General features: G+C 37.4%; 2 protein-coding genes across 2 annotated transcripts; both read left to right on the forward strand.

Annotated features, from left to right (window-relative positions):
* Positions 1-8,912: 8,912 nt before the first annotated feature.
* LOC132697629 (early growth response protein 1-A-like) lies at positions 8,913-9,784 on the forward strand. Its single transcript, XM_060663172.1, has 2 exons — positions 8,913-9,214; positions 9,267-9,784. Exons 1-2 carry the CDS (start codon positions 8,980-8,982, stop codon positions 9,344-9,346), a joined length of 315 nt encoding a protein of 104 aa, XP_060519155.1. The 5' UTR covers positions 8,913-8,979; the 3' UTR covers positions 9,347-9,784.
* Positions 9,785-35,245: 25,461 nt separating this feature from the next.
* On the forward strand, positions 35,246-36,125 carry LOC132697628 (early growth response protein 1-A-like). The gene is made up of 2 exons (XM_060663171.1): positions 35,246-35,555; positions 35,608-36,125. The coding sequence occupies exons 1-2, from the start codon at positions 35,321-35,323 to the stop codon at positions 35,685-35,687; spliced, it is 315 nt and encodes a 104-aa protein (XP_060519154.1). The 5' UTR covers positions 35,246-35,320; the 3' UTR covers positions 35,688-36,125.
* Positions 36,126-72,089: the final 35,964 nt, after the last annotated feature.

Genomic DNA, 72,089 nt, shown 5'->3' on the forward strand with positions numbered 1-72,089 from the left:
ATAAGCACTTTGATAGTAATAGGAAACAAGCACCCGTAACTAGATACAGTAGAATCAAAACCTTTTGGAGGTCTGTCCCAAAATTTTCCTCCTTATCACTACGATAGCTGATATTATTGAAAGCAATCGTTTGCCATTCGCCGTGGTCGCCGAAACTGCGATCAAAGAAAACCAAACGGACTTTGTAATTTAGATACTGAGCGGTAACGTTTGGTAACCTTGCTCCAAAAATGTGTAGCTTATCGTTACCGTTAACTGTCATGGGATACAGCTGACTCCATTCTTCCGGCCAAACGCCACTGATATTGTTATTTTTAAAACAAACGTACGCTTCGATAACCCCATTGGGTTTATTTAAGTAGAACATATTTTGCACTACCGCTGTTAATAAAACATATTGAGCACTTAACAAAGCCATGTTTCTCACTATATTGAGGCGATTTAAATCAATGAACTACTTTTTATAACACTCAAACAAAGCGGACATTTATTTTGTGGAGGCACGGGTCCGTCGATATGAGTTCTACTATCCGGTCGATTATAGTGAATAAAACAAGGCAAATGAGTCTGCAGGTCGAAATTGTTTTTCTGCTTGTCGGATAACCTATGCCACATAGCCAGCAAGTCGTAGGATTTCACGTATTTGATTAGGTATTCCGCGGGAAGCTCATCGACGTTGCTTATAGGGCGATTCATCACTTAACACTTGAGAATTAATTTTGATTTGCTCGCTTTGCGTTAGTCTGTTTTATATGTTGCCGCACAAAATAAAATTGCAAATTTTGAAAGCACATCTTTTTATTGTCATTTTCATATAGGAATTTTAGCATATAACCAATTGAATAATAATACAGAGTTTCGTAAGGCACACATGCGTAATCCACCATTCATATGAAAGGTGCACTTAGGTCGATCCAATTCAAATTTGAGCGGTATCAGCCAACTGTCGTCGAATTTTTCGATATTAACAATCAAAGGAAGGTGTAGCTGTAGTTGTTGGATCTTTGAAGTCAAAAAATCAATTTTCGGTTGCCCTCTGAGGTATATAATGTCCGCGGTTTCAACCAAACGCCTAACCAATTCGTCGATAAAGTTATAGTCTATAAGACCTGTACTATATTTTAATCCGTGGTGAAAACGCTCGAGCCAACGTACGCTTCGCTTATCAGCATGAGTCAACGTTAAAAAATCTCTCGGCGGCTTCATTATGTAGTGGGCCATTTGATTTCCGTCGTAAATTGCAATTTCTTTAGCGACGAAACCTTCACCGTCCTTCAGATTAAACCCTTGTATATCTAGTGCCACGATCCGCATGATGACAACTGTCAAAAATGTACTGTTTCGCCTGATATTTATGGCAAATTTTTTGAACATCTGCGAATCGGGTTTTTAAAATCCGTTACATTTGTTTTACTATTTTAGTTAGCGGATTGTAACTAAATACTTTGTCATGTAAAATGAGACAATAAACCGATGTATCCTTCTTGATATTAGCGCTAGTTTCAAATTCAATTCGCATTACCACGGAACCAGTTTGTAGAGACTCTCTTTGATGAGAACAATCGATGTGTGTAATGGGACATTTTTCTTTGAAATGCTGCGGTGTGAAAATTGGCTCATTGGAAATCCCGTAATAAGAGTGTCTAAAATTAGCAAACATATCATACAGAGTCGAATACTTGTTTTCTTTAAAATTTAGGTTTAAATCATGGTACGGATATCGTTCCGAATTTAAAAATACTTTTATATTAGTTAAATCGACGTCATCAAATTGACTCATATCCTTTTCTACTCGACCTTTCCTATTTTCGTGGAAGGCGATAATGATATGACGTGGAGTTTCTAGTTTATTTGTTGTTTTCACGGGCCACGTGTGAGTTGTGGTTTCAGGCAGAGATGAATATTCAATAATTTCCCAAGATCTGAAACCGATTGTTATCTCTTTATTAGACTCCATGATTTTCGTTAAAACAAGTTCTTCTGCAATATTTGTCATTATTTTTCGGATTTTCCAATATATCTTTTTAAGCGAAACTTTAGGTATTTCGGGAGTTGTGGTTTTTGGTTCATTGTCGTCTAAAAAAAGGACCGCATCTAAATCGTTGCTGGCTCGTATTAAAACTAACTCTTGCTTCATATTCAATACAATTTTTTGATAATCTTCGAAGAATCCTGATAGCATTTTCAACGGAATAGAGATGTTAAATTTTCCGTGATCATCGACCATAATTCTGTCACTTGCATTTCGATTTGGAAACCATCCTGCATTTTGAAGTTTTATACTTTCGTTGGTATTATAGGAAAGATATGCTTTTAATGTTGATGCCAAACCAACGTTCCTGACTGCGTCCAAGGTGACGCCATTAAGTTCGTACCGGATCTCTCTAAAGAGAAAAGCAATTCCATTGTTAATAAACCTTAATTTTCCAGTGTACTTGTCATCTTCATTAGTAAGGACCCCCTCGATGTACAACACACTTTCACAGGGTAAAGTGAAGGAATCTAGTTCCTGAATTGGTATGCGTATTTCGTCGTTATAGTCGAATTTTGAAGACACGAATGGTTGATAAGTATGAAACTCTGAACTTACGATGGAGTTGTCGATATAGAGTTTTTCGTTAACATTTAAAATTGTCATTTTAAGAGCACTTGGAATCCTAATGATTTCAAAAAGGTGCGGTTTGTACGTGTTAAACGTTGGCCGTTTCTAATGGCACTGGATTTGCAAACAATATTTCTCTTTTTATAGTTTTTTTTTTGTGATTGTACTGTAACCACTGATGGTTCTCTTATAAAAGTCCTGTTATATCTGGTAACCATTATTGCTTTTTTAAATGCAACCTCACTGTTATCGTTTCGTTTCTAAAATTAATAAGATCTCCGTCTTGGTCGATGATTTTTATAGTGATATTATTAATTGTCTTAACACTGATTGGAAAATAAAGTATAGGTAGGGGCGACTCGACTATTTTATACCCAGGAGCTACAGCCGGAAAAAACTGATGTATTATGTGAACCGGTTTACCATTACTGTATGAGCCAACACATATATTACAATCGACGCAAATAGCATTGACTTTATTAATATTTACTACTTTATCCGACTGTTCTGTAGTCGATGCTTCAACTACTCGCTTTTTAAATCCAAGCAGTCGACCTATGGAATCATTCGAGGAAAAGTCAATTCGTTTAGAACAAAAAATTGAACTCTTTAAAGTGTTGGAATTTGATTCCAGAATAAAATCGACCTTCTCTTTAAATATCTTTTTCACTTGGTTTTTGACGTATTTCTCGATATCTGTTGAATCGTACGTTCCCTCTGGAATAGTTATAACTTTCTCTCCTATATGTAACTTGTTATTACCGGGTTCAATATTTGGTATGCTCATGTACGTCTCGAAATCTGCTAGTCCCAAAAAGTATTCCTTATCATCATCTAAATAAATTGGCGGATTGAAATCGGCGGATAATATAGAAGTTTTCCCACTTATGGAAATCGTAGTGGACATTGCGAATCTAAATTAATCACTGACGTTTCACTTTAACGGCATGTTATTATATAGAAATTTTAGTGACAGATGTCCGCAATTGTAAGAACTGGACTTTTGTTTGGTTTCATAAGTGTAATATATGTTAACATTTCCGTTAGAATTAAGATATTTAACTAATTCTACGTAGAAAGTCTTAGTTTTGTCCTTTATGTAGCTGACCCAATGAGTTCCCTGGTTTTTCTCACTATCCAAGTTAACAATTCCGCATTCTTCAATTTTAATTTTTCGCGGTAAATTATCACGCATAAAAACGCCCCTGAAATGCGGAATTTGTAGTATTTTTGCATATTTTTCCAGATCGAAATTTGTCAAAGCTCTTCGAGGTAAATTTATTTGGACTTTTTTTTTCTCTTTCGGGTATTTTTCTCCTTCGACACAACACCGCCCTTATATGGTTTAATATAAAGACCTTTTCCTTCACTTCTACTGTTTTTAAACGGTTTTACGTATAGTCCTTTGCCTTGGGCTTCGATGGCTCTGTTATGACGTTCTTGTTCTGCCAACTGCTCTTTGGCCGCTTTAGCATCGTTTACTGCTTTCGCGATACCTGCCGCTCCTCCGCCTAGCGCGCCAAGTGCTCCCAATATCGGTAGTAAAAGAGGTAAAAATCCACCAATTTTATTAGGTGTTTTTATAATACGCTTTTTTTTGCCCGCTTTCATTTTGCTTGCATTTTTAACACCCATTCCCAATTTTCGCTTTCCTTTCATTACACCTGTTATGCCTAAAGCGGCTGTTTTTTCTCCAAACGAAGAGTCCTTTGCTTTAACCCTCTACCAAGCTTTATCTTCTAAGATCTTGTCTGCTTCGTGTCTCTTTGTTAAATTGTTAGACTGAGAGTATGCTATATCGTGCTCTTTACAAGCAGCGTCTAAGGGATTTATACCTGGATCACCTCTATTTATTCTCTTCTGTAAATGAGTACCCGGTCCGCAGAATTGGTAACCAGGAATATGCAGTTCGATAGGAAGTTTGTTTATAAGTTTATTTACCAATCCTGAACCTTTCGCCCTGTTTCGATGTACAATCATGAGAGTGTTTGGAAATACTGTTTAAATATTTAGGAATTATGCTATAAATACTTTTGCAGGTTCTTGTTAATGCCTCAGTCGAAATGAAAGTTGTTAAGCAAGCCTTTTCTTTACCCGTAAAAAACCACAATGCAAGCTTGGTCCGCGAATTTCAAAAGCACGGCGATCTCTTTGGAGGTAGTTGCAAGAGGGCACTAATTGTAGGACCCTCAAATTCGGGTAAAACCAACGTCATGTTATCATTGCTCGAACATCCTAATGGAATTAGATTTGAAAACGTTTACTTATATTCCAAATCCCTGCAACAGCCAAAATACGTGTATTTGAGAGAACTGCTAAAGCCTTTACAAGAGATTGGCTTTTTTGAGTTTGAGATCGATGAGAATATCGTTTCTCCTCAGGAAATTAAACCCAATTCTGTTATAATATTTGATGATATTCCTTGTCACGACCAAAGTGTCATTAGAGATTATTTCACTCACGGTAGGCATAAAAACACCGATTGTTTCTTTATTTTTCAAGGATATTCTTCTATACTCAAGCGACTTATCAGGGAAAACGCCAACCTTCTGATTTTATTCAAGCAAGACATGATGAGTTTAAAGCATATATATAACGATCACTGTATGTTGGACATGTCATTTGAACAGTTTAGAAATATCTGTGTGTACTGCTGGAACGAACCTTATAATTTTCTTGTGATTGACAAAGATTGTGAGTTAGATAAGGGCAGATATAGGAAAAACTTCGATTCCTTCATTTATATATAATATCCCAAAATGGATAAACGCCTAGCGACGGAGCTAATAAAATCAAGAAACGCAGTTAGAGAAAAATATCAAAGGCTAAAACAAGCCGCAAGTGAATCCCAGACGCAACTCGAACAAACCTATAAACCGATAACTCAGCCTCTGCAGCAATTAATTTCATCAATAAATAAAACGGATATCAAACAAGAACCGTTTGAAGAAAAAGAAAATATTAAACATGAAGTGTTAACCTCGACGCCTACCAAAATAAAGGAGAAAAGAACCGGAAAAACCCCAATCTTACCTTCAGAATTGCCCTCATTTTTTGATACCTCCTTTCCGTCGATCCAACAACAAAGCAATGATGTAGCTGAAAGTACGGGTCTTTCGGACAGCGATACTACGTTGGGAAATCTGTCAGATATTTTAGAACAAACTAAGCAAGCTATGCAGGATTACGTCGACACTCCCGCTTACGAGCAATGGTTGAATGACTTTAATAAATTACCACGAACATACATTGATGACAGCGTAAAAGATACCCAACATATATTTGACCATAATTATGGTATCGTTCATGACATAGAAAACGATAAATTTTTTCTGGGCTTAACCCAAAAAGCTGTGGAAATTGTCGGTAAAGATGTGAAGGTACAAGGTATTACATACCCTGGGACTGTGGGTTTGTATGAGTTACTTTTCAAGAAGGTGCCGGTCGGTTTCAAATCGCAAGAACTAGATAATTATATGGATATACTGAAAAGAACAAACGCGTATCGGAGAAACCATGACCCTAATGGACAAGTGCAAGGAAATGCATCATATAAATATATAAATATAATTGGACCTTATTTACAGGAGCGAGGAATAACAAAAACAAAAAACCCGGTGAGACGACTAGCTGACGCATTTTCTAAAGTGCCTCCGCCTTATAGGACAATCAAAACTGGGACGGGGTTAACTTTAAAATCAAATAAAGAAAATACAGATTATATTTATTGGGATAATGTTAACGAGCTTGTCGATAGATTAAGACTGTTATTGGCATCTACTGCTGCGGGGCACACGGGACATGAGAACGAAATAGCGTCAATTATTGAAGAACTAAGAGAGAGAAAAGTTATCTTATAAAATAAGCACGACTGAGAGTTAGAAAATTATTTGAGTAACAACCGCTGTCATGACTATTAATAAATTTGGAACACACATTAATCACCACCTTAACGAGAAATACGATAATTCAATGAAGGAGTTGGAAAAACATTTATCCAAAATAGAAGAGCTTGAGAAGACATTAAAGAACTATCAGGCAGATATCAATTCCCAACTTAATAAACTTTTTCCACAACAAAACCGATATACACAATGGGTGAACAAATACAATACGAGTTTGGACCAAATAAATCAGTTAGCGACAACAACTAATGAATGATTTAAAATGGTGTTTAATTCAAATTGACGGGCAATCGACAAAGTAATGAGCAGTGAGAAAGCACAACTCGTCCGAGAGCTGCACAAGCCGGCACGCAGAAATTACGCGCGTCGCAGAACTATAATACGAGGGCTGGATGATTTGTGGCAAGCGGATTTGGCTCAGCTAGACCGATATGCGAAACAAAATAAAAACTTTAAATTCATACTAGTCGTGATCGATTGCTTTTCAAAATACGTGTGGTGTCGACCGTTAAAAACAAAAACCGGTGTTGAAGTTACCAAAGCGTTTACCCAAATTCTCAAAGAAGGACGCCGGCCGCAAAATCTGCAAACTGATCTCGGCAAAGAGTTTTATAATATCCATTTTAAAAAAATGACGGGTAGGTTTGACATAAATCACTACAGTACATATAGCAACGTGAAAGCTGCCGTAGCCGAGAGAGTTATACGTACTCTCAAGGAAAAATTATTTAGATATTTTTCGTTAAACGGCACCTACAAATGGATAGATGTTTTATCCTCTGTTGTCGAAAAATATAACAGTAGCGTGCACAGGACCACCGGAATGAAACCTAAAGAAGTGAACAAAGATAACGCGCCTAGTTTGCTGAAATCAGCGTACAGTCACTTGAAAATTGTAGGACCATCTAAACTTAAACTGGACGACGTTGTAAGAATCAGCAAGACCAAGCACGTGTTTAGCAAAGGTTATACTCCCAACTGGACCACGGAATTGTTTAAAATCGTAAAAGTGCAGATTACAAATCCGGTAACTTATCTGTTGGAAGATATGAAGGGTAAGCCTGTAATGGGCGCTTTTTACCAGGAAGAATTGCAGAAAACCGTTGACCCTGACGTCTATCTCGTCGAAAAGGTGTTGCGCAAACGAGGAAATAAGGTTCTCGTGCGCTGGTTGGGCTTGGACAAGTCACATGATTCATGGATCGACACCGCGAATATCCTATAAATTTCTTCTATTATTTTTGATTTTGTGAGCGTCCGAGACAGACATGGAACAAATTGTGTTGCCGGATAATTTTTTAAATTTATTGCAAGAGAATGGTTTGATGGGTCCACCAACAGATATTCCAAAACGTAAGCGTACTGCTGCAAATTCACGAGTTAAGAAAATAAAAATTGAATCTCTACCGCAAGCACAAGGAGAATGGTTCGAGGCGTTCAAAGATGACAACGAAAAAAGGATAGTTTGTGAGGCGTTCAATTTGAAAAACAATTTGGAAAATCAGCTGATGCAATGTGAAGAAGGTATCCAGCAGCTCGAAACTCAGATAGCAGTTGTTCAGGCCGATCTCCAAATACTGCGCTTACGTGTGGAAGAATACAAAGCAAAAATCGGATATTTCCAAAATTGATATAAAAATAAAATCGCGTTAAAATATTTTCATTTTATTTCAAATGTTAGCCAGGACGCTTTTGGTCAGATTTAAATTAGGTCTAAAATATCTATGGAACAGCTCTCGAACAGGTCTAGGACAGCCTTAAACAGACCCAAAACCTCTACGGAACAGGTTTCTACAGGTCCGACACAGATATGGACCATTTTGCTTCTTTAAACAGGAATGTTCATTTCGCATTGCGATCGAACAATTATTTTTGGTGACGCAAAGTATAACATACTGACAAAATGAAATTACGGAGTGAGATTTTTTTTTTTGCGTTTTTGTTCGCGTCGAAGGAAATGCGACGATAAACTCGATGTCGAAGGAAACGCATGCGGTAAGAATATCAAACGTTTCGATTAAACCATTTCTTGTGTCGCAGGAAAACACGTATGCCGTTCCTAAGCGGTCTAATATGAAAGTCTCGTTTAAAACAAAGTTTAGTTTAAACATTTCGCAAAGCGATGATGTCATGCATCCGCTGCCGCACACCGACGACGCGGCGGTCAATGATATCAGCCAGTTGTCAAACGCGACGGCGGCGGTACGCCTACGACCAATTTTATCAGCGGGTCGCGTTATATTGCGGAATTCTCGCCAACACAAATCTTAATTATTCTGAAGGAACGTTCTCGAATGTAATTTTAAATTCATTACCCCAGACAAATTGGCTTAATTAACAAGTGACCGCCGCCATAGTGAGACTTCATCCTTTGGATTTTTGTTTGTTTTTCACCACTTAAAAAAGGTAAGTGTCAAGTAGAGATCTGGAACAGTTGGAGAGTGAGACGCCTATTCCTCGCAGCAAATAAAAATGTTCACCTGCGAATATTGCAACCGCTCGTTCAGCCGTAAAGACCACCTGGCGAGGCACGGGGACTGTCGCGCAGCAGTACAAATTTGTGACGTTTGCGGCGGGATATACAAATCCGAGGGGGCTCTCCGACGCCATAAACGCGAGAAGCATGAGGTTCCCAAGGCGAAAAGACCCGCCGCCGCCCCTATTGCTGCAGACGAACCCAAGCGCCCGAGACTTGACCTACCGGAAGGTAAGGATTTTTGATTTTATATCCCAAACAATTCTCATATTGTATTTTATAGCTTCGACATCATCATCATCACCATCATCCACGCGCCATTGTACGCAGTGTAACTTGACCATTCCTGCAATGAGATGGTAAGGACACTTGCGTACTTTGGCTCACCGCCAAAAATGCAGCGTGGTGCAGGAGCCAGGAGTAGAAATGATACAGACCTCCTTCCGTAACCGCATAGTTACATACCGTCTGGCGTCCACCATTAACCCTACCGACGTTAAGGGCTTCTTGGACCACCTTAGGTCCAAAATCCTTACGTTGGTAGAGTCGAACGTCCGACGCTACGGCAACGTAAAAGTCGGTATGGAGCTATTCGGAAACTTCCTCTTGCAGACGAAGGAACAAGAGGAGGTCAAGTCCTTCAATACCAAATATCGGCTGGTGAGCGGAAACACCGATCTGGAGGAGCTATACGTCCAGTTCGTCGACATCTTGGCTACCAAAGCGTCCGAGTTTCAGGAAAGGGACAGCGGTATGATTCATAAAAATGTATATTTCCGAACTAATTTCTTTCTCTTTTTTACAGGCTGGGTGTTGGAGGAACTTCTCCATTTAGAAATAGGGATTAACAAGTACAATCCCCTAAGGGCGTCGTCCTATGTTAGCCTGCCCAAGGAAATGGAAGCCAAAAAAGCTGTTTTGAACTTGCAAAATACGGACGAAAAATGCTTTATGTGGTCGATCTTGGCTGCTCTTCACCCAATTCACTGGACAAATAACGCTAACAGGGTCAGTAACTATGTAGAATTTCAGAACGAGCTGGATTTTACAGGTATCGATTTTCCCGTTAAACTTAAGGACATATCCACTTTTGAACGACTTAATGAAATTTCGGTCAATGTCTATGGCATCGAGAGAGTCTATAACAAAGTCCGTAATGATGTTGAGGTCGTTGGTCCTTTGCATTTTACTGAATCTCGTAAAGAGAGACATGTAAACCTATTATTAATTAGTAATGACTATGGAGAAAATCATTATTGTTTAATAAGAAGTATGTCTCGGTTGGTTTCAAAACAATTAACTAAAAGGTCCTCTACAAAGTTTTTATGCGATGGGTGTTTGGTTTATTTTTATAACGAAGAAAAACTAAAGCGTCATAAAGAACACGACTGCACTCACATTTCCATCAAACTTCCGACCACCGAATTGCGCAAGGATAAATACGGTAAAGATGTTCCCGCGAATAAGCTGAAATTTGAAGAATTTGAAAAGAAATTAAAAGTTCCTTTTGTTGTGTACGCGGACTTTGAAACAGTCATGACTCCTTTACAGGTGGAAGGCGAACCGAATCCCGACAAATCGTTTACCGTCAAAACTAATATTCACGAGCCTTACTCTTTCGCCTACTATGTCAAATGTGACTTTGACGATTCCCAGTCTACTTTTAAACAGTACAGAGGTCGGGGCGCACACAAAATTTTCATTGAATGGTTGGAGAGCGACTGCAAAGCGCTCTACAACAAGTTCATGAAAACTTCCGTGCCCATGACCACTCTATCGTTTGAACAAGAGACCGGCTTTCGAAACGCTGTGGCTTGTCACATTTGCGAGAAGCCATTTAATGCAGAGGACGAAAAAGTAAAGGATCATTGTCATATGACGGGCGAATTTCGAGGTGCGGCTCACTTCACTTGCAACTTGAATTTCAAAGTTCCGCGGCACATCGCTGTCTTTTTTCACCATTTAGGTTTCGACAGTCATTTATTTGTAAAAGTTATGGCTGAAGAAGGGGAAAAGATCGATGTCATCGCCCAAAACAAGGAACGTTACATTTCCTTTACGAAACATGTCCTAGTCGATAACATTGAGTCGGAGAAAGGAGGCAAAGGGAAAAGGGTATTTTTAAAACTCCGATTTTTAGATTCATTTCGATTTATGGCATCCAGTTTGGACAGATTGAGTCGAAATTTGAACGATAGTCAGTGTCGGGAAGTCAAAAAATTTTTTAAAAATGAACAAGAATTTCAACTTATTCGACAGAAGGGCGTTTTTCCATATACGTATCTAGATTCTTTTTCAAAATTAGACGAAACCAAACTGCCATCGCACGAGGACTTTTATGACTCCATGCGAAAGAGCAACATAACCAGGGAGGATTACAAGCGTGCCTGGACTGTGTGGAATTTGTTCAAATGTAAAACTTTAGGCGAATATTCAGATATTTATTTAAAATCCGACGTTTTACTTTTAGCCGATATTTTTGAAAACTTCAGAGAGGTGTGTCTGAAAACGTACGGTCTGGACCCGAGTCAGTTTTATACGACACCGGTTCTATCATTGACGAGCGCCCTGAAGGCGACAAAGGTCGAACTGGACCTGTTGACCGACGTGGACATGATACACTTCTTGAAGCACGGTATCCGCGGAGGAGTCAGTCAGTGTAGTGTGAGAAAGGCCGCGGCTAATAATAAATTTTTACCTCATTACGACCCTTCCAAACCTATTTCTTACGTCATGTGCTTGGACGCTACTAATTTATACGGGGCGGCCATGTCACAATACCTCCCAACGGGAAACTTCGAGTGGTTGGAGGAGGGCAAAATTCAAAATTTAGATATTACGCGTATCCCCAACGATTCACCTAGGGGCTATATTTTCGAAGTAGATTTGGACTATCCGGAAGTGCTGCATGACGCACACAACGAACTGCCTTTTTGCCCGGAATCCATCGTTTCGCCAATCGCGAAAACCAAAATGAGAAAACTTATTCCAAATTTAAACAATAAACGTAATTATGTATTGCATTATAGGAATCTGCAACAGGCTTTAAGCAACGGTTTAAAGCTTGTTCGCATCCATCGCGTTCTTGTTTTCGATCAATCTCCCTGGCTAAAACAATACATAGACTTGAATACGGCGATGCGTAATACAGCTAAAAATAAGTTTGAAAAAGATTTTTTCAAACTTATGAATAACGCTGTGTTTGGAAAAACGATGGAAAATGTGGACAAAAGGGTGGACGTGCGGCTCGTTTCCCATTGGGAAAATATTGGGAAAAGGTTGGGGGCAGAAGCGTTAATCGCGAGACCTAATTTTAAAAATGTCGCCATATTTAGCGAAAATCTAGTAGCTCTCCAGATGGAAAGGACTAAAGTCGTATATGATAAGCCTATTTACGCCGGATTTTGCATTTTGGACATATCCAAGACTCTCATATACGACTTTTTTTACGGCTATCTAAAGGCTAAGTACGGCGACAAAGCCGTCTTACTCTACACCGATACCGACAGCCTCGTTGTCGAAATTTTTTGCGAAAAATTCTACGAAGATATGAAAGAAAATTTGGACAAATTCGATACTTCTAATTACTCGGAGAACAACCAACACGGCATTCCTGTAAACAAGTCCGTTCTTGGTAAAATGAAGGACGAGTACGCAGGACGGCCGTTGTGGGAATTCTTGGGTACGGGAGCGAAAGCTTATTGCGTAAATGTGGACGGCAACGAGTTGACCAAAAAGGCCAAGGGCGTTGCTGACTCGGTCAGCCAGCGCGAACTTAGTCTCGACGACTATAAGCGCGCTGTCCACGAGGAAGGCACGCTAATCTTGCGCCAAATGTCTTCGTTTCGCTCACATTTACATGATATGTACGTCGAACTGAAAAATAAGGTGGCGTTGTCTTACGCGGATGACAAACGACATCTTATACCCGGCTCAGAGTACACGCTAGCTTGGGGCCATCGAAATTTAGTTGGTCAAAGGACAGCGGGAAAATCACTGATTGATCGACCACCAGATATTTCTTTTGGCAAACTAATATGTTACGATTCCTTTAGATGATTGTAGTTTATATTTGTGTTTAATTTATGTATCTATTTATGTCCATATATTCGAATATATTTATTAATATGTGTCTATCCTGATGGGGTTTTGTCTATGATTAATAAAACAATTTGTTCGATATTAGTGTCATTAAACGTCTTTTTCCCTGTTGCATTTTATTTAATCCGCAAAAAAAAATGTTGTCAATAAATTATTATATTTTAAGCGACCTCGACGACCTTTTATTAGTTGAATTCTCTTATCGTCGCCGCCGAAATCGTCGTCGGCTAGGCTCGGCTAGGCTCGACTAACGTAGCGCGCGGGGTTCGAGGTTCGAATCCCCCGACCGCGCGCGACACACCGGTCGCTTTTTTCACCTCGCGCAAAAATACGTCAAAACAAAAAGGCACTAACGCAAAAACTACCCCCTACCCCCCCCCCCCCCCCCATTAAGGGGTTGAGGGAGACGGTTGGTTGGTGCTAAGAGGGTATGGATCGAATGACCTTGACCGGGACCAATTTCAACTACAATGAACCTTAAATTTTCTTATGGGAATTTACGTGTAAAAACGGCCGAAATTGCTGTTGAACGCAGGTATTATATCTACTGTTCGAAACCTACCTACTGAAAACGGCCATTGTTTTGCTTGAAATATATATTTTTTAATTAACAGCTCAGCCCAGAAATTTTTCTCAAATATGGGGATTGAATACATAAATTCATAAAAATATAATGGCCTTATATTTCAACGCATGGCACATCACCAGAAATAGTTCGACTTTCAAACAGATTTAGCCTTGGTCTGTCGGTTAAGGCGTCTGACTGGAACTCAGATTCTCCATGGCAGCGTAGGTTCGAAACCAACCTACTGCAAACGGCCATTGTTTTGCTTGAAATATATATTTTTTAATTAACAGGTCAGCCCAGAAATTTTCCTCAAATATGGGAATTGACTAAATAAATTTATAAAAATATAATGGCCTTATATTTCAACGCATGGCACATCACCAGAAATAGTTTGACTTTCAAACAGATTTAGCCTGTCGATTAAGGCGTCTGACTAGAAATCAGATTCTCAATGGCAGCGTAGGTTCGAAACCTACCTACTGCAAACGGCCATTGTTTTGCTTGAAATATAATTTTTGTAATTAGCAGCTCAGCCCAGAAAATTTTGTCAATTATGGGGATTGAGTGCATAAATTTAAAACAATCTGCATACATATGCCCTTATATTTCAAATGGCACATCACCAGAAATAGTCCTACTTTCAAACAGATTTAGCACTGGTCTGTCGGTTAAGGCGTCTGACTAGAAATCAGATTCCCTATGGCAGCGTTGGTTCGAAACCTACCTACTGCAAACGGCCATTGTTTTGCTTGAAATATATATTTTTTAATTAACAGGTCAGCCCAGAAATTTTCCTCAAATATGGGAATTGACTACATAAATTTATAAAAATATAATGGCCTTATATTTCAACGCATGGCACATCACCAGAAATAGTTCGACTTTCAAACAGATTTAGCCTTGGTCTGTCGGTTAAGGCGTCTGACTAGAAATCAGATTCTCTGTCAGCATAGGTTCCAAACCTACCTACTGCAAACGACCATTTGATTTGCTTGAAATATAATTTTTGTAATTAGCAGCTCAGCCCAGAAAATTTTGTCAATTATGGGGATTGAGTGCATAAATTTAAAACAATATGCATACATATGCCCTTATATTTCAAATGGCACAACACCAGAAATAGTCCTACTTTCAAACAGATTTAGCCCTGGTCTGTCGGTTCAGGCGTCTGACTAGAAATCAGATTCTCTACGGCAGCGTAGGTTCGAAACCTACCTACTGCAAACGGCCATTGTTTTGCTTGAAATATATATATTTTAATTAACAGCTCAGCCCAGAAAATTTTTTCAAATATGGGGATTGAATACATAAGTTTATAAAAATATAATGGCCTTATATTTCAACGCATGGCACATCACCAGAAATAGTTCGACTTTCAAACAGATTTAGCCTTGGTCTGTCGGTTAAGGCGTCTGACTAGAAATCAGATTCTCCATGGCAGCGTAGGATCGATACCTACCTACTGCAAACGGCCATTGTTTTGCGTGAAATATATATTTGTTAATTAACAGCTCAGCTCAGAAATTTTTCTCAAATATGGGGATTGAATACAAAAATTTATAAAAATATAATGGCCTTATATTTCAACGCTTGGCACAACAACAAAATAGTTCGACTTTCAAACAGATTTAGCCTTGGTCTGTCGGTTAAGGCGTCTGACTAGAAATCAGATTCTCCATGGCAGCGTAGGTTCGAAACCTACCTACTGCAAACGGTAATTATTTTGCTTGAAATATATATTTTTTAATTAACAGCTCAGCCCAGAAATTTTTCTCAAATATGGGGATTGAGTACGTAAATTTATAAAAATATAATGGACTTATATTTCAACGCATGGCACATCACCAGAAATAGTTCGACTTTCAAACAGATTTAGCCTTGGTCTGTCGGTTAAGGCATCTGACTAGAAATCAGATTCTCCATGGCAGCGTAGGTTCGAAACCTACCTACTGCAAACGGCCATTATTTTGCTTGAAATATAATTTTTGTATTTAGCAGCTCAGCCCAGAAAATTTTGTCAATTATGGGGATTGAGTGCATAAACTTAAAACAATATGCATACATATGCCCTTATATTTCAAATGGCACATCACCAGAAATAGTCCTACTTTCAAACAGATTTAGCCCCGGTCTGTCGGTTAAGGCGTCTGACTAGAAATCAGATTCTCCATGGCAGCGTAGGTTCGATACCTACCTACTGCAAACGGCCATTGTTTCGCGTGAAATATATATTTTTTAATTAACAGCTCAGCTCAGAAATTTTTCTAAAATATGTAGATTGAGTACATAAATTTATAAAAATATAATTGACTTATATTTCAACGCATGGCACATTACCAGAAATAGTTCGACTTTCAAACAGATTTAGCTTTGGTCTCTCGGTTAAGGCATCTGACTAGAAATCAGATTCTCCATTACAGCGTTGGTTCGAAACCTACCTACTGCAAACGGCCATTATTTTGCTTGAAATATTTATTTTTTAATTAACAGCTCAGCCCAGAAATTTTTCTCAAATATGGGGATTGAGTACGTAAATTTATAAAAATATAATGGACTTATATTTCAACGCATGGCACATCACCAGAAATAGTTCGACTTTCAAACAGATTTAGCCTTGGTCTGTCGGCTAAGGCGTCTGACTAGAAATCAGATTCTCCATGGCAGCGTAAGTTCGAAACCTACCTACTGCAAACGGCCATTATTTTGCTTGAAATAAAATTTTTGTAATTAGCAGCTCAGCCCAGAAAATTTTGTCAATTATGGGGATTGAGTGCATAAATTTAAAACAATATGCATACATATGCCCTTATATTTCAAATGGCACATCACCAGAAATAGTCCTATCTTCAAACAGATTTAGCCTTGGTCTGTCGGTTAAGGCGTCTGACTAGAAATCAGATTATCGATCAGCATAGGTTCGAAACCTACCTACTGCAAACGACCATTTGTTTTGCTTGAAATATAATTTTTGTAATTAGCAGCTCAGCCCAGAAAATTTTGTCAATTATGGGGATTGAGTGCATAAATTTAAAACAATATGCATACATATGCCCTTATATTTCAAATGGCACATCACCAGAAATAGTCCTACTTTCAAACAGATTTAGCCCTGGTCTGTCGGTTAAGGCGTCTGACTAGAAATCAGATTCTCCATGGCAGCGTAGGTTCGATAACTACCTACTGCAAACGGCCATTGTTTTGGGTGAAATATATATTTTTTAATTAACAGCTCAGCTCAGAAATTTTTCTCAAATATGTAGATTGAGTACATAAATTAATAAAAATATAATAGACTTATATTTCAACGCATGGCACATTACCAGAAATAGTTCGACTTTCAAACAGATTTAGCCTTGGTCTCTCGGTTAGGGCGTCTGACTAGAAATCAGATTCTCCATGGCAGCGTAGGTTCGAAACCTACCTACTGCAAACGGCCATTATTTTGCTTGAAATATAATTTTTGTAATTAGCAGCTCAGCCCAGAAAATTTTGTCAATTATGGGGATTGAGTGCATAAATTTAAAACAATATGCATACATATGCCCTTATATTTCAAATGGCACATCACCAGAAATAGTCCTATTTTCAAACAGATTTAGCCCTGGTCTGTCGGTTAAGGCGTCTGACTAGAAATCAGATTCTCTATGGCAGCGTAGGTTCGAAACCTACCTACTGCAAACGGCCATGGTTTTCCTTGAAATATATATTTTTTAATTAACAGGTCGGCCCAGAAATTTTTCTCAAATATGGGGATTGACTACATAAATTTATAAAAATATAATATCCTTATATTTCAACGCATGGCACATCACCAGAAATAGTTCGACTTTCAAACAGATTTAGCCTTGGTCTGTCGGTTAAGGCGTCTGACTAGAAATCAGATTCTCTATCAGCATAGGTTCGAAACCTACCTACTGCAAACGACCAATTGTTTTGCTTGAAATATAATTTTTGTAATTAGCAGCTCAGCCCAGAAAATTTTGTCAATTATGGGGATTGAGTGCATAAATTTAAAATAATATGCATACATATGCCCTTATATTTGAAATGGCACATCACCAGAAATAGTCCTACTTTCAAACAGAATTAGCCCTGGTCTGTCTGTTAAGGCGTCTGACTTGAAATCAGATTCTCTATGGCAGCGTAGGTTCGAAACCTACCTACTGCAAACGGCCATTATTTTGCTTGAAATATAATTTTTGTAATTAGCAGCTCAGCCCAGAAAATTTTGTCAATTATGGGGATTGAGTGCATAAATTTAAAACAATATGCATACATATGCCCTTATATTTCAAATGGCAAATCAGCAGAAATAGTCCTATTTTCAAACAGATTTAGCCCTGGTCTGTCGGTTAAGGCGTCTGACTAGAAATCAGATTCTCTATGGCAGCGTAGGTTCGAAACCTGCCTACTGCAAACGGCCATTGTTTTGCTTGAAATATATATTTTTTAGTTAACAGGTCGGCCCAGAAATTTTTCTCAAATATGGGGATTGACTACATAAATTTATAAAAATATAATATCCTTATATTTCAACGCATGGCACATCACCAGAAATAGTTCGACTATCAAACAGATTTAGCCTTGGTCTGTCGGTTAAGGCGTCTGACTAGAAATCAGATTCTCTATCAGCATAGGTTCGAAACCTACCTACTGCAAACGACCAATTGTTTTGCTTGAAATATAATTTTTGTAATTAGCAGCTCAGCCCAGAAAATTTTGTCAATTATGGGGATTGAGTGCATAAATTTAAAATAATATGCATACATATGCCCTTATATTTGAAATGGCACATCACCAGAAATAGTCCTACTTTCAAACAGATTTAGCCCTGGTCTGTCTGTTAAGGCGTCTGACTAGAAATCAGATTCTCTATGGCAGCGTAGGTTCGAAACCTACCTACTGCAAACGGCCATTATTTTGCTTGAAATATAATTTTTGTAATTAGCAGCTCAGCCCAGAAAATTTTGTCAATTATGGGGATTGAGTGCATAAATTTAAAACAATATGCATACATATGCCCTTATATTTCAAATGGCACATCACCAGAAATAGTCCTACTTTCAAACAGATTTAGCCCTGGTCTGTCGGTTAAGGCGTCTGGCTAGAAATCAGATTCTCCATGGCAGCGTAAGTTCGATACCTACTTACTGCAAACGGCCATTGTTTTGCGTGAAATATATATTTTTTAATTAACAGCTCAGCTCAGAAATTTTTCTCAAATATGGGGATTGAGTATATAAATTTACAAATATATAATGGACTTATATTTCAACGCATGGCACATTAGCAGAAATAGTTCGACTTTCAAACAGATTTAGCCTTGGTCTCTCGGTTAAGGCGTCTGACTAGAAATCAGATTCTCCATGGCAGCGTAGGTTCGAAACCTACCTACTGCAAACGGCCATTGTTTTGCTTGAAATATATATTTTTTAATTAACAGCTCAGCCCAGAAATTTTTCTCAAATATGGGGATTGAATACATAAATTTATAAAAATATTATGGCCTTATATTTCAACGCATGGCACATCACCAGAAATAGTTCGACTTTCAAACAGATTTAGCCTTGGTCTGTCGGTTAAGGCGTCTGACTAGAAATCAGATTCTCTATCAGCATAGGTTATAAACCTACCTACTGCACACGACCATTTGTTTTGCTTGAAATATAATTTTTGTAATTAGCAGCTCAGCGCAGAAAATTTTGTCAATTATGGGTATTGAGTGCATAAATTTAAAACAATATGCATACATATGCCCTTATATTTCAAATGGCACATCACCAGAAATAGTCCTACTTTCAAACAGATTTAGCCCTGGTCTGTCGGTTAAGGCGTCTGAGTAGAAATCAAATTCTCCATGGCAGCGTAGGTTCGATACCTACCTACTTCAAACGGCCATTGTTTTGCGTGAAATATATATTTTTTAATTAACAGCTCAGCTCAGAAATTTTTCTCAAATATGGGGATTGAGTACATAAATTTATAAAAATATAATGGCCTTATATTTCAACGCATGGCACATCACCAGAAATAGTCCTACTTTCAAACAGATTTAGCCCTGGTCTGTCGGTTAAGGCGTCTGACTAGAAATCAGATTCTCTATGGCAGCGTAGGTTCGAAACCTACCTACTGCAAACGGCCATTGTTTTGATTGAAATATATATTTTTTAATTAACAGCTAAGCCCAGAAAATTTTCTCAAATATGGGGATTGAATACATAAATTTATAAAAATATAATGGCCTTATATTTCAACGCATGGCACATCACCAGAAATAGTTCGACTTTCAAACAGATTTAGCCTTGGTCTGTCGGTTAAGGCGTCTGACTAGAAATCAGAATCCCTATGGCAGCGTAGGTTCGAAACCTACCTACTGCAAGCGACCATTGTTTTGCTTGAAATATATATTTTTTAATTAACAGCTCAGCCCAGAAATTTTTCTCAAATATGGGGATTGAATACATAAATTTATAAAAATATAATGACTTTATATTTCAACGCATGGCACATCACCAGAAATAGTTCGACTTTCAAACAGATTTAGCCTTGGCCTGTCGGTTAAAGCGTCTGACTAGAAATCAGATTCTCTATCAGCATAGGTTAGAAACCTACCTACTGCCAACAACCATTTGTTTTGCATGAAATATAATTTTTGTAATTAGCAGCTCAGCCCAGAAAATTTTGTCAATTATGGGTATTGAGTGCATAAATTTAAAACAATATACATACATATGCCCTTTTATTTCAAATGGCACATCACCAGAAATAGTCCTACTTTCAAACAGATTTAGCCCTGGTCTGTCGGTTAAGGCGTCTGACTAGAAATCAGATTCTCCATGGCAGCGTAGGTTCGATACCTACCTACTGCAAACGGCCATTGTTTTGCGTGAAATATATATTTTTTAATTAACAGCTCAGCCCAGAAATTTTTCGCAAATATGGGGATTGAATACATAAATTTATAAAAATATAATGACCTTATATTTCAACGCATGGCACATCACCAGAAATAGTTCGACTTTCAAACAGATTTAGCCTTGGCCTGTCGGTTAAAGCGTCTGACTAGAAATCAGATTCCCTATGGCAGCGTAGGTTAGAAACCTACCTACTGCAAACGGCCATTGTTTTGCTTGAAATATATATTTTTTAATTAACAGCTCAGCCCAGAAATTTTACTCAAATATGGGAATTGAATACATAAATTTATTAAAATATAATGGCCTTATATTTCAACGCATGGCACATCACCAGAAATAGTTCGACTTTCAAACAGATTTAGCCTTGGTCTGTCGGTTAAAGCGTCTGACTAGAAATCAGATTCCCTATGGCAGAGTAGGTTCGAAACCTACCTACTGCAAACGGCCATTGTTTTGCTTGAAATATATATTTTTTAATTAACAGCTCAGCCCAGAAATTTTTCTCAAATAAGGGGATTGAATACATAAATTTATAAAAATATTATGGCCTTATATTTCAACGCATGGCACATCACCAGAAATAGTTCGACTTTCAAACAGATTTAGTCTTGGTCTGTCGGTTAAGGCGTCTGACAAGAAATCAGATTCTCTATCAGCATAGGTTATAAACCTACCTACTGCACACGACCATTTGTTTTGCTTGAAATATAATTTTTGTAATTAGCAGCTCAGCCCAGAAAATTTTGTCAATTATGGGTATTGAGTGCATAAATTTAAAACAATATGCATACATATGCCCTTATATTTCAAATGGCACATCACCAGAAATAGTCCTACTTTCAAACAGATTTAGCCCTGGTCTGTCGGTTAAGGCGTCTGAGTAGAAATCAAATTCTCCATGGCAGCGTAGGTTCGATACCTACCTACTGCAAACGGCCATTGTTTTGCGTGAAATATGTATTTTTTAATTAACAGCTCAGCTCAGAAATTTTTCTCAAATATGGGGATTGAGTACATAAATTTATAAAAATATAATGGACTTATATTTCAACGCATGGCACATTACCAGAAATAGTTCGACTTTCAAACAGATTTAGCCTTGGTCTCTCGGTTAAGGCGTCTGACTAGAAATCAGATTCTCCATGGCAGCGTAGGTTCGAAACCTACCTACTGCAAAGGGCCAATGTTTTGCTTGAAATATATATTTTTTAATTAACAGGTCAGCCCAGAAACTTTTCCCAAATATAGAGATTGAGTACGTAAATTTATAAAAATATAACGGACTTATATTTCAACGCATGGCACATCACCAGAAATAGATCGACTTTCAAACAGATTTAGCCTTGGTCTGTCGGTTAAGGCGTCTGACTAGAAATCAGATTCTCTATCAGCATAGGTTAGAAACCTACCTACTGCAAACGACCATTTGTTTTGCTTGAAATATAATTTTTGTAATTAGCAGCTCAGCCCAGAAAATTTTGTCAATAATGGGTATTGAGTGCATAAATTTAAAACAACATGCATACATATGCCCTTATATTTCAAATGGCACATCACCAGAAATAGTCCTACTTTCAAACAGATTTAGCCCTGGTCTGTCGGTTAAGGCGTCTGACTAGAAATCAGATTCTCCATGGCAGCGTATGTTCGACAACTACCTACTGCAAATGGCCATTGTTTTGTGTGAAATATATATTTTTTAATTAACAGCTCAGCCCAGAAATTTTTCGCAAATATGGGGATTGAGTACGTAAATTTATAAAAATATAATGGACTTATATTTCAACGCATGGCACTTCACCAGAAATAGTTCGACTTTCAAACAGATTTAGCCTTGGTCTCTCGGTTAAGGCGTCTGACTAGAAATCAGATTCTCCATGGCAGCGTAGGTTCGAAACCTACCTACTGCAAACGGCCAATGTTTTGCTGAAATACATATTTTTTAATTAACAGGTCAGCCCAGAAACTTTTCCCAAATATAGGGATTTGAGTACGTAAATTTATAAAAATATGACGGACTTATATTTCAACGCATGGCACATCACCAGAAATAGATCGACTTTCAAACAGATTTAGCCTTGTTCTGTCGGTTAAGGCATCTGACTAGAAATCAGATTCTCCATGGCAGCGTATGTTCGACAACTACCTACTGCAAATGGCCATTGTTTTGCTTGAAATATATATTTTTTAATTAACAGGTCAGCCCAGAAATTTTCCGCAAATATGGGAATTGACTTAATAAATTTATAAAAATATAATGGCCTTATATTTCAACGCATGGCACATCACCAGAAATAGTTCGACTTTCAAACAGATTTAGCCTTGGTCTGTCGGTTAAGGCGTCTGACTAGAAATCAGATTCTCTATCAGCATAGGTTCGAAACCTACCTACTGCAAACGACCATTTGTTTTGCTTGAAATATAATTTTTGTAATTAGCAGCTCAGCCCAGAAAATTTTGTCAATTATGGGGATTGAGTGCATAAATTTAAAACAATATGCATACATATGCCCTTATATTTCAAATGGCACATCACCAGAAATAGTCCTACTTTCAAACAGATTTAGCCCTGGTCTGTCGGTTAAGGCGTATGACTAGAAATCAGATTCTCTATGGAAGCGTAGGTTCGAAACCTACCTACTGCAAACGACCATTGTTTTGCTTGAAATATATATTTTTTAATTAACAGCTAAGCCCAGAAAATTTTCTCAAATATGGGGTTGAATACATAAGTTTATAAAAATATAATGGCCTTATATTTCAACGCATGGCTCAACAACAGAAATAGTTCGACTTTCAAACAGATTTAGCCTTGGTCTGTCGGTTAAGGCGTCTGACTAGAAATCAGATTCCCTACGGCAGCGTTGGTTCGAAACCTACCTACTGCAAACGGCCATTGTTTTGCTTGAAATATATATTTTTTAATTAACAGCTCAGCCCAGAAATTTTTCTCAAATATGGGGATTGAATACATAAATTTATAAAAATATAATGGCCTTCTATTTCAACGCATGGCACATCAACAGAAATAGTTCGACTTTCAAACAAATTTAGCCTTGGTCTGCCGGTTAAGGCGTCTGACTAGAAATCAGATTCTCTATGGCAGCGTAGGTTCGAAACCTACCTACTGCAAACGGCCATTGTTTTGCTTGAAATATATATTTTTTAATTAACAGCTCAGCCCAGAAATTTTTCTCAAATATGGGGATTGAATACATAAATTTATAAAAATATAGGGGCCTTATATTTCAACGCATGGCACATCACCAGAAATAGTTCGACTTTCAAACAGATTTAGCCTTGGCCTGTCGGTTAAAGCGTCTGACTAGAAATCAGATTCCCTATGGCAGCGTAGGTTCGAAACCTACCTACTGCAAACGGCCATTGTTTTGCTTGAAATATATATTTTTTAATTAACAGCTCAGCCCAGAAATTTTTCTCAAATATGGGGATTGAATACATAAATTTATAAAAAAATAATGGCCTTATATTTCAACGCATGGCACATCACCAGAAATAGTTCGACTTTCAAACAGATTTAGCCTTGGTCTGTCGGTTAAGGCGTCTGACTAGAAATCAGATTCTCCATGGCAGCGTAGGTTCGAAACCAACCTACTGCAAACGGCCATTGTTTTGCTTGAAATATATATTTTTTAATTAACAGGTCAGCCCAGAAATTTTCCTCAAATATGGGAATTGACTAAATAAATTTATAAAAATATAATGGCCTTATATTTCAACGCATGGCACATCACCAGAAATAGTTCGACTTTCAAACAGATTTAGCCTTGGTCTGTCGGTTAAGGCGTCTGACTAGAAATCAGATTCTCTATCAGCATAGGTTAGAAACCTACCTACTGCAAACGACCATTTGTTTTGCTTGAAATATAATTTTTGTAATTAGCAGCTCAGCCCAGAAAATTTTGTCAATTATGGGGATTGAGTGCATAAATTTAAAACAATATGCATACATATGCCCTTATATTTCAAATGGCACATCACCAGAAATAGTCCTACTTTCAAACAGATTTAGCCTTGGTCTGCCGGTTAAGGCGTCTGACTAGAAATCAGATTCTCTATGGCAGCGTAGGTTCGAAACCTACCTACTGCAAACGGCCATTGGTTTGCTTGAAATATATATTTTTTAATTAACAGCTCAGCCCAGAAATTTTTCTCAAATATGGGGATTGAATACATAAATTTATAAAAATATAATGGCCTTATATTTCAACGCATGGCACATCACCAGAAATAGTTCGACTTTCAAACAGATTTAGCCTTGGCCTGTCGGTTAAAGCGTCTGACTAGAAATCAGATTCCCTATGGCAGCGTAGGTTCGAAGTAGTAATTATTCGTGACTTGACCGTCCCCCGTCCCCCGGGGGAGATTTTGTGATTGCAAATTTACAGATTCCCAAGCAACCGAAAAAAAAAAAATTAGTTTGACCATTCTACGAGAGATGTCGCCACCCATTAAGAGCTCAGGTTTCGATCGCCAGATGTCACCCTGAATGGGGGGTAGGGGGTAGTTTTCGCGTTAGTGCCTTTTTGGCAATTTCGCCCCGCTAGGGGTAGTTTTTGCGTTAGTGCCTTTTTGTTTTGACGTATTTTTGCGCGAGGTGAAAAAAGCGACCGGTGTGTCGCGCGCGGTCGGGGGATTCGAACCTCGAACCCCGCGCGCTACGTTAGTCGTGCCTAGCCGAGCCTAGCCGACGACGATTTCGGCGGCGACGATAAGAGAATTCAACTAATAAAAGGTCGTCGAGGTAGTATTGACATCCGACATGTTTAAAATGCGCGAATTCAATAAACACATTTTTATTAACTTACAATGTATCTGATAACGATAAAAAACATTATACGTAAATAAAGCATATATATTCCATATTTGCTAATGTGATGAAATTTTGTTTAAATTCATCAAGTGTGACCCTGAGGTTAGCTACTTTGTGCGAAATTGCATTGTTCTGTTTCCGCATAAATATAATAAAAGGTCGTCGAGGTCGCGTAAAATATAATTAAATTAAATAAATGTGCACCGATAAAATTTATGATGTAACATTTTTATGAAATATCGCTAACAAATGGCAAGTTGAGTTAGCCAGGTCCCTTTTTTGACTTAAAGTAAGTTGGTGGTGTATGTTGTTTTGCGGTCAGACAGAAACAAATTATAGTATTACAGTATATGTTTAGGAATTAAATGAAAAATGACATAAACCAAATACGTGTTACTAATAAAATTATTTATTGATTATATATATTTACATCTCGGTTATGTATATTTACATCTCGGTATAAATTCATAGCTTTAAAAAGACTGTGCCTTTTTGACATAATTTTTTCAATATCTTCTCTTTCGAGAAAAATTTGCGACCGTCCATTTTTTAATAGCCTCAAATCACAAAGCTCTTCTTCGTTCCAATACATCACCTCTATGTCGTCACCGATGTGTGCTGAAACGTCGTTCCACTTTAGATGTTCTCCTACTTCTTCGTTTAGAAAATTGAGAAAATCCAAGAACTCTTCTAGTTGAAAATCCATATGTTCGTCCCTGCTGGTGAAACGAACGCCAGTGTTGTAAATTTCAAACAGCATATTTTCGTCAATCCTAACAACATCAGTGGCCATTTTAATTTTTTTTTTTTTTGCTGCGTTAAGTACACTTTTCGAGTCACAGTCGATTGAAGAGTTTTGGAATATATGCGAACAATTTATACATCCACATATCCCTACTTGCGAAGATGGGCGGAGCAATGAATTTTTGTCAACTTGTATAAGCACTTTGATAGTAATAGGAAACAAGCACCCGTAACTAGATACAGTAGAATCAAAACCTTTTGGAGGTCTGTCCCAAAATTTTCCTCCTTATCACTACGATAGCTGATATTATTGAAAGCAATCGTTTGCCATTCGCCGTGGTCGCCGAAACTGCGATCAAAGAAAACCAAACGGACTTTGTAATTTAGATACTGAGCGGTAACGTTTGGTAACCTTGCTCCAAAAATGTGTAGCTTATCGTTACCGTTAACTGTCATGGGATACAGCTGACTCCATTCTTCCGGCCAAACGCCACTGATATTGTTATTTTTAAAACAAACGTACGCTTCGATAACCCCATTGGGTTTATTTAAGTAGAACATATTTTGCACTACCGCTGTTAATAAAACATATTGAGCACTTAACAAAGCCATGTTTCTCACTATATTGAGGCGATTTAAATCAATGAACTACTTTTTATAACACTCAAACAAAGCGGACATTTATTTTGTGGAGGCACGGGTCCGTCGATATGAGTTCTACTATCCGGTCGATTATAGTGAATAAAACAAGGCAAATGAGTCTGCAGGTCGAAATTGTTTTTCTGCTTGTCGGATAACCTATGCCACATAGCCAGCAAGTCGTAGGATTTCACGTATTTGATTAGGTATTCCGCGGGAAGCTCATCGACGTTGCTTATAGGGCGATTCATCACTTAACACTTGAGAATTAATTTTGATTTGCTCGCTTTGCGTTAGTCTGTTTTATATGTTGCCGCACAAAATAAAATTGCAAATTTTGAAAGCACATCTTTTTATTGTCATTTTCATATAGGAATTTTAGCATATAACCAATTGAATAATAATACAGAGTTTCGTAAGGCACACATGCGTAATCCACCATTCATATGAAAGGTGCACTTAGGTCGATCCAATTCAAATTTGAGCGGTATCAGCCAACTGTCGTCGAATTTTTCGATATTAACAATCAAAGGAAGGTGTAGCTGTAGTTGTTGGATCTTTGAAGTCAAAAAATCAATTTTCGGTTGCCCTCTGAGGTATATAATGTCCGCGGTTTCAACCAAACGCCTAACCAATTCGTCGATAAAGTTATAGTCTATAAGACCTGTACTATATTTTAATCCGTGGTGAAAACGCTCGAGCCAACGTACGCTTCGCTTATCAGCATGAGTCAACGTTAAAAAATCTCTCGGCGGCTTCATTATGTAGTGGGCCATTTGATTTCCGTCGTAAATTGCAATTTCTTTAGCGACGAAACCTTCACCGTCCTTCAGATTAAACCCTTGTATATCTAGTGCCACGATCCGCATGATGACAACTGTCAAAAATGTACTGTTTCGCCTGATATTTATGGCAAATTTTTTGAACATCTGCGAATCGGGTTTTTAAAATCCGTTACATTTGTTTTACTATTTTAGTTAGCGGATTGTAACTAAATACTTTGTCATGTAAAATGAGACAATAAACCGATGTATCCTTCTTGATATTAGCGCTAGTTTCAAATTCAATTCGCATTACCACGGAACCAGTTTGTAGAGACTCTCTTTGATGAGAACAATCGATGTGTGTAATGGGACATTTTTCTTTGAAATGCTGCGGTGTGAAAATTGGCTCATTGGAAATCCCGTAATAAGAGTGTCTAAAATTAGCAAACATATCATACAGAGTCGAATACTTGTTTTCTTTAAAATTTAGGTTTAAATCATGGTACGGATATCGTTCCGAATTTAAAAATACTTTTATATTAGTTAAATCGACGTCATCAAATTGACTCATATCCTTTTCTACTCGACCTTTCCTATTTTCGTGGAAGGCGATAATGATATGACGTGGAGTTTCTAGTTTATTTGTTGTTTTCACGGGCCACGTGTGAGTTGTGGTTTCAGGCAGAGATGAATATTCAATAATTTCCCAAGATCTGAAACCGATTGTTATCTCTTTATTAGACTCCATGATTTTCGTTAAAACAAGTTCTTCTGCAATATTTGTCATTATTTTTCGGATTTTCCAATATATCTTTTTAAGCGAAACTTTAGGTATTTCGGGAGTTGTGGTTTTTGGTTCATTGTCGTCTAAAAAAAGGACCGCATCTAAATCGTTGCTGGCTCGTATTAAAACTAACTCTTGCTTCATATTCAATACAATTTTTTGATAATCTTCGAAGAATCCTGATAGCATTTTCAACGGAATAGAGATGTTAAATTTTCCGTGATCATCGACCATAATTCTGTCACTTGCATTTCGATTTGGAAACCATCCTGCATTTTGAAGTTTTATACTTTCGTTGGTATTATAGGAAAGATATGCTTTTAATGTTGATGCCAAACCAACGTTCCTGACTGCGTCCAAGGTGACGCCATTAAGTTCGTACCGGATCTCTCTAAAGAGAAAAGCAATTCCATTGTTAATAAACCTTAATTTTCCAGTGTACTTGTCATCTTCATTAGTAAGGACCCCCTCGATGTACAACACACTTTCACAGGGTAAAGTGAAGGAATCTAGTTCCTGAATTGGTATGCGTATTTCGTCGTTATAGTCGAATTTTGAAGACACGAATGGTTGATAAGTATGAAACTCTGAACTTACGATGGAGTTGTCGATATAGAGTTTTTCGTTAACATTTAAAATTGTCATTTTAAGAGCACTTGGAATCCTAATGATTTCAAAAAGGTGCGGTTTGTACGTGTTAAACGTTGGCCGTTTCTAATGGCACTGGATTTGCAAACAATATTTCTCTTTTTATAGTTTTTTTTTTGTGATTGTACTGTAACCACTGATGGTTCTCTTATAAAAGTCCTGTTATATCTGGTAACCATTATTGCTTTTTTAAATGCAACCTCACTGTTATCGTTTCGTTTCTAAAATTAATAAGATCTCCGTCTTGGTCGATGATTTTTATAGTGATATTATTAATTGTCTTAACACTGATTGGAAAATAAAGTATAGGTAGGGGCGACTCGACTATTTTATACCCAGGAGCTACAGCCGGAAAAAACTGATGTATTATGTGAACCGGTTTACCATTACTGTATGAGCCAACACATATATTACAATCGACGCAAATAGCATTGACTTTATTAATATTTACTACTTTATCCGACTGTTCTGTAGTCGATGCTTCAACTACTCGCTTTTTAAATCCAAGCAGTCGACCTATGGAATCATTCGAGGAAAAGTCAATTCGTTTAGAACAAAAAATTGAACTCTTTAAAGTGTTGGAATTTGATTCCAGAATAAAATCGACCTTCTCTTTAAATATCTTTTTCACTTGGTTTTTGACGTATTTCTCGATATCTGTTGAATCGTACGTTCCCTCTGGAATAGTTATAACTTTCTCTCCTATATGTAACTTGTTATTACCGGGTTCAATATTTGGTATGCTCATGTACGTCTCGAAATCTGCTAGTCCCAAAAAGTATTCCTTATCATCATCTAAATAAATTGGCGGATTGAAATCGGCGGATAATATAGAAGTTTTCCCACTTATGGAAATCGTAGTGGACATTGCGAATCTAAATTAATCACTGACGTTTCACTTTAACGGCATGTTATTATATAGAAATTTTAGTGACAGATGTCCGCAATTGTAAGAACTGGACTTTTGTTTGGTTTCATAAGTGTAATATATGTTAACATTTCCGTTAGAATTAAGATATTTAACTAATTCTACGTAGAAAGTCTTAGTTTTGTCCTTTATGTAGCTGACCCAATGAGTTCCCTGGTTTTTCTCACTATCCAAGTTAACAATTCCGCATTCTTCAATTTTAATTTTTCGCGGTAAATTATCACGCATAAAAACGCCCCTGAAATGCGGAATTTGTAGTATTTTTGCATATTTTTCCAGATCGAAATTTGTCAAAGCTCTTCGAGGTAAATTTATTTGGACTTTTTTTTTCTCTTTCGGGTATTTTTCTCCTTCGACACAACACCGCCCTTATATGGTTTAATATAAAGACCTTTTCCTTCACTTCTACTGTTTTTAAACGGTTTTACGTATAGTCCTTTGCCTTGGGCTTCGATGGCTCTGTTATGACGTTCTTGTTCTGCCAACTGCTCTTTGGCCGCTTTAGCATCGTTTACTGCTTTCGCGATACCTGCCGCTCCTCCGCCTAGCGCGCCAAGTGCTCCCAATATCGGTAGTAAAAGAGGTAAAAATCCACCAATTTTATTAGGTGTTTTTATAATACGCTTTTTTTTGCCCGCTTTCATTTTGCTTGCATTTTTAACACCCATTCCCAATTTTCGCTTTCCTTTCATTACACCTGTTATGCCTAAAGCGGCTGTTTTTTCTCCAAACGAAGAGTCCTTTGCTTTAACCCTCTACCAAGCTTTATCTTCTAAGATCTTGTCTGCTTCGTGTCTCTTTGTTAAATTGTTAGACTGAGAGTATGCTATATCGTGCTCTTTACAAGCAGCGTCTAAGGGATTTATACCTGGATCACCTCTATTTATTCTCTTCTGTAAATGAGTACCCGGTCCGCAGAATTGGTAACCAGGAATATGCAGTTCGATAGGAAGTTTGTTTATAAGTTTATTTACCAATCCTGAACCTTTCGCCCTGTTTCGATGTACAATCATGAGAGTGTTTGGAAATACTGTTTAAATATTTAGGAATTATGCTATAAATACTTTTGCAGGTTCTTGTTAATGCCTCAGTCGAAATGAAAGTTGTTAAGCAAGCCTTTTCTTTACCCGTAAAAAACCACAATGCAAGCTTGGTCCGCGAATTTCAAAAGCACGGCGATCTCTTTGGAGGTAGTTGCAAGAGGGCACTAATTGTAGGACCCTCAAATTCGGGTAAAACCAACGTCATGTTATCATTGCTCGAACATCCTAATGGAATTAGATTTGAAAACGTTTACTTATATTCCAAATCCCTGCAACAGCCAAAATACGTGTATTTGAGAGAACTGCTAAAGCCTTTACAAGAGATTGGCTTTTTTGAGTTTGAGATCGATGAGAATATCGTTTCTCCTCAGGAAATTAAACCCAATTCTGTTATAATATTTGATGATATTCCTTGTCACGACCAAAGTGTCATTAGAGATTATTTCACTCACGGTAGGCATAAAAACACCGATTGTTTCTTTATTTTTCAAGGATATTCTTCTATACTCAAGCGACTTATCAGGGAAAACGCCAACCTTCTGATTTTATTCAAGCAAGACATGATGAGTTTAAAGCATATATATAACGATCACTGTATGTTGGACATGTCATTTGAACAGTTTAGAAATATCTGTGTGTACTGCTGGAACGAACCTTATAATTTTCTTGTGATTGACAAAGATTGTGAGTTAGATAAGGGCAGATATAGGAAAAACTTCGATTCCTTCATTTATATATAATATCCCAAAATGGATAAACGCCTAGCGACGGAGCTAATAAAATCAAGAAACGCAGTTAGAGAAAAATATCAAAGGCTAAAACAAGCCGCAAGTGAATCCCAGACGCAACTCGAACAAACCTATAAACCGATAACTCAGCCTCTGCAGCAATTAATTTCATCAATAAATAAAACGGATATCAAACAAGAACCGTTTGAAGAAAAAGAAAATATTAAACATGAAGTGTTAACCTCGACGCCTACCAAAATAAAGGAGAAAAGAACCGGAAAAACCCCAATCTTACCTTCAGAATTGCCCTCATTTTTTGATACCTCCTTTCCGTCGATCCAACAACAAAGCAATGATGTAGCTGAAAGTACGGGTCTTTCGGACAGCGATACTACGTTGGGAAATCTGTCAGATATTTTAGAACAAACTAAGCAAGCTATGCAGGATTACGTCGACACTCCCGCTTACGAGCAATGGTTGAATGACTTTAATAAATTACCACGAACATACATTGATGACAGCGTAAAAGATACCCAACATATATTTGACCATAATTATGGTATCGTTCATGACATAGAAAACGATAAATTTTTTCTGGGCTTAACCCAAAAAGCTGTGGAAATTGTCGGTAAAGATGTGAAGGTACAAGGTATTACATACCCTGGGACTGTGGGTTTGTATGAGTTACTTTTCAAGAAGGTGCCGGTCGGTTTCAAATCGCAAGAACTAGATAATTATATGGATATACTGAAAAGAACAAACGCGTATCGGAGAAACCATGACCCTAATGGACAAGTGCAAGGAAATGCATCATATAAATATATAAATATAATTGGACCTTATTTACAGGAGCGAGGAATAACAAAAACAAAAAACCCGGTGAGACGACTAGCTGACGCATTTTCTAAAGTGCCTCCGCCTTATAGGACAATCAAAACTGGGACGGGGTTAACTTTAAAATCAAATAAAGAAAATACAGATTATATTTATTGGGATAATGTTAACGAGCTTGTCGATAGATTAAGACTGTTATTGGCATCTACTGCTGCGGGGCACACGGGACATGAGAACGAAATAGCGTCAATTATTGAAGAACTAAGAGAGAGAAAAGTTATCTTATAAAATAAGCACGACTGAGAGTTAGAAAATTATTTGAGTAACAACCGCTGTCATGACTATTAATAAATTTGGAACACACATTAATCACCACCTTAACGAGAAATACGATAATTCAATGAAGGAGTTGGAAAAACATTTATCCAAAATAGAAGAGCTTGAGAAGACATTAAAGAACTATCAGGCAGATATCAATTCCCAACTTAATAAACTTTTTCCACAACAAAACCGATATACACAATGGGTGAACAAATACAATACGAGTTTGGACCAAATAAATCAGTTAGCGACAACAACTAATGAATGATTTAAAATGGTGTTTAATTCAAATTGACGGGCAATCGACAAAGTAATGAGCAGTGAGAAAGCACAACTCGTCCGAGAGCTGCACAAGCCGGCACGCAGAAATTACGCGCGTCGCAGAACTATAATACGAGGGCTGGATGATTTGTGGCAAGCGGATTTGGCTCAGCTAGACCGATATGCGAAACAAAATAAAAACTTTAAATTCATACTAGTCGTGATCGATTGCTTTTCAAAATACGTGTGGTGTCGACCGTTAAAAACAAAAACCGGTGTTGAAGTTACCAAAGCGTTTACCCAAATTCTCAAAGAAGGACGCCGGCCGCAAAATCTGCAAACTGATCTCGGCAAAGAGTTTTATAATATCCATTTTAAAAAAATGACGGGTAGGTTTGACATAAATCACTACAGTACATATAGCAACGTGAAAGCTGCCGTAGCCGAGAGAGTTATACGTACTCTCAAGGAAAAATTATTTAGATATTTTTCGTTAAACGGCACCTACAAATGGATAGATGTTTTATCCTCTGTTGTCGAAAAATATAACAGTAGCGTGCACAGGACCACCGGAATGAAACCTAAAGAAGTGAACAAAGATAACGCGCCTAGTTTGCTGAAATCAGCGTACAGTCACTTGAAAATTGTAGGACCATCTAAACTTAAACTGGACGACGTTGTAAGAATCAGCAAGACCAAGCACGTGTTTAGCAAAGGTTATACTCCCAACTGGACCACGGAATTGTTTAAAATCGTAAAAGTGCAGATTACAAATCCGGTAACTTATCTGTTGGAAGATATGAAGGGTAAGCCTGTAATGGGCGCTTTTTACCAGGAAGAATTGCAGAAAACCGTTGACCCTGACGTCTATCTCGTCGAAAAGGTGTTGCGCAAACGAGGAAATAAGGTTCTCGTGCGCTGGTTGGGCTTGGACAAGTCACATGATTCATGGATCGACACCGCGAATATCCTATAAATTTCTTCTATTATTTTTGATTTTGTGAGCGTCCGAGACAGACATGGAACAAATTGTGTTGCCGGATAATTTTTTAAATTTATTGCAAGAGAATGGTTTGATGGGTCCACCAACAGATATTCCAAAACGTAAGCGTACTGCTGCAAATTCACGAGTTAAGAAAATAAAAATTGAATCTCTACCGCAAGCACAAGGAGAATGGTTCGAGGCGTTCAAAGATGACAACGAAAAAAGGATAGTTTGTGAGGCGTTCAATTTGAAAAACAATTTGGAAAATCAGCTGATGCAATGTGAAGAAGGTATCCAGCAGCTCGAAACTCAGATAGCAGTTGTTCAGGCCGATCTCCAAATACTGCGCTTACGTGTGGAAGAATACAAAGCAAAAATCGGATATTTCCAAAATTGATATAAAAATAAAATCGCGTTAAAATATTTTCATTTTATTTCAAATGTTAGCCAGGACGCTTTTGGTCAGATTTAAATTAGGTCTAAAATATCTATGGAACAGCTCTCGAACAGGTCTAGGACAGCCTTAAACAGACCCAAAACCTCTACGGAACAGGTTTCTACAGGTCCGACACAGATATGGACCATTTTGCTTCTTTAAACAGGAATGTTCATTTCGCATTGCGATCGAACAATTATTTTTGGTGACGCAAAGTATAACATACTGACAAAATGAAATTACGGAGTGAGATTTTTTTTTTTGCGTTTTTGTTCGCGTCGAAGGAAATGCGACGATAAACTCGATGTCGAAGGAAACGCATGCGGTAAGAATATCAAACGTTTCGATTAAACCATTTCTTGTGTCGCAGGAAAACACGTATGCCGTTCCTAAGCGGTCTAATATGAAAGTCTCGTTTAAAACAAAGTTTAGTTTAAACATTTCGCAAAGCGATGATGTCATGCATCCGCTGCCGCACACCGACGACGCGGCGGTCAATGATATCAGCCAGTTGTCAAACGCGACGGCGGCGGTACGCCTACGACCAATTTTATCAGCGGGTCGCGTTATATTGCGGAATTCTCGCCAACACAAATCTTAATTATTCTGAAGGAACGTTCTCGAATGTAATTTTAAATTCATTACCCCAGACAAATTGGCTTAATTAACAAGTGACCGCCGCCATAGTGAGACTTCATCCTTTGGATTTTTGTTTGTGTTTCACCACTTAAAAAAGGTAAGTGTCAAGTAGAGATCTGGAACAGTTGGAGAGTGAGACGCCTATTCCTCGCAGCAAATAAAAATGTTCACCTGCGAATATTGCAACCGCTCGTTCAGCCGTAAAGACCACCTGGCGAGGCACGGGGACTGTCGCGCAGCAGTACAAATTTGTGACGTTTGCGGCGGGATATACAAATCCGAGGGGGCTCTCCGACGCCATAAACGCGAGAAGCATGAGGTTCCCAAGGCGAAAAGACCCGCCGCCGCCCCTATTGCTGCAGACGAACCCAAGCGCCCGAGACTTGACCTACCGGAAGGTAAGGATTTTTGATTTTATATCCCAAACAATTCTCATATTGTATTTTATAGCTTCGACATCATCATCATCACCATCATCCACGCGCCATTGTACGCAGTGTAACTTGACCATTCCTGCAATGAGATGGTAAGGACACTTGCGTACTTTGGCTCACCGCCAAAAATGCAGCGTGGTGCAGGAGCCAGGAGTAGAAATGATACAGACCTCCTTCCGTAACCGCATAGTTACATACCGTCTGGCGTCCACCATTAACCCTACCGACGTTAAGGGCTTCTTGGACCACCTTAGGTCCAAAATCCTTACGTTGGTAGAGTCGAACGTCCGACGCTACGGCAACGTAAAAGTCGGTATGGAGCTATTCGGAAACTTCCTCTTGCAGACGAAGGAACAAGAGGAGGTCAAGTCCTTCAATACCAAATATCGGCTGGTGAGCGGAAACACCGATCTGGAGGAGCTATACGTCCAGTTCGTCGACATCTTGGCTACCAAAGCGTCCGAGTTTCAGGAAAGGGACAGCGGTATGATTCATAAAAATGTATATTTCCGAACTAATTTCTTTCTCTTTTTTACAGGCTGGGTGTTGGAGGAACTTCTCCATTTAGAAATAGGGATTAACAAGTACAATCCCCTAAGGGCGTCGTCCTATGTTAGCCTGCCCAAGGAAATGGAAGCCAAAAAAGCTGTTTTGAACTTGCAAAATACGGACGAAAAATGCTTTATGTGGTCGATCTTGGCTGCTCTTCACCCAATTCACTGGACAAATAACGCTAACAGGGTCAGTAACTATGTAGAATTTCAGAACGAGCTGGATTTTACAGGTATCGATTTTCCCGTTAAACTTAAGGACATATCCACTTTTGAACGACTTAATGAAATTTCGGTCAATGTCTATGGCATCGAGAGAGTCTATAACAAAGTCCGTAATGATGTTGAGGTCGTTGGTCCTTTGCATTTTACTGAATCTCGTAAAGAGAGACATGTAAACCTATTATTAATTAGTAATGACTATGGAGAAAATCATTATTGTTTAATAAGAAGTATGTCTCGGTTGGTTTCAAAACAATTAACTAAAAGGTCCTCTACAAAGTTTTTATGCGATGGGTGTTTGGTTTATTTTTATAACGAAGAAAAACTAAAGCGTCATAAAGAACACGACTGCACTCACATTTCCATCAAACTTCCGACCACCGAATTGCGCAAGGATAAATACGGTAAAGATGTTCCCGCGAATAAGCTGAAATTTGAAGAATTTGAAAAGAAATTAAAAGTTCCTTTTGTTGTGTACGCGGACTTTGAAACAGTCATGACTCCTTTACAGGTGGAAGGCGAACCGAATCCCGACAAATCGTTTACCGTCAAAACTAATATTCACGAGCCTTACTCTTTCGCCTACTATGTCAAATGTGACTTTGACGATTCCCAGTCTACTTTTAAACAGTACAGAGGTCGGGGCGCACACAAAATTTTCATTGAATGGTTGGAGAGCGACTGCAAAGCGCTCTACAACAAGTTCATGAAAACTTCCGTGCCCATGACCACTCTATCGTTTGAACAAGAGACCGGCTTTCGAAACGCTGTGGCTTGTCACATTTGCGAGAAGCCATTTAATGCAGAGGACGAAAAAGTAAAGGATCATTGTCATATGACGGGCGAATTTCGAGGTGCGGCTCACTTCACTTGCAACTTGAATTTCAAAGTTCCGCGGCACATCGCTGTCTTTTTTCACCATTTAGGTTTCGACAGTCATTTATTTGTAAAAGTTATGGCTGAAGAAGGGGAAAAGATCGATGTCATCGCCCAAAACAAGGAACGTTACATTTCCTTTACGAAACATGTCCTAGTCGATAACATTGAGTCGGAGAAAGGAGGCAAAGGGAAAAGGGTATTTTTAAAACTCCGATTTTTAGATTCATTTCGATTTATGGCATCCAGTTTGGACAGATTGAGTCGAAATTTGAACGATAGTCAGTGTCGGGAAGTCAAAAAATTTTTTAAAAATGAACAAGAATTTCAACTTATTCGACAGAAGGGCGTTTTTCCATATACGTATCTAGATTCTTTTTCAAAATTAGACGAAACCAAACTGCCATCGCACGAGGACTTTTATGACTCCATGCGAAAGAGCAACATAACCAGGGAGGATTACAAGCGTGCCTGGACTGTGTGGAATTTGTTCAAATGTAAAACTTTAGGCGAATATTCAGATATTTATTTAAAATCCGACGTTTTACTTTTAGCCGATATTTTTGAAAACTTCAGAGAGGTGTGTCTGAAAACGTACGGTCTGGACCCGAGTCAGTTTTATACGACACCGGTTCTATCATTGACGAGCGCCCTGAAGGCGACAAAGGTCGAACTGGACCTGTTGACCGACGTGGACATGATACACTTCTTGAAGCACGGTATCCGCGGAGGAGTCAGTCAGTGTAGTGTGAGAAAGGCCGCGGCTAATAATAAATTTTTACCTCATTACGACCCTTCCAAACCTATTTCTTACGTCATGTGCTTGGACGCTACTAATTTATACGGGGCGGCCATGTCACAATACCTCCCAACGGGAAACTTCGAGTGGTTGGAGGAGGGCAAAATTCAAAATTTAGATATTACGCGTATCCCCAACGATTCACCTAGGGGCTATATTTTCGAAGTAGATTTGGACTATCCGGAAGTGCTGCATGACGCACACAACGAACTGCCTTTTTGCCCGGAATCCATCGTTTCGCCAATCGCGAAAACCAAAATGAGAAAACTTATTCCAAATTTAAACAATAAACGTAATTATGTATTGCATTATAGGAATCTGCAACAGGCTTTAAGCAACGGTTTAAAGCTTGTTCGCATCCATCGCGTTCTTGTTTTCGATCAATCTCCCTGGCTAAAACAATACATAGACTTGAATACGGCGATGCGTAATACAGCTAAAAATAAGTTTGAAAAAGATTTTTTCAAACTTATGAATAACGCTGTGTTTGGAAAAACGATGGAAAATGTGGACAAAAGGGTGGACGTGCGGCTCGTTTCCCATTGGGAAAATATTGGGAAAAGGTTGGGGGCAGAAGCGTTAATCGCGAGACCTAATTTTAAAAATGTCGCCATATTTAGCGAAAATCTAGTAGCTCTCCAGATGGAAAGGACTAAAGTCGTATATGATAAGCCTATTTACGCCGGATTTTGCATTTTGGACATATCCAAGACTCTCATATACGACTTTTTTTACGGCTATCTAAAGGCTAAGTACGGCGACAAAGCCGTCTTACTCTACACCGATACCGACAGCCTCGTTGTCGAAATTTTTTGCGAAAAATTCTACGAAGATATGAAAGAAAATTTGGACAAATTCGATACTTCTAATTACTCGGAGAACAACCAACACGGCATTCCTGTAAACAAGTCCGTTCTTGGTAAAATGAAGGACGAGTACGCAGGACGGCCGTTGTGGGAATTCTTGGGTACGGGAGCGAAAGCTTATTGCGTAAATGTGGACGGCAACGAGTTGACCAAAAAGGCCAAGGGCGTTGCTGACTCGGTCAGCCAGCGCGAACTTAGTCTCGACGACTATAAGCGCGCTGTCCACGAGGAAGGCACGCTAATCTTGCGCCAAATGTCTTCGTTTCGCTCACATTTACATGATATGTACGTCGAACTGAAAAATAAGGTGGCGTTGTCTTACGCGGATGACAAACGACATCTTATACCCGGCTCAGAGTACACGCTAGCTTGGGGCCATCGAAATTTAGTTGGTCAAAGGACAGCGGGAAAATCACTGATTGATCGACCACCAGATATTTCTTTTGGCAAACTAATATGTTACGATTCCTTTAGATGATTGTAGTTTATATTTGTGTTTAATTTATGTATCTATTTATGTCCATATATTCGAATATATTTATTAATATGTGTCTATCCTGATGGGGTTTTGTCTATGATTAATAAAACAATTTGTTCGATATTAGTGTCATTAAACGTCTTTTTCCCTGTTGCATTTTATTTAATCCGCAAAAAAAAATGTTGTCAATAAATTATTATATTTTAAGCGACCTCGACGACCTTTTATTAGTTGAATTCTCTTATCGTCGCCGCCGAAATCGTCGTCGGCTAGGCTCGGCTAGGCTCGACTAACGTAGCGCGCGGGGTTCGAGGTTCGAATCCCCCGACCGCGCGCGACACACCGGTCGCTTTTTTCACCTCGCGCAAAAATACGTCAAAACAAAAAGGCACTAACGCAAAAACTACCCCCTACCCCCCCCCCCCCCCCCATTAAGGGGTTGAGGGAGACGGTTGGTTGGTGCTAAGAGGGTATGGATCGAATGACCTTGACCGGGACCAATTTCAACTACAATGAACCTTAAATTTTCTTATGGGAATTTACGTGTAAAAACGGCCGAAATTGCTGTTGAACGCAGGTATTATATCTACTGTTCGAAACCTACCTACTGAAAACGGCCATTGTTTTGCTTGAAATATATATTTTTTAATTAACAGCTCAGCCCAGAAATTTTTCTCAAATATGGGGATTGAATACATAAATTCATAAAAATATAATGGCCTTATATTTCAACGCATGGCACATCACCAGAAATAGTTCGACTTTCAAACAGATTTAGCCTTGGTCTGTCGGTTAAGGCGTCTGACTGGAACTCAGATTCTCCATGGCAGCGTAGGTTCGAAACCAACCTACTGCAAACGGCCATTGTTTTGCTTGAAATATATATTTTTTAATTAACAGGTCAGCCCAGAAATTTTCCTCAAATATGGGAATTGACTAAATAAATTTATAAAAATATAATGGCCTTATATTTCAACGCATGGCACATCACCAGAAATAGTTTGACTTTCAAACAGATTTAGCCTGTCGATTAAGGCGTCTGACTAGAAATCAGATTCTCAATGGCAGCGTAGGTTCGAAACCTACCTACTGCAAACGGCCATTGTTTTGCTTGAAATATAATTTTTGTAATTAGCAGCTCAGCCCAGAAAATTTTGTCAATTATGGGGATTGAGTGCATAAATTTAAAACAATCTGCATACATATGCCCTTATATTTCAAATGGCACATCACCAGAAATAGTCCTACTTTCAAACAGATTTAGCACTGGTCTGTCGGTTAAGGCGTCTGACTAGAAATCAGATTCCCTATGGCAGCGTTGGTTCGAAACCTACCTACTGCAAACGGCCATTGTTTTGCTTGAAATATATATTTTTTAATTAACAGGTCAGCCCAGAAATTTTCCTCAAATATGGGAATTGACTACATAAATTTATAAAAATATAATGGCCTTATATTTCAACGCATGGCACATCACCAGAAATAGTTCGACTTTCAAACAGATTTAGCCTTGGTCTGTCGGTTAAGGCGTCTGACTAGAAATCAGATTCTCTGTCAGCATAGGTTCCAAACCTACCTACTGCAAACGACCATTTGATTTGCTTGAAATATAATTTTTGTAATTAGCAGCTCAGCCCAGAAAATTTTGTCAATTATGGGGATTGAGTGCATAAATTTAAAACAATATGCATACATATGCCCTTATATTTCAAATGGCACAACACCAGAAATAGTCCTACTTTCAAACAGATTTAGCCCTGGTCTGTCGGTTCAGGCGTCTGACTAGAAATCAGATTCTCTACGGCAGCGTAGGTTCGAAACCTACCTACTGCAAACGGCCATTGTTTTGCTTGAAATATATATATTTTAATTAACAGCTCAGCCCAGAAAATTTTTTCAAATATGGGGATTGAATACATAAGTTTATAAAAATATAATGGCCTTATATTTCAACGCATGGCACATCACCAGAAATAGTTCGACTTTCAAACAGATTTAGCCTTGGTCTGTCGGTTAAGGCGTCTGACTAGAAATCAGATTCTCCATGGCAGCGTAGGATCGATACCTACCTACTGCAAACGGCCATTGTTTTGCGTGAAATATATATTTGTTAATTAACAGCTCAGCTCAGAAATTTTTCTCAAATATGGGGATTGAATACAAAAATTTATAAAAATATAATGGCCTTATATTTCAACGCTTGGCACAACAACAAAATAGTTCGACTTTCAAACAGATTTAGCCTTGGTCTGTCGGTTAAGGCGTCTGACTAGAAATCAGATTCTCCATGGCAGCGTAGGTTCGAAACCTACCTACTGCAAACGGTAATTATTTTGCTTGAAATATATATTTTTTAATTAACAGCTCAGCCCAGAAATTTTTCTCAAATATGGGGATTGAGTACGTAAATTTATAAAAATATAATGGACTTATATTTCAACGCATGGCACATCACCAGAAATAGTTCGACTTTCAAACAGATTTAGCCTTGGTCTGTCGGTTAAGGCATCTGACTAGAAATCAGATTCTCCATGGCAGCGTAGGTTCGAAACCTACCTACTGCAAACGGCCATTATTTTGCTTGAAATATAATTTTTGTATTTAGCAGCTCAGCCCAGAAAATTTTGTCAATTATGGGGATTGAGTGCATAAACTTAAAACAATATGCATACATATGCCCTTATATTTCAAATGGCACATCACCAGAAATAGTCCTACTTTCAAACAGATTTAGCCCCGGTCTGTCGGTTAAGGCGTCTGACTAGAAATCAGATTCTCCATGGCAGCGTAGGTTCGATACCTACCTACTGCAAACGGCCATTGTTTCGCGTGAAATATATATTTTTTAATTAACAGCTCAGCTCAGAAATTTTTCTAAAATATGTAGATTGAGTACATAAATTTATAAAAATATAATTGACTTATATTTCAACGCATGGCACATTACCAGAAATAGTTCGACTTTCAAACAGATTTAGCTTTGGTCTCTCGGTTAAGGCATCTGACTAGAAATCAGATTCTCCATTACAGCGTTGGTTCGAAACCTACCTACTGCAAACGGCCATTATTTTGCTTGAAATATTTATTTTTTAATTAACAGCTCAGCCCAGAAATTTTTCTCAAATATGGGGATTGAGTACGTAAATTTATAAAAATATAATGGACTTATATTTCAACGCATGGCACATCACCAGAAATAGTTCGACTTTCAAACAGATTTAGCCTTGGTCTGTCGGCTAAGGCGTCTGACTAGAAATCAGATTCTCCATGGCAGCGTAAGTTCGAAACCTACCTACTGCAAACGGCCATTATTTTGCTTGAAATAAAATTTTTGTAATTAGCAGCTCAGCCCAGAAAATTTTGTCAATTATGGGGATTGAGTGCATAAATTTAAAACAATATGCATACATATGCCCTTATATTTCAAATGGCACATCACCAGAAATAGTCCTATCTTCAAACAGATTTAGCCTTGGTCTGTCGGTTAAGGCGTCTGACTAGAAATCAGATTATCGATCAGCATAGGTTCGAAACCTACCTACTGCAAACGACCATTTGTTTTGCTTGAAATATAATTTTTGTAATTAGCAGCTCAGCCCAGAAAATTTTGTCAATTATGGGGATTGAGTGCATAAATTTAAAACAATATGCATACATATGCCCTTATATTTCAAATGGCACATCACCAGAAATAGTCCTACTTTCAAACAGATTTAGCCCTGGTCTGTCGGTTAAGGCGTCTGACTAGAAATCAGATTCTCCATGGCAGCGTAGGTTCGATAACTACCTACTGCAAACGGCCATTGTTTTGGGTGAAATATATATTTTTTAATTAACAGCTCAGCTCAGAAATTTTTCTCAAATATGTAGATTGAGTACATAAATTAATAAAAATATAATAGACTTATATTTCAACGCATGGCACATTACCAGAAATAGTTCGACTTTCAAACAGATTTAGCCTTGGTCTCTCGGTTAGGGCGTCTGACTAGAAATCAGATTCTCCATGGCAGCGTAGGTTCGAAACCTACCTACTGCAAACGGCCATTATTTTGCTTGAAATATAATTTTTGTAATTAGCAGCTCAGCCCAGAAAATTTTGTCAATTATGGGGATTGAGTGCATAAATTTAAAACAATATGCATACATATGCCCTTATATTTCAAATGGCACATCACCAGAAATAGTCCTATTTTCAAACAGATTTAGCCCTGGTCTGTCGGTTAAGGCGTCTGACTAGAAATCAGATTCTCTATGGCAGCGTAGGTTCGAAACCTACCTACTGCAAACGGCCATGGTTTTCCTTGAAATATATATTTTTTAATTAACAGGTCGGCCCAGAAATTTTTCTCAAATATGGGGATTGACTACATAAATTTATAAAAATATAATATCCTTATATTTCAACGCATGGCACATCACCAGAAATAGTTCGACTTTCAAACAGATTTAGCCTTGGTCTGTCGGTTAAGGCGTCTGACTAGAAATCAGATTCTCTATCAGCATAGGTTCGAAACCTACCTACTGCAAACGACCAATTGTTTTGCTTGAAATATAATTTTTGTAATTAGCAGCTCAGCCCAGAAAATTTTGTCAATTATGGGGATTGAGTGCATAAATTTAAAATAATATGCATACATATGCCCTTATATTTGAAATGGCACATCACCAGAAATAGTCCTACTTTCAAACAGAATTAGCCCTGGTCTGTCTGTTAAGGCGTCTGACTTGAAATCAGATTCTCTATGGCAGCGTAGGTTCGAAACCTACCTACTGCAAACGGCCATTATTTTGCTTGAAATATAATTTTTGTAATTAGCAGCTCAGCCCAGAAAATTTTGTCAATTATGGGGATTGAGTGCATAAATTTAAAACAATATGCATACATATGCCCTTATATTTCAAATGGCAAATCAGCAGAAATAGTCCTATTTTCAAACAGATTTAGCCCTGGTCTGTCGGTTAAGGCGTCTGACTAGAAATCAGATTCTCTATGGCAGCGTAGGTTCGAAACCTGCCTACTGCAAACGGCCATTGTTTTGCTTGAAATATATATTTTTTAGTTAACAGGTCGGCCCAGAAATTTTTCTCAAATATGGGGATTGACTACATAAATTTATAAAAATATAATATCCTTATATTTCAACGCATGGCACATCACCAGAAATAGTTCGACTATCAAACAGATTTAGCCTTGGTCTGTCGGTTAAGGCGTCTGACTAGAAATCAGATTCTCTATCAGCATAGGTTCGAAACCTACCTACTGCAAACGACCAATTGTTTTGCTTGAAATATAATTTTTGTAATTAGCAGCTCAGCCCAGAAAATTTTGTCAATTATGGGGATTGAGTGCATAAATTTAAAATAATATGCATACATATGCCCTTATATTTGAAATGGCACATCACCAGAAATAGTCCTACTTTCAAACAGATTTAGCCCTGGTCTGTCTGTTAAGGCGTCTGACTAGAAATCAGATTCTCTATGGCAGCGTAGGTTCGAAACCTACCTACTGCAAACGGCCATTATTTTGCTTGAAATATAATTTTTGTAATTAGCAGCTCAGCCCAGAAAATTTTGTCAATTATGGGGATTGAGTGCATAAATTTAAAACAATATGCATACATATGCCCTTATATTTCAAATGGCACATCACCAGAAATAGTCCTACTTTCAAACAGATTTAGCCCTGGTCTGTCGGTTAAGGCGTCTGGCTAGAAATCAGATTCTCCATGGCAGCGTAAGTTCGATACCTACTTACTGCAAACGGCCATTGTTTTGCGTGAAATATATATTTTTTAATTAACAGCTCAGCTCAGAAATTTTTCTCAAATATGGGGATTGAGTATATAAATTTACAAATATATAATGGACTTATATTTCAACGCATGGCACATTAGCAGAAATAGTTCGACTTTCAAACAGATTTAGCCTTGGTCTCTCGGTTAAGGCGTCTGACTAGAAATCAGATTCTCCATGGCAGCGTAGTTTCGAAACCTACCTACTGCAAACGGTCATTATTTTCCTTGAAATATATATTTTTTAATTAACAGCTCAGCCCAGAAATTTTTCGCAAATATGGGGATTGAGTACGTAAATTTTTAAAAATATAATGGACTTATATTTCAACGCATGGCACATCACCAGAAATAGTTCGACTTTCAAACAGATTTAGCCTTGGTCTGTCGGTTAAGGCGTCTGACTAGAAATCAGATTCTCCATGGCATCGTAGGTTCGAAACCTACCTACTGCAAACGGCCATTGTTTTGCTTGAAATATATATTTTTTAATTAACAGGTCAGCCCAGAAATTTTCCTCAAATATGGGAATTGACTACATAAATTTATAAAAATATAATGGCCTTATATTTCAACGCATTTCACATCACCAGAAATAGTTCGACTTTCAAACAGATTTAGCCTTGGTCTGTCGGCTAAGGTGTCTGACTAGAAATCAGATTCTCTATCAGCATATGTTCGAAACCCACCTACTGCAAACGACCATTTGTTTTGCTTGAAATATAATTTTTGTAATTAGCAGCTCAGCCCAGAAAATTTTGCCAATTATGGGGATTGAGTGCATAAATTTAAAACAATATGCATACATATGCCCTTATATTTCAAATGGCACATCACCAGAAATAGTCCTACTTTCAAACAGAGTTAGCCCTGGTCTGTCGGTTAAGTCGTCTGACTAGAATTCAGATTCTCTATGGCAGCGTAGGTTCGAAACATACCTACTGCAAACGGTCATTATTTTGCTTGAAATATATATTTTTTAATTAACAGCTCAGCCCAGAAATTTTTCTCAAATATGGGGATTGAGTACGTAAATTTATAAAAATATAATGGACTTATATTTCAACGCATGGCACATCACTAGAAATAGTTCGACTTTCAAACAGATTTAGCCTTGGTCTCTCGGTTAAGGCGTCTGGCTAGAAATCAGATTCTCCATGGCAGCGTAGGTTCGAAACCTACCTACTGCAAACGGCCATTATTTTGCTTGAAATATAATTTTTGTAATTAGCAGCTCAGCCCAGAAAATTTTGTCAATTATGGGGAATGACTGCATAAATTTAAAACAATATGCATACATATGCCCTTATATTTCAAATGGCACATCACCAGAAATAGTCCTATTTTCAAACAGATTTAGCCCTGGTCTGTCGGTTAAGGCGTCTGACTAGAAATCAGATTCACTATGGCAGCGTAGGTTCGAAACCTACCTACTGCAAACGGTCATTATTTTGCTTGAAATATATATTTTTTAATTAACAGCTCAGCCCAGAAATTTTTCTCAAATATGGGGATTGAGTACGTAAATTTATAAAAATATAATAGATTTATATTTCAACGCATGGCACATTACCAGGAATAGTTCGACTTTCAAACAGATTTAGCCTTGGTCTGTCGGTTAAGGCGTCTGACTAGAAATCAGATTCTCCATGGCAGCGTAGGTTCGAAACCTACCTACTGCAAACGGCCATTATTTTGCTTGAAATATAATTTTTGTAATTAGCAGCTCAGCCCAGAAAATTTTGTCAATTATGGGGAATGACTGCATAAATTTAAAACAATATGCATACATATGCCCTTATATTTCAAATGGCACATCACCAGAAATAGTCCTATTTTCAAACAGATTTAGCCCTGGTCTGTCGGTTAAGGCGTCTGACTAGAAATCAGATTCACTATGGCAGCGTAGGTTCGAAACCTACCTACTGCAAACGGTCATTATTTTGCTTGAAATATATATTTTTTAATTAACAGCTCAGCCCAGAAATTTTTCTCAAATATGGGGATTGAGTACGTAAATTTATAAAAATATAATGGATTTATATTTCAACGCATGGCACATTACCAGGAATAGTTCGACTTTCAAACAGATTTAGCCTTGGTCTGTCGGTTAAGGCGTCTGACTAGAAATCAGATTCTCCATGGCAGCGTAGGTTCGATACCTACCTACTGCAAACGGCCATTGTTTTGCGTGAAATATATATTTGTTAATTAACAGCTCAGCTCAGAAATTTTTCTCAAATATGGATTGAATACAAAAATTTATAAAAATATAATGGCCTTATATTTCAACGCTTGGCACAACAATAAAATAGTTCGACTTTCAAACAGATTTAGCCTTGGTCTGTCGGTTAAGGCGTCTGACTAGAAATCAGATTCTCCATGGCAGCGTAGGATCGATACCTACCTACTGCAAACGGCCATTGTTTTGCGTGAAATATATATTTTTTAATTAACAGCTCAGCTCAGAAATTTTTCTCAAATATGTAGATTGAGTACATAAATTTATAAAAATATAATAGACTTATATTTCAACGCATGGCACATTACCAGAAATAGTTCGACTTTCAAACAGATTTAGCCTTGGTCTCTCGGTTAAGGCGTCTGACTATAAATCAGATTCTCCATGGCAGCGTAGGTTCGAAACCTACCTACTGCAAACGGTCATTATTTTGCTTGAAATATATATTTTTTAATTAACAGCTCAGCGCAGAAATTTTTCTCAAATATGGGGATTGAGTACGTAAATTTATAAAAATATAATGGACTTATATTTCAACGCATGGCACATCACCAGAAATAGTTCGACTTTCAAACAGATTTAGCCTTGGTCTGTCGGTTAAGGCGTCTGACTAGAAATCAGATTCTCCATGGCAGCGTAGGTTCGAAACCTACCTACTGCAAACGGCCATTATTTTGCTTGAAATATAATTTTTGTAATTAGCAGCTCAGCCCAGAAAATTTTGTCAATTATGGGGATTGAGTGCATAAGTTTAAAATAATATGCATACATATGCCCTTATATTTCAAATGGCACATCACCAGAAATAGTCCTACTTTCAAACAGATTTAGCCCTGGTCTGTCGGTTAAGGCGTCTGACTAGAAATCAGATTCTCCATGGCAGCGTAGGTTCGATATCTACCTACTGCAAACGGCCATTGATTTGCGTGAAATATATATTTTTTAATTAACAGCTCAGCTCAGAAATTTTTCTCAAATATGTAGATTGAGTACATAAATTTATAAAAATATAATAGACTTATATTTCAACGCATGGCACATTACCAGAAATAGTTCGACTTTCAAACAGATTTAGCCTTGGTCTCTCGGTTAAGGCGTCTGACTAGAAATCAGATTCTCCATGGCAGCGTAGGTTCGAAACCTACCTACTGCAAACGGTCATTATTTTGCTTGAAATATATATTTTTTAATTAACAGCTCAGCCCAGAAATTTTTCTCAAATATGGGGATTGAGTACGTAAATTTATAAAAATATAATGGACTTATATTTCAACGCATGGCACATCACCAGGAATAGTTCGACTTTCAAACAGATTTAGCCTTGGTCTGTCGGTTAAGGCGTCTGACTAGAAATCAGATTCTCTATCAGCTTAGGTTCGAAACCTACCTACTGCAAACGACCAATTGTTTTGCTTGAAATATAATTTTTGTAAATAGCAGCTCAGCCCAGAAAATTTTGTCAATTATGGGGATTGAGTGCATAAATTTAAAATAATATGCATACATATGCCCTTATATTTGAAATGGCACATCACCAGAAATAGTCCTACTTTCAAACAGATTTAGCCCTGGTCTGTCTGTTAAGGCGTCTGACTAGAAATCAGATTCTCTATGGCAGCGTAGGTTCGAAACCTACCTACTGCAAACGGTCATTATTTTGCTTGAAATATAATTTTTGTAATTAGCAGCTCAGCCCAGAAAATTTTGTCAATTATGGGGATTGAGTGCATAAATTTAAAACAATATGCATACATATGCCCTTATATTTCAAATGGCACATCACCAGAAATAGTCCTATTTTCAAACAGATTTAGCCCTGGTCTGTCGGTTAAGGCGTCTGACTAGAAATCAGATTCTCTATGGCAGCGTAGGTTCGAAACCTACCTACTGCAAACGGCCATTATTTTGCTTGAAATATAATTTTTGTAATTAGCAGCTCAGCCCAGAAAATTTTGTCAATTATGGGGATTGAGTGCATAAATTTAAAACAATATGCATACATATGCCCTTATATTTCAAATGGCACATCACCAGAAATAGCCCTACTTTCAAACAGATTTAGCCCTGGTCTGTCGGTTAAGGCGTCTGGCTAGAAATCAGATTCTCCATGGCAGTGTAGTTTCGAAACCTACCTACTGCAAACGGTCATTATTTTGCTTGAAATATATATTTTTTAATAAACAGCTCAGCTCAGAAATTTTTCTCAAATATGGGGATTGAGTATATAAATTTACAAAAATATAATGGACTTATATTTCAACGCATGGCACATTAGCAGAAATAGTTCGACTTTCAAACAGATTTAGCCTTGGTCTCTCGGTTTAGGCGTCTGACTAGAAATCAGATTCTCCATGGCAGCGTAGTTTCGAAACCTTCCTACTGCAAACGGTCATTATTTTGCTTGAAATATATATTTTTTAATTAACAGCTCAGCCCAGAAATTTTTCGCAAATATGGGGATTGAGTACGTAAATTTTTAAAAATATAATGGACTTATATTTCAACGCATGGCACATCACCAGAAATAGTTCGACTTTCAAACAGATTTAGCCTTGGTCTGTCGGCTAAGGTGTCTGAGTAGAAATCAGATTCTCTATCAGCATAGGTTCGAAACCTACCTACTGCAAACGACCATTTGTTTTGCTTGAAATATAATTTTTGTAATTAGCAGCTCAGCCCAGAAAATTTTGCCAATTATGGGGATTGAGTGCATAAATTTAAAACAATATGCATACATATGCCCTTATATTTCAAATGGCACATCACCAGAAATAGTCCTACTTTCAAACAGAGTTAGCCCTGGTCTGTCGGTTAAGTCGTCTGACTAGAATTCAGATTCTCTATGGCAGCGTAGGTTCGAAACCTACCTACTGCAAACGGTCATTATTTTGCTTGAAATATATATTTTTTAGTTAACAGCTCAGCCCAGAAATTTTTCTCAAATATGGGGATTGAGTACGTAAATTTATAAAAATATAATGGACTTATATTTCAACGCATGGCACATCACCAGAAATAGTTCGACTTTCAAACAGATTTAGCCTTGGTCTCTCGGTTAAGGCGTCTGGCTAGAAATCAGATTCTCCATGGCAGCGTAGGTTCGAAACCTACCTACTGCAAACGGCCATTATTTTGCTTGAAATATAATTTTTGTAATTAGCAGCTCAGCCCAGAAAATTTTGTCAATTATGGGGATTGACTGCATAAATTTAAAACAATATGCATACATATGCGCTTATATTTCAAATGGCACATCACCAGAAATAGTCCTATTTTCAAACAGATTTAGCCCTGGTCTGTCGGTTAAGGCGTCTGACTAGAAATCAGATTCTCTATGGCAGCGTAGGTTCGAAACCTACCTACTGCAAACGGCCATTGTTTTGCTTGAAATATATATTTTTTAATTAACAGGTCGGCCCAGAAATTTTTCTCAAATATGGGGATTGACTACAAAAATTTATAAAAATATAATATCCTTATATTTCAACGCATGGCACATCACCAGAAATAGTTCGACTTTCAAACAGATTTAGCCTTGGTCTGTCGGTTAAGGCGTCTGACTAGAAATCAGATTCTCTATCAGCATAGGTTCGAAACCTACCTACTGCTAACGGTCATTATTTTGCTTGAAATATATATTTTTTAATTAACAGCTCAGCGCAGAAATTTTTCTCAAATATGGGGATTGAGTACGTAAATTTATAAAAATATAATGGATTTATATTTCAACGCATGGCACATTACCAGGAATAGTTCGACTTTCAAACAGATTTAGCCTTGGTCTATCGGTTAAGGCGTCTGACTAGAAATCAGATTCTCCATGGCAGTGTAGTTTCGAAACCTACCTACTGCAAACGGTCATTATTTTGCTTGAAATATATATTTTTTAATAAACAGCTCAGCCCAGAAATTTTTCGCAAATATGGGGATTGAGTACGTAAATTTTTAAAAATATAATGGACTTATATTTCAACGCATGGCACATCACCATAAATAGTTCGACTTTCAAACAGATTTAACCTTGGTCTGTCGGTTAAGGCGTCTGACTAGAAATCAGATTCTCCATGGCATCGTAGGTTCGAAACCTACCTACTGCAAACGGCCATTGTTTTGCTTGAAATATATATTTTTTAAGTAACAGGTCAGCCTAGAAATTTTCCTCAAATATGGGAATTGACTACATAAATTTATAAAAATATAATGGCCTTACATTTCAACGCATTTCACATCACCAGAAATAGTTCGACTTTCAAACAGATTTAGCCTTGGTCTGTCGGCTAAGGCGTCTGACTAGAAATCAGATTCTCTATCAGCATAGGTTCGAAACCTACCTACTGCAAACGACCATTTGTTTTGCTTGAAATATAATTTTTGTAATTAGCAGCTCAGCCCAGAAAATTTTGTCAATTATGGGGATTGAGTGCATAAATTTAAAACAATATGCATACATATGCCCTTATATTTCAAATGGCACATCACCAGAAATAGTCCTACTTTCAAACAGAGTTAGCCCTGGTCTGTCGGTTAAGTCGTCTGGCTAGAATACAGATTCTCTATGGCAGCGTAGGTTCGAAACCTACCTACTGCAAACGGTCATTATTTTGCTTGAAATATATATTTATTAATTAACAGCTCAGCCCAGAAATTTTTCTCAAATATGGGGATTGAGTACGTAAATTTATAAAAATATAATGGACTTATATTTCAACGCATGGCACATCACCAGAAATAGTTCGACTTTCAAACAGATTTAGCCTTGGTCTGTCGGTAAAGGCGTCTGACTAGAAATCAGATTCTCTATCAGCATAGGTTCGAAACCTACCTACTGCAAACGGTCATTATTTTGCTTGAAATATATATTTTTTAATTAACAGCTCAGCCCAGAAATTTTTCTCAAATATGGGGATTGAGTACGTAAATTTATAAAAATATAATGGATTTATATTTCAACGCATGGCACATTACCAGAAATAGTTCGACTTTCAAACAGATTTAGCCTTGGTCTCTCGGTTAAGGCGTCTGACTAGAAATCAGATTCTCCATGGCATCGTAGTTTCGAAACCTACCTACTGCAAACGGCCATTGTTTTGCTTGAAATATATATTTTTTAATTAACAGGTCAGCCCAGAAATTTTCCTCAAATATGGGGATTGACTACATAAATTTATAAAAATATAATATCCTTATATTTCAACGCATGGCACATCACCAGAAATAGTTCGACTTTCAAACAGATTTAGCCTTGGTCTGTCGGTAAAGGCGTCTGACTAGAAATCAGATTCTCTATCAGCATAGGTTCGAAACCTACCTACTGCAAACGGTCATTATTTTGCTTGAAATATATATTTTTTAATTAAAAGCTCAGCCCAGAAATTTTTCTCAAATATGGGGATTGAGTACGTAAATTTATAAAAATATAATGGATTTATATTTCAACGCATGGCACATTACCAGAAATAGTTCGACTTTCAAACAGATTTAGCCTTGGTCTCTCGGTTAAGGCGTCTGGCTAGAAATCAGATTCTCCATGGCAGCGTTGGTTCGAAACCTACCTACTGCAAACGACCATTTGTTTTGCTTGAAATATAATTTTTGTAATTAGCAGCTCAGCCCAGAAAATTTTGTCAATTATGGGGATTGAGTGCATAAATTTAAAACAATATGCATACATATGCCCTTATATTTCAAATGGCACATCACCAGAAATAGTCCTATTTTCAAACAGATTTAGCCCTGGTCTGTCGGTTAAGGCGTCTGACTAGAAATCAGATTCTCTATGGCAGCGTAGGTTCGAAACCTACCTACCGCAAACGGCCATTGTTTTGCTTGAAATATAATTTTTGTAATTAGCAGCTCAGCCCAGAAAATTTTGTCAATTATGGGGATTGAGTGCATAAATTTAAAACAATATGCATACATATGCCCTTATATTTCAAATGGCACATCACCAGAAATAGTCCTACTTTCAAACAGATTTAGCCCTGGTCTGTCGGTTAAGGCGTCTGACTAGAATTCAGATTCTCTATGGCAGCGTAGGTTCGAAACCTACCTACTGCAAACGGCCATTATTTTGCTTGAAATATAATTTTTGTAATTAGCTGCTCAGCCCAGAAAATTTTGTCAATTATGGGGATTGAGTGCATAAATTTAAAACAATATGCATACATATGCCCTTATATTTCAAATGGCACATCACCAGAAATAGTCCTATTTTCAAACAGATTTAGCCCTGGTCTGTCGGTTAAGGCGTCTGACTAGAAATCAGATTCTCTATGGCAGCGTAGGTTCGAAACCTACCTACCGCAAACGGCCATTGTTTTGCTTGAAATATAATTTTTGTAATTAGCTGCTCAGCCCAGAAAATTTTGTCAATTATGGGGATTGAGTGCATAAATTTAAAACAATATGCATACATATGCCCTTATATTTCAAATGGCACATCACCAGAAATAGTCCTACTTTCAAACAGATTTAGCCCTGGTCTGTCGGTTAAGGCGTCTGACTAGAAATCAGATTCTCTATGGCAGCGTAGGTTCGAAACCTACCTACTGCAAACGACCATTGTTTTGCTTGAAATATATATTTTTTAATTAACAGCTAAGCCCAGAAAATTTTCTCAAATATGGGGTTGAATACATAAGTTTATAAAAATATAATGGCCTTATATTTCAACGCATGGCACAACAACAGAAATAGTTCGACTTTCAAACAGATTTAGCCTTGGTCTGTCGGTTAAGGCGTCTGACTAGAAATCAGATTCTCTATGGCAGCGTAGGTTCGAAACCTACCTACTGCAAACGGCCATTGTTTTGCTTGAAATATATATTTTTTAATTAACAGCCCAGCCCAGAAATTTTTCTCAAATATGGGGATTGAATACATAAATTTATAAAAATATAATGGCCTTATATTTCAACGCATGGCACATCAACAGAAATAGTTCGAGTTTCAAACAGATTTAGCCTGGGTCTGCCGGTTAAGGCGTCTGACTAGAAATCAGATTCCCTATGGCAGCGTAGGTTCGAAACCAACCTACTGAAAACGGCCATTGTTTTGCTTGAAATATATATTTTTTAATTAACAGCTCAGCCCAGAAATTTTTCTCAAATATGGGGATTGAATACATAAATTTATAAAAATATATATTTATATTTCAACGCATGGCACATCACCAGAAATAGTTCGACTTTCAAACAGATTTAGCCTTGGCCTGTCGGTTAAAGCGTCTGACTAGAAATCAGATTCCCTATGGCAGCGTAGGTTCGAAACCAACCTACTGAAAACGGCCATTGTTTTGCTTGAAATATATATTTTTTAATTAACAGCTCAGCCCAGAAATTTTTCTCAAATATGGGGATTGAATACATAAATTTATAAAAATATGTATTTATATTTCAACGCATGGCACATCACCAGAAATAGTTCGACTTTCAAACAGATTTAGCCTTGGTCTGTCGGTTAACGCGTCTGACTAGAATTCAGATTCTCCATGGCAGCGTAGGTTCGAAACCAACCTACTGCAAACGGCCATTGTTTTGCTTGAAATATATATTTTTTAATTAACAGTTCAGCCCAGAAATTTTCCTCAAATATGGGAATTGACTAAATAAATTTATAAAAATATAATGGCCTTATATTTCAACGCATGGCACATCACCAGAAATAGTTCGACTTTCAAACAGATTTAGTTTTGGTCTGTCGGTTAAGGCGTCTGACCAGAAATCAGATTCTCCACGGCAGCGTAGATTCGAAACCTACCTACTGCAAACGGCCATTGTTTTGCTTGAAATATATATTTTTTAATTAACAGGTCAGCCCAGAAATTTTCCTCAAATATGGGAATTGACTACATAAATTTATAAAAATATAATGGCCTTATATTTCAACGCATGGCACATCACCAGAAATAGTTCGACTTTCAAACAGATTTAGCCTTGGTCTGTCGGTTAAAGCGTCTGACTAGAAATCAGATTCTCTTTCAGCATAGGTTCGAAACCTACCTACTGCAAACGACCATTTGTTTTGCTTGAAATATAATTTTTGTAATTAGCAGCTCAGCCCTGAAAATTTTGTCAATTATGGGGATTGAGTGCATAAATTTAAAACAATATGCATACATATGCCCTTATATTTCAAATGGCACATCACCAGAAATAGTCCTACTTTCAAACAGATTTAGCCCCGGTCTGTGGGTTAAGGCGTCTGACTAGAAATCAGATTCTCCATGGTAGCGTAGGTTCGATACCTACCTACTGCAAACGACCATTGTTTTGCGTGAAATATGTATTTTTTAATTAACAGCTCAGCTCAGAAATTTCTCTCAAATATGTAGATTGAGTACATAAATTTATAAAAATATAATAGACTTATATTTCAACGCATGGCACATTACCAGAAATAGTTCGACTTTCAAACAGATTTAGCCTTGGTCTCTCGGTTAAGGCGTCTGACTAGAAATCAGATTCTCCATGGCAGCGTAGGTTCGAAACCTACCTACAGCAAACGGTCATTGTTTTGCTTGAAATATATATTTTTTAATTAACAGCTCAGCCCAGAAATTTTTCTCAAATATGGGGATTGAATACATAAATTTATAAAAATATAATGGCCTTATATTTCAACGCATGGCACATCACCAGAAATAGTTCGACTTTCAAACAGATTTAGCCTTGGTCTGTCGGTTAAGGCGTCTGACTAGAATTCAGATTCTCCATGGCAGCGTAGGTTCGAAACCAACCTACTGCAAACGGCCATTGTTTTGCTTGAAATATATATTTTTTAATTAACAGTTCAGCCCAGAAATTTTCCTCAAATATGGGAATTGACTAAATAAATTTATAAAAATATAATGGCCTTATATTTCAACGCATGGCACATCACCAGAAATAGTTCGACTTTCAAACAGATTTAGCCTTGGTCTGTCGGTTAAGGCGTCTGACCAGAAATCAGATTCTCCACGGCAGCGTAGATTCGAAACCTACCTACTGCAAACGGCCATTGTTTTGCTTGAAATATATATTTTTTAATTAACAGGTCAGCCCAGAAATTTTCCTCAAATATGGGAATTGAATACATAAATTTATAAAAATATAATGGCCTTATATTTCAACGCATGGCACATCACCAGAAATAGTTCGACTTTCAAACAGATTTAGCCTTGGTCTCTCGGTTAAGGCGTCTGACTAGAAATCAGATTCTCCATGGCAGCGTAGTTTCGAAACCTACCTACTGCAAACGGTCATTATTTTGCTTGAAATATATATTTTTTAATTAACAGCTCAGCCCAGAAATTTTTCGCAAATATGGGGATTGAGTACGTAAATTTTTAAAAATATAATGGACTTATATTTCAACGCATGGCACATTAGCAGAAATAGTTCGACTTTCAAACAGATTTAGCCTTGGTCTCTCGGTTAAGGCGTCTGACTAGAAATCAGATTCTCCATGGCAGCGTAGTTTCGAAACCTACCTACTGCAAACGGTCATTATTTTGCTTGAAATATATATTTTTTAATTAACAGCTCAGCCCAGAAATTTTTCGCAAATATGGGGATTGAGTACGTAAATTTATAAAAATATAATGGACTTATATTTCAACGCATGGCACATCACCAGAAATAGTTCGACTTTCAAACAGATTTAGCCTTGGTCTGTCGGTTAAGGCGTCTGACTAGAATTCAGATTCTCCATGGCAGCGTAGGTTCGAAACCAACCTACTGCAAACGGCCATTGTTTTGCTTGAAATATATATTTTTTAATTAACAGTTCAGCCCAGAAATTTTCCTCAAATATGGGAATTGACTAAATAAATTTATAAAAATATAATGGCCTTATATTTCAACGCATGGCACATCACCAGAAATAGTTCGACTTTCAAACAGATTTAGCCTTGGTCTGTCGGTTAAGGCGTCTGACCAGAAATCAGATTCTCCACGGCAGCGTAGATTCGAAACCTACCTACTGCAAACGGCCATTGTTTTGCTTGAAATATATATTTTTTAATTAACAGGTCAGCCCAGAAATTTTCCTCAAATATGGGAATTGACTACATAAATTTATAAAAATATAATGGCCTTATATTTCAACGCATGGCACATCACCAGAAATAGTTCGACTTTCAAACAGATTTAGCCTTGGTCTGTCGGTTAAAGCGTCTGACTAGAAATCAGATTCTCTGTCAGCATAGGTTCGAAACCTACCTACTGCAAACGACCATTTGTTTTGCTTGAAATATAATTTTTGTAATTAGCAGCTCAGCCCTGAAAATTTTGTCAATTATGGGGATTGAGTGCATAAATTTAAAACAATATGCATACATATGCCCTTATATTTCAAATGGCACATCACCAGAAATAGTCCTACTTTCAAACAGATTTAGCCCCGGTCTGTGGGTTAAGGCGTCTGACTAGAAATCAGATTCTCCATGGCAGCGTAGGTTCGATACCTACCTACTGCAAACGGCCATTGTTTTGCGTGAAATATATATTTTTTAATTAACAGCTCAGCTCAGAAATTTTTCTCAAATATGTAGATTGAGTACATAAATTTATAAAAATATAATAGACTTATATTTCAACGCATGGCACATTACCAGAAACAGTTCGACTTTCAAACAGATTTAGCCTTGGTCTCTCGGTTAAGGCGTCTGACTAGAAATCAGATTCTCCATGGCAGCGTAGGTTCGAAACCTACCTACTGCAAACGGTCATTATTTTGCTTGAAATATATATTTTTTAATTAACAGCTCAGCCCAGAAATTTTTCTCAAATATGGGGATTGAGTACGTAAATTTATAAAAATATAATGGACTTATATTTCAACGCATGGCACATCACCAGAAATAGTTCGACTTTCAAACAGATTTAGCCTTGGTCTGTCGGCTAAGGCGTCTGACTAGAAATCAGATTCTCTATCAGCATAGGTTCGAAACCTACCTACTGCAAACGACCATTTGTTTTGCTTGAAATATAATTTTTGTAATTAGCAGCTCAGCCCAGAAAATTTTGTCAATTATGGGGATTGAGTGCATAAATTTAAAACAATATGCATACATATGCCCTTATATTTCAAATGGCACATCACCAGAAATAGTCCTACTTTCAAACAGATTTAGCCCTGGTCTGTCGGTTAAGGCGTCTGACTAGAATTCAGATTCTCTATGGCAGCGTAGGTTCGAAACCTACCTACTGCAAACGGCCATTATTTTGCTTGAAATATAATTTTTGTAATTAGCAGCTCAGCCCAGAAAATTTTGTCAATTATGGGGATTGTTTGCATAAATTTAAAACAATATGCATACATATGCCCTTATATTTCAAATGGCACATCACCAGAAATAGTCCTATTTTCAAACAGATTTAGCCCTGGTCTGTCGGTTAAGGCGTCTGACTAGAAATCAGATTCTCTATGGCAGCGTAGGTTCGAAACCTACCTACCGCAAACGGCCATTGTTTTGCTTGAAATATAATTTTTGTAATTAGCAGCTCAGCCCAGAAAATTTTGTCAATTATGGGGATTGAGTGCATAAATTTAAAACAATATGCATACATATGCCCTTATATTTCAAATGGCACATCACCAGAAATAGTCCTACTTTCAAACAGATTTAGCCCTGGTCTGTCGGTTAAGGCGTCTGACTAGAAATCAGATTCTCTATGGCAGCGTAGGTTCGAAACCTACCTACTGCAAACGACCATTGTTTTGCTTGAAATATATATTTTTTAATTAACAGCTAAGCCCAGAAAATTTTCTCAAATATGGGGTTGAATACATAAGTTAATAAAAATATAATGGCCTTATATTTCAACGCATGGCACAACAACAGAAATAGTTCGACTTTCAAACAGATTTAGCCTTGGTCTGTCGGTTAAGGCGTCTGACTAGAAATCAGATTCCCTATGGCAGCGTTGGTTCGAAACCTACCTACTGCAAACGGCCATTGTTTTGCTTGAAATATATATTTTTTAATTAACAGCTCAGCCCAGAAATTTTTCTCAAATATGGGGATTGAATACATAAATTTATAAAAATATAATGGCCTTATATTTCAACGCATGGCACATCAACAGAAATAGTTCGACTTTCAAACAGATTTAACCTTGGTCTGCCGGTTAAGGCGTCTGACTAGAAATCAGATTCTCTATGGCAGCGTAGGTTCGAAACCTACCTACTGCAAACGGCCATTGTTTTGCTTGAAATATATATTTTTTAATTAACAGCCCAGCCCAGAAATTTTTCTCAAATATGGGGATTGAATACATAAATTTATAAAAATATAATGGCCTTATATTTCAACGCATGGCACATCACCAGAAATAGTTCGACTTTCAAACAGATTTAGCCTTGGCCTGTCGGTTAAAGCGTCTGACTAGAAATCAGATTCCCTATGGCAGCTTAGGTTCGAAACCTACCTACTGAAAACGGCCATTATTTTGCTTGAAATATAATTTTTGTAATTAGCAGCTCAGCCCAGAAAATTTTGTCAATTATGGGGATTGAGTGCATAAATTTAAAACAATATGCATACATATGCCCTTATAATTCAAATGGCGCATCACCAGAAATAGTCCTATTTTCAAACAGATTTAGCCTTGGTCTGTCGGTTAAGGCGTCTGACTAGAATTCAGATTCTCCATGGCAGCGTAGGTTCGAAACCAACCTACTGCAAACGGCCATTGTTTTGCTTGAAATATATATTTTTTAATTAACAGTTCAGCCCAGAAATTTTCCTCAAATATGGGAATTGACTAAATAAATTTATAAAAATATAATGGCCTTATATTTCAACGCATGGCACATCACCAGAAATAGTTCGACTTTCAAACAGATTTAGCCTTGGTCTGTCGGTTAAGGCGTCTGACCAGAAATCAGATTCTCCACGGCAGCGTAGATTCGAAACCTACCTACTGCAAACGGCCATTGTTTTGCTTGAAATATATATTTTTTAATTAACAGGTCAGCCCAGAAATTTTCCTCAAATATGGGAATTGACTACATAAATTTATAAAAATATAATGGCCTTATATTTCAACGCATGGCACATCACCAGAAATAGTTCGACTTTCAAACAGATTTAGCCTTGGTCTGTCGGTTAAAGCGTCTGACTAGAAATCAGATTCTCTGTCAGCATAGGTTCGAAACCTACCTACTGCAAACGACCATTTGTTTTGCTTGAAATATAATTTTTGTAATTAGCAGCTCAGCCCTGAAAATTTTGTCAATTATGGGGATTGAGTGCATAAATTTAAAACAATATGCATACATATGCCCTTATATTTCAAATGGCACATCACCAGAAATAGTCCTACTTTCAAACAGATTTAGCCCCGGTCTGTGGGTTAAGGCGTCTGACTAGAAATCAGATTCTCCATGGCAGCGTAGGTTCGATACCTACCTACTGCAAACGGCCATTGTTTTGCGTGAAATATATATTTTTTAATTAACAGCTCAGCTCAGAAATTTTTCTCAAATATGTAGATTGAGTACATAAATTTATAAAAATATAATAGACTTATATTTCAACGCATGGCACATTACCAGAAACAGTTCGACTTTCAAACAGATTTAGCCTTGGTCTCTCGGTTAAGGCGTCTGACTAGAAATCAGATTCTCCATGGCAGCGTAGGTTCGAAACCTACCTACTGCAAACGGTCATTATTTTGCTTGAAATATATATTTTTTAATTAACAGCTCAGCCCAGAAATTTTTCTCAAATATGGGGATTGAGTACGTAAATTTATAAAAATATAATGGACTTATATTTCAACGCATGGCACATCACCAGAAATAGTTCGACTTTCAAACAGATTTAGCCTTGGTCTGTCGGCTAAGGCGTCTGACTAGAAATCAGATTCTCTATCAGCATAGGTTCGAAACCTACCTACTGCAAACGACCATTTGTTTTGCTTGAAATATAATTTTTGTAATTAGCAGCTCAGCCCAGAAAATTTTGTCAATTATGGGGATTGAGTGAATAAATTTAAAACAATATGCATACATATGCCCTTATATTTGAAATGGCACATCACCAGAAATAGTCCTACTTTCAAACAGATTTAGCCCTGGTCTGTCGGTTAAGGCGTCTGACTAGAATTCAGATTCTCTATGGCAGCGTAGGTTCGAAACCTACCTACTGCAAACGGCCATTATTTTGCTTGAAATATAATTTTTGTAATTAGCAGCTCAGTCCAGAAAATTTTGTCAATTATGGGGATTGTTTGCATAAATTTAAAACAATATGCATACATATGCCCTTATATTTCAAATGGCACATCACCAGAAATAGTCCTATTTTCAAACAGATTTAGCCCTGGTCTGTCGTTTAAGGCGTCTGACTAGAAATCAGATTCTCTATGGCAGCGTAGGTTCGAAACCTACCTACCGCAAACGGAAATTGTTTTGCTTGAAATATAATTTTTGTAATTAGCAGCTCAGCCCAGAAAATTTTGTCAATTATGGGGATTGAGTGCATAAATTTAAAACAATATGCATACATATGCCCTTATATTTCAAATGGCACATCACCAGAAATAGTCCTACTTTCAAACAGATTTAGCCCTGGTCTGTCGGTTAAGGCGTCTGACTAGAAATCAGATTCTCTATGGCAGCGTAGGTTCGAAACCTACCTACTGCAAACGACCATTGTTTTGCTTGAAATATATATTTTTTAATTAACAGCTAAGCCCAGAAAATTTTCTCAAATATGGGGTTGAATACATAAGTTAATAAAAATATAATGGCCTTATATTTCAACGCATGGCACAACAACAGAAATAGTTCGACTTTCAAACAGATTTAGCCTTGGTCTGTCGGTTAAGGCGTCTGACTAGAAATCAGATTCCCTATGGCAGCGTTGGTTCGAAACCTACCTACTGCAAACGGCCATTGTTTTGCTTGAAATATATATTTTTTAATTAACAGCTCAGCCCAGAAATTTTTCTCAAATATGGGGATTGAATACATAAATTTATAAAAATATAATGGCCTTATATTTCAACGCATGGCACATCAACAGAAATAGTTCGACTTTCAAACAGATTTAACCTTGGTCTGCCGGTTAAGGCGTCTGACTAGAAATCAGATTCTCTATGGCAGCGTAGGTTCGAAACCTACCTACTGCAAACGGCCATTGTTTTGCTTGAAATATATATTTTTTAATTAACAGCCCAGCCCAGAAATTTTTCTCAAATATGGGGATTGAATACATAAATTTATAAAAATATAATGGCCTTATATTTCAACGCATGGCACATCACCAGAAATAGTTCGACTTTCAAACAGATTTAGCCTTGGCCTGTCGGTTAAAGCGTCTGACTAGAAATCAGATTCCCTATGGCAGCTTAGGTTCGAAACCTACCTACTGAAAACGGCCATTATTTTGCTTGAAATATAATTTTTGTAATTAGCAGCTCAGCCCAGAAAATTTTGTCAATTATGGGGATTGAGTGCATAAATTTAAAACAATATGCATACATATGCCCTTATAATTCAAATGGCACATCACCAGAAATAGTCCTATTTTCAAACAGATTTAGCCCTGGTCTGTCGGTTAAGGCGTCTGACTAGAAATCAGATTCTCTATGGTAGCGTAGGTTCGAAACCTACCTACTGCAAACGGCCATTATTTTGCTTGAAATATAATTTTTGTAATTAGCAGCTCAGCCCAGAAAATTTTGTCAATTATGGGGATTGAGTGCATAAATTTAAAACAATATGCATACATATGCCCTTATATTTCAAATGGCACATCACCAGAAATAATCCTACTTTCAAACAGATTTAGCACTGGTCTGTCGGTTAAGGCGTCTGACTAGAAATCAGATTCCCTATGGCAGCGTAGGTTCGAAACCTACCTACTGCAAACGACCATTGTTTTGCTTGAAATATATATTTTTTAATTAACAGCTCGGCCCAGAAATTTTTCTCAAATATGGGGATTGAATACATAAATTTATAAAAATATAATGGCCTTATATTTCAACGCATGGCACAACAACAGAAATAGTTCGACTTTCAAACAGATTTAGCATTGGTCTGTCGGTTAAGGCGTCTGACTAGAGATCAGATTCTCCATGGCAGCGTAGGTTCGAAACCAACCTACTGCAAACGGCCATTGTTTTGCTTGAAATATATATTTTTTAATTAACAGTTCAGCCCAGAAATTTTCCTCAAATATGGGAATTGACTAAATAAATTTATAAAAATATAATGGCCTTATATTTCAACGCATGGCACATCACCAGAAATAGTTCGACTTTCAAACAGATTTAGCCTTGGTCTGTCGGTTAAGGCGTCTGACCAGAAATCAGATTCTCCACGGCAGCGTAGATTCGAAACCTACCTACTGCAAACGGCCATTGTTTTGCTTGAAATATATATTTTTTAATTAACAGGTCAGCCCAGAAATTTTCCTCAAATATGGGAATTGACTAAATAAATTTATAAAAATATAATGGCCTTATATTTCAACGCATGGCACATCACCAGAAATAGTTCGACTTTCAAACAGATTTAGCCTTGGTCTGTCGGTTAAAGCGTCTGACTAGAAATCAGATTCTCTGTCAGCATAGGTTCGAAACCTACCTACTGCAAACGACCATTTGTTTTGCTTGAAATATAATTTTTCTAATTAGCAGCTCAGCCCTGAAAATTTTGTCAATTATGGGGATTGAGTGCATAAATTTAAAACAATATGCATACATATGCCCTTATATTTCAAATGGCACATCACCAGAAATAGTCCTACTTTCAAACAGATTTAGCCCCGGTCTGTGGGTTAAGGCGTCTGACTAGAAATCAGATTCTCCATGGCAGCGTAGGTTCGATACCTACCTACTGCAAACGGCCATTGTTTTGCGTGAAATATATATTTTTTAATTAACAGCTCAGCTCAGAAATTTTTCTCAAATATGTAGATTGAGTACATAAATTTATAAAAATATAATAGACTTATATTTCAACGCATGGCACATTACCAGAAATAGTTCGACTTTCAAACAGATTTAGCCTTGGTCTCTCGGTTAAGGCGTCTGACTAGAAATCAGATTCTCTGTCAGCATAGGTTCGAAACCTACCTACTGCAAACGGCCATTATTTTGCTTGAAATATAATTTTTGTAATTAGCAGCTCAGCCCAGAAAATTTTGTCAATTATGGGGATTGAGTGCATAAATTTAAAACAATATGCATACATATGCCCTTATATTTCAAATGGCACATCACCAGAAATAGTCCTATTTTCAAACAGATTTAGCCCTGGTCTGTCGGTTAAGGCGTCTGACTAGAAATCAGATTCTCTATGGCAGCGTAGGTTCGAAACCTACCTACTGCAAACGGCCATTATTTTGCTTGAAATATAATTTTTGTAATTAGCAGCTCAGCCCAGAAAATTTTGTCAATTATGGGGATTGAGTGCATAAATTTAAAACAATATGCATACATATGCCCTTATATTTCAAATGGCACATCACCAGAAATAATCCTACTTTCAAACAGATTTAGCACTGGTCTGTCGGTTAAGGCGTCTGACTAGAAATCAGATTCCCTATGGCAGCGTAGGTTCGAAACCTACCTACTGCAAACGACCATTGTTTTGCTTGAAATATATATTTTTTAATTAACAGCTCGGCCCAGAAATTTTTTTCAAATATGGGGATTGAATACATAAATTTATAAAAATATAATGGCCTTATATTTCAACGCATGGCACAACAACAGAAATAGTTCGACTTTCAAACAGATTTAGCCTTGGTCTGTCGGTTAAGGCGTCTGACTAGAGATCAGATTCTCCATGGCAGCGTAGGTTCGAAACCTACCTATTGCAAACGGCCATTATTTTGCTTGAAAATATATTTTTTAATTAACAGCTCAGCCCAGAAATTTTTCTCAAATATGGGGATTGAGTATATAAATTTATAAAAATATAATGGACTTATATTTCAACGCATGGCACATTACCAGAAATAGTTCGACTTTCAAACAGATTTAGCCTTGGTCTCTCGGTTAAGGCGTCTGACTAGAAATCAGATTCTCCATGGCAGCGTAGGTTCGAAACCTACCTACTGCAAACGGTCATTATTTTGCTTGAAATATATATTTTTTAATTAACAGCTCAGCCCAGAAATTTTTCTCAAATATGGGGATTGAGTACGTAAATTTATAAAAATATAATGGACTTATATCTCAACGCATGGCACATCACCAGAAATAGTTCGACTTTCAAACAGATTTAGCCTTGGTCTGTCGGTTAAGGCGTCTGACCAGAAATCAGATTCTCCATGGCAGCGTAGGTTCGAAACCTACCTACTGCAAACGGCCATTATTTTGCTTGAAATATAATTTTTGTAATTAGCAGCTCAGCCCAGAAAATTTTGTCAATTATGGGGATTGAGTGCATAAATTTAAAACAATATGCATACATATGCCCTTATATTTCAAATGGCACATCACCAGAAATAGTCCTATTTTCAAACAGATTTAGCCCTGGTCTGTCAGTTAAGGCATCTGACTAGAAATCAGATTCTCTATGGCAGCGTAGGTTCGAAACCTACCTACTGCAAACGGCCATTATTTTGCTTGAAATATAATTTTTGTAATTAGCAGCTCAGCCCAGAAAATTTTGTCAAATATGGGGTTAAATACATACTGCAAACGGCCATTGTTTTGCGTGAAATATATATTTTTTAATTAACAGCTCAGCTCAGAAATTTTTTTCAAATATGGGGATTGAGTATATAAATTTATAAAAATATAATGGACTTATATTTCAACGCATGGCACATTAGCAGAAATAGTTCGACTTTCAAACAGATTTAGCCTTGGTCTCTCGGTTAAGGCGTCTGACTAGAAATCAGATTCTCCATGGCAGCGTAGTTTCGAAACCTACCTACTGCAAACGGTCATTATTTTGCTTGAAATATATATTTTTTAATTAACAGCTCAGCCCAGAAATTTTTCGCAAATATGGGGATTGAGTACGTAAATTTTTAAAAATATAATGGACTTATATTTCAACGCATGGCACATCACCAGAAATAGTTCGACTTTCAAACAGATTTAGCCTTGGTCTGTCGGTTAAGGCGTCAGACTAGAAATCAGATTCTCATTGGCATCGTATGTTCGAAACCTACCTACTGCAAACGGCCATTGTTTTTCTTGAAATATATATTTTTTAATTAACAGATCAGCCCAGAAATTTTCCTCAAATATGGGAATTGACTACATAAATTTATAAAAATATAATGGCCTTATATTTCAACGCATTTCACATCACCAGAAATAGTTCGACTTTCAAACAGATTTAGCCCTGGTCTGTCGGTTAAGGCGTCTGACTAGAATTCAGATTCTCTATGGCAGCGTAGGTTCGAAACCTACCTACTGCAAACGGCCACTATTTTGCTTGAAATATAATTTTTGTAATTAGCAGCTCAGCCCAGAAAATTTTGTCAATTATGGGGATTGAGTGCATTAATTTTAAACAATATGCATACATATGCTCTTATATTTCAAATGGCACATCACCAGAAATAGTCCTATTTTCAAACAGATTTAGCCCTGGTCTGTCGGTTAAGGCGTCTGACTAGAAATCAGATTCTCTATGGCAGCGTAGGTTCGAAACCTACCTACCGCAAACGGCCATTGTTTTGCTTGAAATATAATTTTTGTAATTAGCAGCTCAGCCCAGAAAATTTTGTCAATTATGGGGATTGAGTGCATAAATTTAAAACAATATGCATACATATGCCCTTATATTTCAAATGGCACATCACCAGAAATAGTCCTACTTTCAAACAGATTTAGCCCTGGTCTGTCGGTTAAGGCGTCTGACTAGAAATCAGATTCTCTATGGCAGCGTAAGTTCGAAACCTACCTACTGCAAACGACCATTGTTTTGCTTGAAATATATATTTTTTAATTAACAGCTAAGCCCAGAAAATTTTCTCAAATATGGGGTTAAATACATAAGTTTATAAAAATATAATGGCCTTATATTTCAACGCATGGCACAACAACAGAAATAGTTCGACTTTCAAACAGATTTAGCCTTGGTCTGTCCGTTAAGGCGTCTGACTAGAAATCAGATTCCCTATGGCAGCGTTGGTTCGAAACCTACCTACTGCAAACGGCCATTGTTTTGCTTGAAATATATATTTTTTAATTAACAGCTCAGCCCAGAAATTTTTCTCAAATATGGGGATTGAATACATAAATTTATAAAAATATAATGGCCTTATATTTCAACGCATGGCACATCAACAGAAATAGTTCGACTTTCAAACAGATTTAGCCTTGGTCTGCCGGTTAAGGCGTCTGACTAGAAATCAGATTCTCTATGGCAGCGTAGGTTCGAAACCTACCTACTGCAAACGGCCATTGTTTTGCTTGAAATATATATTTTTTAATTAACAGCCCAGCCCAGAAATTTTTCTCAAATATGGGGATTGAATACATAAATTTATAAAAATATAATGGCCTTATATTTCAACGCATGGCACATCACCAGAAATAGTTCGACTTTCAAACAGATTTAGCCTTGGCCTGTCGGTTAAAGCGTCTGACTAGAAATCAGATTCCCTATGGCAGCGTAGGTTCGAAACCTACCTACTGAAAACGGCCATTGTTTTGCTTGAAATATATATTTTTTAATTAACAGCTCAGCCCAGAAATTTTTCTCAAATATGGGGATTGAATACATAAATTTATAAAAATATAATGGCCTTATATTTCAACGCATGGCACATCACCAGAAATAGTTCGACTTTCAAACAGATTTAGTATTGGTCTGTCGGTTAAGGCGTCTGACTAGAATTCAGATTCTCCATGGCAGCGTGGGTTCGAAACCAACCTACTGCAAACGGTCATTGTTTTGCTTGAAATATATATTTTTTAATTAACAGTTCAGCCCAGAAATTTTCCTCAAATATGGGAATTGACTAAATAAATTTATAAAAATATAATGGCCTTATATTTCAACGCATGGCACATCACCAGAAATAGTTCGACTTTCAAACAGATTTAGCCTTGGTCTGTCGGTTAAGGCGTCTGACCAGAAATCAGATTCTCCACGGCAGAGTAGATTCGAAACCTACCTACTGCAAACGGCCATTGTTTTGCTTGAAATATATATTTTTTAATTAACAGGTCAGCCCAGAAATTTTCCTCAAATATAGGAATTGACTACATAAATTTATAAAAATATAATGGCCTTATATTTCAACGCATGGCACATCACCAGAAATAGTTCGACTTTCAAACAGATTTAGCCTTGGTCTGTCGGTTAAGGCGTCTGACTAGAAATCAGATTCTCTGTCAGCATAGGTTCGAAACCTACCTACTGCAAACGACCATTTGTTTTGCTTGAAATATAATTTTTGTAATTAGCAGCTCAGCCCAGAAAATTTTGTCAATTATGGGGATTGAGTGCATAAATTTAAAACAATATGCATACATATGCCCTTATATTTCAAATGGCACATCACCAGAAATAGTCCTACTTTCAAACAGATTTAGCTCTGGTCTGTCGGTTAAGGCGTCTGACTAGAAATCAGATTCTCTATGGCAGCGTAGGTTCGAAACCTACCTACTGCAAACGGCCATTGTTTTGCTTGAAATATATATTTTTTAATTAACAGGTCGGCCATGAATTTTTCTCAAATATGGGAATTGACTACATAAATTTATAAAAATATAATATCCTTATATTTCAACGCATGGCACATCACCAGAAATAGTTCGACTTTCAAACAGATTTAGCCTTGGTCTGTCGGTTAATGCGTCTGACTAGAAATCAGATTCTCCATGGCAGCGTAGGTTCGAAACCTACCTACTGCAAACGGTCATTATTTTGCTTGAAATATATATTTTTTAATTAACAGCTCAGCCCAGAAATTTTTCTCAAATATGGGGATTGAATACGTAAATTTATAAAAATATAATGGACTTATATTTCAACGCATGGCACATCACCAGAAATAGTTCGACTTTCAAACAGATTTAGCCTTGGTCTGTCGGTTAAGGCGTCTGACTAGAAATCAGATTCTCCATGGCAGCGTAGGTTCGAAACCTACCTACTGCAAACGGCCATTATTTTGCTTGAAATATAATTTTTGTAATTAGCAGCTCAGCCCAGAAAAGTTTGTCAATTATGGGGATTGAGTGCATAAATTTAAAATAATATGCATACATATGCCCTTATATTTGAAATGGCACATCACCAGAAATAGTCCTACTTTCAAACAGATTTAGCCCTGGTCTGTCTGTTAAGGCGTCTGACTAGAAATCAGATTCTCTATGGCAGCGTAGGTTCGAAACCTACCTACTGCAAACGGCCATTATTTTGCTTGAAATATAATTTTTGTAATTAGCAGCTCAGCCCAGAAAATTTTGTCAATTATGGGGACTGAGTGCATAAATTTAAAACAATATGCATACATATGCCCTTATATTTCAAATGGCACATCACCAGAAATAGACCTATTTTCAAACAGATTTAGCCCTGGTCTGTCGGTTAAGGCGTCTGACTAGAAATCAGATTCTCTATGGCAGCGTAGGTTCGAAACCTACTTACTGCAAACAGCCATTGTTTTGCTTGAAATATATATTTTTTAATTAACAGGTCGGCCCAGAAATTTTATTCAAATATGGGGATTGACTACATAAATTTATAAAAATATAATATCCTTATATTTCAACGCATGGCACATCACCAGAAATAGTTCGACTTTCAAACAGATTTAGCCTTGGTCTGTCGGTTAAGGCGTCTGACTCGAAATCAGATCCTCTATCAGCATAGGTTCGAAACCTACCTACTGCAAACGACCATTTGTTTTGCTTGAAATATAATTTTTGTTATTAGCAGCTCAGCCCAGAAAATTTTGTCAATTATGGGGATTGAGTGCATAAATTTAAAACAATATGCATACATATGCCCTTATATTTCAAATGGCGCATCACCAGAAATAGTCCTACTTTCAAACAGATTTAGCCCTGGTCTGTCGGTTAAGGCGTCTGACTAGAAATCAGATTCTCCATGACAGCGTAAGTTCGATACCTACTTACTGCAAACGGCCATTGTTTTGCGTGAAATATATATTTTTTAATTAACAGCTCGGCTCAGAAATTTTTCTCAAATATGGGGATTGAGTATATAAATTTATAAAAATATAATGGACTTATATTTCAACGCATGGCACATCACCAGAAATAGTTCGACTTTCAAACAGATTTAGCCTTGGTCTGTCGGTTAAGGCGTCTGACTAGAAATCAGATTCTCCGTGGCATCGTAGGTTCGAAACCTACCTACTGGAAACGGCCATTGTTTTGCTTGAAATATATATTTTTTAATTAACAGGTCAGCCCAGAAATTTTCCTCAAATATGGGAATTGACTACATAAATTTATAAAAACATAATGGCCTTATATTTCAACGCATTTCACATCACCAGAAATAGTTCGACTTTCAAACAGATTTTGCCTTGGTCTGTCGGTTAAGGCGTCTGACTAGAAATCAGATTCTCCATAGCATCGTAGGTTCGAAACCTACCTACTGCAAACGGCCATTGTTTTGCTAGAAATATATATTTTTTAATTAACAGGTCAGCCCAGAAATTTTCCTCAAATATGGGAATTGACTACATAAATTTATAAAAATATAATGGCCTTATATTTCAACGCATTTCACATCACCAGAAATAGTTCGACTTTCAAACAGATTTAGCCTTGGTCTGTCGGTTAAGGCGTCTGACTAGAAATCAGATTCTCCATAGCAGCGTAGGTTCGAAACCTACCTACTGCAAACGGCCATTATTTTGCTTGAAATATAATTTTTGTAATTAGCAGCTCAGCCCAGAAAAGTTTGTCAATTATGGGGATTGAGTGCATAAATTTAAAATAATATGCATACATATGCCCTTATATTTGAAATGGCACATCACCAGAAATAGTCCTACTTTCAAACAGATTTAGCCCTGGTCTGTCTGTTAAGGCGTCTGACTAGAAATCAGATTCTCTATGGCAGCGTAGGTTCGAAACCTACCTACTGCAAATGGCCATTATTTTGCTTGAAATATAATTTTTGTAATTAGCAGCTCAGCCAAGAAAATTTTGTCAATTATGGGGACTGAGTGCATAAATTAAAAACAATATGCATACATATGCCCTTATATTTCAAATGGCACATCACCAGAAATAGATCTATTTTCAAACAGATTTAGCCCTGGTCTGTCGGTTAAGGCGTCTGACTAGAAATCAGATTCTCTATCAGCAGAGGTTCGAAACCTACCTACTGCAAACGACCATTTGTTTTGCTTGAAATATAATTTTTGTAATTAGCAGCTCAGCCCAGAAAATTTTGTCAATTATGGGGATTGAGTGCATAAATTTAAAACAATATGCATACATATGCCTTTATATTTCAAATGGCACATCAACAGAAATAGTCCTACTTTCAAACAGATTTAGCCCTGGTCTGTCGGTTAAGGCGTCTGACTAGAATTCAGATTCTCTATGGCAGCGTAGGTTCGAAACCTACCTACTGAAACGGCCATTATTTTGCTTGAAATATAATTTTTGTAATTAGCAGCTCAGCCCAGAAAATTTTGTCAATTATGGGGATTGAGTGCATAAATTTAAAACAATATGCATACATATGCCCTTATATTTCAAATGGCAC

This window comes from Cylas formicarius, unplaced genomic scaffold (genome assembly GCF_029955315.1).
Source record: "Cylas formicarius isolate icCylForm1 unplaced genomic scaffold, icCylForm1.1 PGA_scaffold_26__1_contigs__length_5699629, whole genome shotgun sequence".
NCBI lineage: Eukaryota > Metazoa > Arthropoda > Insecta > Coleoptera > Brentidae > Cylas > Cylas formicarius.

Coding starts and splice junctions, on each gene's coding strand:
- LOC132697628 (XM_060663171.1), top strand. CDS start 35,321: ATGTTCACCTGCGAATATTGCAACCGCTCGTTCAGCCGTAAAGACCAC. Junction 35,556..35,607: donor GAGACTTGACCTACCGGAAG/GTAAGGATTTTT, acceptor TGTATTTTATAG/CTTCGACATCATCATCATCA.
- LOC132697629 (XM_060663172.1), top strand. CDS start 8,980: ATGTTCACCTGCGAATATTGCAACCGCTCGTTCAGCCGTAAAGACCAC. Junction 9,215..9,266: donor GAGACTTGACCTACCGGAAG/GTAAGGATTTTT, acceptor TGTATTTTATAG/CTTCGACATCATCATCATCA.